Source organism: Solanum dulcamara, chromosome 1 (genome assembly GCF_947179165.1).
Source record: "Solanum dulcamara chromosome 1, daSolDulc1.2, whole genome shotgun sequence".
In the NCBI taxonomy this organism is placed as follows: domain Eukaryota; kingdom Viridiplantae; phylum Streptophyta; class Magnoliopsida; order Solanales; family Solanaceae; genus Solanum; species Solanum dulcamara.
The window spans coordinates 5506841-5578929 of record NC_077237.1 but is presented as its reverse complement, the minus strand read 5'-3'; the positions used below and the strand labels follow the sequence as shown (position 1 = coordinate 5578929).

General features: G+C 31.6%; 4 protein-coding genes and 2 long non-coding RNA genes across 11 annotated transcripts; 4 read left to right on the top strand and 2 right to left on the bottom strand.

The window, feature by feature from the left end:
• Window positions 1–6722: 6722 nt before the first annotated feature.
• LOC129885313 (uncharacterized) lies at window positions 6723–9344 on the bottom strand. The gene is made up of 2 exons (XM_055959552.1): window positions 9249–9344; window positions 6723–7421 (listed from the first exon to the last, which is right to left on the bottom strand). Exons 1-2 carry the CDS (start codon window positions 9342–9344, stop codon window positions 6723–6725), a joined length of 795 nt encoding a protein of 264 aa, XP_055815527.1.
• Window positions 9345–20150: 10806 nt separating this feature from the next.
• Window positions 20151–23131, top strand: LOC129886370 (probable 2-oxoglutarate-dependent dioxygenase SLC1). Its single transcript, XM_055961026.1, has 4 exons — window positions 20151–20515; window positions 21089–21339; window positions 21864–22203; window positions 22561–23131. The coding sequence occupies exons 1-4, from the start codon at window positions 20222–20224 to the stop codon at window positions 22807–22809; spliced, it is 1134 nt and encodes a 377-aa protein (XP_055817001.1). The 5' UTR covers window positions 20151–20221; the 3' UTR covers window positions 22810–23131.
• Window positions 23132–30222: 7091 nt separating this feature from the next.
• LOC129899451 (uncharacterized) lies at window positions 30223–40275 on the top strand. 2 transcript variants are annotated; one of them, XM_055974436.1, is made up of 10 exons: window positions 30223–30489; window positions 32721–32918; window positions 33042–33164; window positions 34103–34131; window positions 34234–34312; window positions 35101–36721; window positions 36835–38726; window positions 38818–38922; window positions 39065–39201; window positions 39784–40275. In XM_055974436.1, the coding sequence occupies exons 1-10, from the start codon at window positions 30373–30375 to the stop codon at window positions 40004–40006; spliced, it is 4524 nt and encodes a 1507-aa protein (XP_055830411.1). In that variant the 5' UTR covers window positions 30223–30372; the 3' UTR covers window positions 40007–40275. The 2 variants fall into 2 exon arrangements, with proteins under 2 accessions (XP_055830411.1, XP_055830403.1); XM_055974428.1 differs by having other exon boundaries at window positions 36817–38726.
• Window positions 40276–42469: 2194 nt separating this feature from the next.
• LOC129899427 (uncharacterized) lies at window positions 42470–50078 on the bottom strand. Of its 5 annotated transcripts, none has more exons than XM_055974404.1 (9): window positions 49937–50078; window positions 48318–49727; window positions 48052–48167; window positions 45233–45275; window positions 44664–45172; window positions 44266–44572; window positions 43358–43523; window positions 43126–43225; window positions 42470–42818 (listed from the first exon to the last, which is right to left on the bottom strand). In XM_055974404.1, the coding sequence occupies exons 2-9, from the start codon at window positions 49488–49490 to the stop codon at window positions 42701–42703; spliced, it is 2532 nt and encodes an 843-aa protein (XP_055830379.1). In that variant the 5' UTR covers window positions 49491–49727; window positions 49937–50078; the 3' UTR covers window positions 42470–42700. The 5 variants fall into 5 exon arrangements, with proteins under 5 accessions (XP_055830379.1, XP_055830382.1, XP_055830390.1 ...); XM_055974407.1 differs by having other exon boundaries at window positions 45245–45275; XM_055974415.1 differs by having other exon boundaries at window positions 44664–45151; window positions 45245–45275.
• Window positions 50079–64114: 14036 nt separating this feature from the next.
• LOC129886364 (uncharacterized) lies at window positions 64115–65478 on the top strand. Its single transcript, XR_008766207.1, has 2 exons — window positions 64115–64395; window positions 65206–65478. It is a non-coding gene; the product is annotated as an uncharacterized LOC129886364 (long non-coding RNA).
• A 3365-nt stretch (window positions 65479–68843) lies between these two features.
• Window positions 68844–70700, top strand: LOC129886358 (uncharacterized). Its single transcript, XR_008766202.1, has 3 exons — window positions 68844–68973; window positions 69540–69617; window positions 70428–70700. It is a non-coding gene; the product is annotated as an uncharacterized LOC129886358 (long non-coding RNA).
• The last annotated feature ends 1389 nt before the right edge of the window (window positions 70701–72089 follow it).

The following is a 72089-nucleotide window of genomic DNA, read 5'->3' as shown; positions in this document are numbered from 1 at the left end:
AGAAAATATCAGTAGCATAACAAATAATATAATCTACCCAAGCAAAAGAAAACAACCGGCGGGTAATACTAAGTAGTATAAATATATAGGAGGATGAAAAAATATATACTAATATCACTTATAAAAAAAATTAGATAATGCAACTATCTGCTAACTTTCTATTTTAATGTTTGACTTCTATATCCTTCTATCTATCATCAGTATGCTCCAATATTTTAATACACTATCTAATCCACCTCTTTTTCAAGCACTACCTAAGATATTATAACTTAATTATTATCAATAATATATTTTTAAAAAAAATCTTTTTTATTGGGATTACTACTAATTATCTTTAGTCAGGAATAAGTTGGCATAATAAACATGTTTGACACTTATAACTGACACAACTTTGGGATTGATGAATTTGTTTTTATCCTATTTTTCTTTTAAAATGGAAAAAAATAAAGGGAGAAAAAAGGATCTGTATTTATTAATAAGAACAAGAAATACACCATGTGTATTTGTTATTATCATCTAGCTAGGCTTTACACTCAACATGGAGTTCATTTGTCTTTATTCAGTATTTGGTTTACAAAAAATAAAACTTTAATAAAAATATTTTTAAAAATAAATAAATCAAGTGCCTATTCTACACCATAGAGCGTGAAAGATTTTTCTCCTTTTATTTTAGGAGAATTAGCGATCATCATATTATAACAAGATCACTAAGTATATTAGCGAGTCTATTTCATTTTAGTTTGTTCGCCATATTATCTATAGGAAAAAAGGTCAAAAATATCTTAAATTATTTGAAATGAAAATAAATGTCATTCGTTTATAGTTTGATCCAAAAATCCTCTTGCCTTCAATATTTTGGTCCAGAAATGCCTCTATTGTTATTTAATGGGTAAAAAATACCTCTATTGTTACAAAATGGGTCAAAAATATCTTTTTTTGAATAAATATATTTTTTTAAAAAAAAACAAATCTTGTCCTTTATAAAAATATTACTTTTAAGGAACTCTATTCTTGTTTTCTTTCTTTTTAAACCACTTTAAGTATAAAAATATAGGAAATTATTTTATTCTTCGGAATCTCATTTTATCAATTAAAATAGAATAATTTCATGTACTTTAAAGTTTTAAAGGATAATATATGTCATATATATATATATATAAGATCATAATAAATCTATCATTATTTTTATTCAAATAAAGATAGAAAATAATTATAATAAAATAAGAAATATTTTTAATTTTTTAATTTTTTTTAATTGAAGTAGAATAAATATTTGCTAATAAAAAAATATTAGTAGGAAAAAAATGTGTCCAAAAAATATATATATATTTATTTGAAAAAGTATATTTTTGACCCATTAAATAACAATAAGGGCATTTTTGGACCAAAATATTGACGATAAGGACATTTTTAGACTAAACTATAAACGAAGGACATTTTTGTTCATTTCAAATAATTTAAGGATATTTTTTATTCTTTTCCCTTATCTATATAATTGTGTATACAGAAATATTGAAACCATCATTTTCAATAGTATCATTATTATCTTTTTTGTTATCGTTGGAATTCTTTTAAAAATCTTAAATCCGCCATTAAATGGTGAATAAAACTAACGGCCTTTTAGTAGTATTGTTATTGTCTTCTGTTATTGTTGGAACTATGTGGTATGATTTAATAATTACCCTGATTATTTTTTCTTTTTGAAAATAATTTACATCAAATAAACCATTATAATGGAAAACAAAACTAATGGCTTTCTCAGTAGTATTGTTATTGTCTTTTTTGCAGTTTTCGTTATTATCGAAATTGTGTTATATATAATTCAACAACTACCTCGATTTTATTTTTCTTTTTTCTTTTTTAAAGAAAACATTAAATAAGTATGTGTCGAATATTAATAAATTTAAAATCTTAAATCTGTCATTAAAATGAAGAACAAAACCAATGGATCTAGACGGTAGAAATTGACATACATAATTTATTATCTAAAATAGTGGCTCTAAAATGGAAAATTCTAATTAATGAATTCTACTTCTTTCATCCTTTAAATTAGACAATACAGTTTGACTAGCCTTGATAATTTAAAATAAGTAATAAATATTGAATTCTTAATGAAGACTTTCTTTTTAGACCAAACAATTAAATGTTAGAAGTTACGAATTAAAGTAAAAATATACGTTACTTAACAATGTGTTAAATGATTTACTTTATTTATATGATAAACACAAATTTTATATATTTTAAATTTAATATAAATATTATTATTGGTTTAGAGTAAAATCAGCCTTCACCCCGCCTCCCTTAAAATATATGTTGGTCAGTGATGATTATGATTTATTCACATTATTATCAACCTAAACACGTTATACAACCAGTATTTTCCCTTTCTACTCTTTATTAGATTGGTAGACCTTATTAAAATAGTGAAGCCCTCGTGATTACCATAGTCTGCCCCATCTATATACGCAGGAATTACACAAATTATATAGTGTTAAGAGTTAATTACATTTTATTTCTATACTTTTTTAAATCACAAAAATCCTTTAAATTTGGTGAAATCCGGATACATCCCAAAAACGCTTCGATACATCACCTCTCGGTTCCGGATACATTCATCAACATCCCGATACATCAGATCTCATTTTTGGAATTTGGATACATCATTCAACATTCCGATACATCACGTACATCCCGATACATCATGTAAAGTGATGTATCCGATCAATACATCGCGTAAAGTAATGTATTCGAGAATAGAAGAGAGTAGGAATATTTGTAATTTTTTCAAATGGTAGGAAATTTTTAAAAATATGATAAAATAAATTGTGTATTTAAGTAAATTTTTCTTTATAAATTACTCGAGTTCAATTATTGCTTTTGTCGCACGATTTTTTTGAGAAACAAAGTCACAGACACATAAATTCATGGTTAGATCGAATTTTCTGTTAACTTTGCTTCTCTTATGATTTTGGCTATTTTTTATAGTATTAATTACATCAGTCTAGTCAGTCAACTAAACCATACATATATTTTTATACTTTTATTTGCTAAAAAATAATTGATATCTGAAAAAATAAAAAGAAAAGTGGTCATATTACAATGTGAAAGAGATTAATCCCTTGATTTATTTCATTAACCTCAATAGTTTATATACACAAATACAAGAGTATAATTAGACTATAATTAGGAACTAAATATATACAATCTGTCATAATATATTTTCATATATTCTAACATACCCCCGCAGTCGAAGTGGGAGGTCGCAGAATGTCAAGACTGTCCCAAAAATCCTCAAATAACACCAACGGAAGGCCTTTGGTGAAGATATCTGTAATGTGATAACGAGAGGGGACATGTAACACTCAAACCTGGCCACGAACCACCTTTTTACATACAAAATGTATATGTATCTCAATGTGCTTAGTGTGTTGATGCTGAACAGAATTACCAGCCAGATAAATGGCACTAACATTATCACAGTAAATCAAAGTAGCCCATGGAACAGGACAATAAAGTTACAAAAGCAAGTTTCGCAACCAACACGACTCAGAAACCACATTGGCAAACCCTCGGTATTCTGCCTCTACACTCGAACAGGACAAAGTATCTTGATGTTTGGCAGACTATGAGATCAAGTTATCACCTATAAAGACACAATAACTCGAAGTCGAACGTCGTGTATCAGGACACCCACCCCAATCAGCATTAGTATATGAGACAAGAGTGGTTATGGAAGAGGGATAAAGGTGAAGACCATAATCCAAAGTACCTTATAGGTAGCGCACAATGTGCTTGATAGCGTTCATGTGCTCATTCTGAGGGTCATGCATGAATAAGCATACATGTTGCACAACATAAGTAATATCCGATCTCGTGAATGTGAGGTATTACAGTGTTCCTGCAAGACTCCCATAAAGATATGGGTCCTCAAACGGTATGCTCACAATAGCCCCGAGCTTCGATTTTGGAGAAATCGAAGTAGGAGATGGTTTACACGATGACATGCCATCTCGTTCAATGATCTCGTCCGCATACTTTCTTTGAGATAAAAATAAACTACCTATATGACGAGTGACAACAATGCCAAAGAAATAACTCAATGGGCCCAAATCCTTCGTAGCAAATGCAGAGCTAAGAAGAGATATGATAGACCGACAGAGCGCATCAGAAGAAGCAGTTAAAATAATATCATCAACGTACAATAAAATATAAGCCATAGAAGTACCTTGATGATAAACAAACAAGGAATGATCGGTCTTACTGTGAGAAAATTCAAGGGTACGGACATAATTTGAAAATCGTTTATACCAAAATCGCGGAGCTTGTTTCAGCCCATAAAGAGATTTGTTCAACAAATACACATGATTAGGTCTATCAGGATCCCGATAGTCCAAAGGTTGATACATGTAAACAATCTTCTTGAGTTTGTCATATAAGAAAGCATTTTTGACATCAAGTTGATGAATCGGCCATGCCTTAGAAAGAGCTAAACTAAGAACCATACGAATAGTCGCTGGTTTGACAACTGGACTAAATATCTCACACAATCCACGTCAACCTATTGGGTCTTACCATCACCTACAAGACGAGCTTTATGTTACTCAAACGAACCATCAGATTTTTCTTTATGAGCAAAAATCCACATACACCGAATAACATTAATATTTGGAGGATGGGGAATCAATTCCCACGTCTTATTTTGATTAAGAGCATTATATTCATCATCCATAGCCAATTTTCAATTCGGGGCACGAAGAGCAGACACAGGATTATGGGGTAGAAGGGACTTCAAGACGGATGTAAGAAGGTTGAAGGACCTCTTAGGCTTATAGATTCCATGTTGACTCCTAGTAACAGGATCGGTGGATAGACTAAAGGGAGAGACGAGAATAGGTGGAGGAGAAGAGCTAGGTGGGAGAGCGAAAGAAGACGTTGGGGCCAACCCAGCAGGCAGTGAAGGAGCGATCTGCCCAAATAAGGGGTTAGAGTCATTGGCTGGGCATGACGGGATGGGTAGCGGTGCGAGAGAAAGGTGGTGATTTGGCGAGTTTGTGGAGGTAGTGAAATGACAAACCACATAGGGAAATGGTCCATCGTCTAAAAATTGTTATGTGTGATTTTGAGAAGTATGTACCTTGGCAAAAGGAAATTGCATCTCATTAAATATTATGTGACGGCTAATGATGATTTTTCGAGATGACAAATCAAAAAATTATACCCACGATGATGTGATGGATATCCCAAAAAATACACAAAATTGACTGGGGTTGAAATTTGTTTATGAGTGTGGAGGGAATGAGAGGATAACATAAACACCCAAATACACGAAGATGGGAATAAGAGGAATCCTTCCAATAAAGAATGTGAATAGGGAATTGATAGTTTATCAGTTTATGAGAAAGGATGTTGAGAAGATAAGTTGTCATTTGCAAAGCATGATGCCAAAAGTAAGGAGGAAGGGAAGCATGGGCCAATAAGATACAAATAATGTTATTAATCGTATAGATTTATCTTTTGACTTTTTCATTTTGAAGAGATGTGTGAGGACATGACAATCGCAATGACAGACCATTGGCTCTATAGAAGTCCCAAAAGGGGACATTATCAAATTCCTTGTCATTATCACATTGAATATTCTTGATGTCCCGCTCAAAGTGAGTTCGAATAAATATCTTGAAAGTTAAAAATGTGGAAAAGGTTTGTGATTTGTACAATAAAGGAAACGTCCAAAACAATTTAGAATAATCATCCATAAATAAGACATAATATCGATGACTAGAGAAATTCAAAATGGGTGATGTCCAAACATCACTATGTATAATATCAAATGGCATAAGAGTGCTAGAATTCGAATCATAAAATGGCAACTTAACATGTTTTACAAGAGGCAAGAATGACAAATACGGATATCTTTACTTGGATTACAATCAATCAATTTATTCTTCCTAAGGAAATTCAATACAGATGCTCCCGGGTGATCCAAACGAACATGCCAAAGAGATGGTGCCAAAGCAGCAAAAGTAGATAGTGAAGTGACTGGATTGGTGATCGGATAAAGCTTTCCCTGACTGTTACACCTCATTACCAGCCTCCCCGTCTGAAAATCCTTCACAGAAAACCCAAAAGGATCAAAATCAATAAAGACAGAATTACCAGTGGTAAATTTGAGGACAAACACCAAATTTTTAACTAGGTGAGGGGCATAAAGGTCATTGTTTAAGTGCAAAGAGGACACTGGGAAGACAAAGTCGTGTGATCATAGACATGAATTGGAATTGATTGACCATTACAAATAATTATACCACATTTATTGCTCTTATTAAAATAAGATGTGAGGTTACCATGCATGGATGTCATGTGAGAAATGGCACTGATGTCCATGTATCAATTTGCATATGGAGGAGTGATCCCAAGAGTATGCATGGCGGCTTTAATGTCCGTAGGAGTAGGGGCTGTCGTGTAGAAGTGCTGAGGTCGGGGGCCAAGAGCACCCGCTCATGGTGGCTGCTGTTGTCCATAATTGGGTCGGAATTAAGAAGTTGAAGGATATGGACATGGTGGTATAGCCCAAGAACCCCATGATGCCATCCAGGACACTGCTGCCCGCAAGCCCACAGAGAATAGGGTGGAGGGTTCTGCCCCGTTGACTGTTGCCTAGTGTCGCGGCTATTGCCGCCTCCTAGCTCACCACTGCAGCCTGTATTACCGCTGCTGCTGGAAGCTCATTTGCCATCTCCACGACCACCATTGTTGCCGCGATATTTTCCCCCATTATTTCTTCGATTGTGGTTCTTCTTTCCACCATTAGAATTGCGGTTGGAAGATAAATTATCAGGAACATTAAGAGGACCCTCAGACAAGCGAGCAACTAAGGCAGGAAAAGAGCTTTGGGCCACTTTCTTAGCACGACCAACCTCCTCAAGAGTGAGCATTGAACGGGCATGATAAAATTGAGGCAACGGGTCATGTTGGCGAATAAGAGTGGTCACACCTTGGTAGGGCTCGGTAAGGCCAGAGACCAGTTGAAGAACTAGTCGATCATTAGCGATCGGGGAGTCGACATTCTTGAGTTGATCCGTCAGAGATTTGAGATGTTTGCAATAGGCAGAGACATTCGGAAAATCTGTCATGTCGACATGAGTGAAGTCGTACTCAAGGGTGACAGCATGAGAGTGTTTGTTATCCTGAAATATGTCACGCAAGCGATTCCAAGCCTCTATTGTCGTGGTGTCGGGTTCAAGAATTGTATGCAAAAGATCATGAGAGATAGTAGCGTAAAGCCATTGGAGAATGATGGCGTCTAGGGTGGACCACAGTTCTTTCTCCTCCTCTTGTTGAGGCCGTTTCACCGTGTCCGCTGCCGAAGGAATAATACGATCAATCACCCGATGGGATCTTGCATGAATCTTAAAGAGTATCGCCTATGTGGAATATTGTACGTTCTCCATTTCAAGAGTGATGGAAACATGGTTCTTGATGTTGGATACAGCAAGAGCATAATGAAAGAAAGATTTAGAGTTAGACATGGTGATTGAGAAGAGAGGAAGAGGGAGAGGGGGGGGGGCGACGATAGTAGGAATCCGAGAAGAAGAAGAAGGTCGGATCATGCCCTAGAAATCTGATACCATGAAAGAGATTAATCCCTTGATTTATTTCATTTACCTCAATAGTTTATATACACAAATACAAAAGTATAATTAGGCTATAATTAAAGAAACTAAACATCTCTATATTAGGAACTAAATATATACAATCTGTCAGAATATATTTTCATATATTCTAACAGAAATTGATGAGTAGTAGACTGACGGCTAGGATAATCAATTATTAATATCATCAAAGCTAATAATTTATACTGGGCCATGTATATATGTTCAACCTATAATATTATAAAATATCTCATCCCTAATAATAACTCGACAACTCAATAAAACGAAAACAAAAAATTTTTAAAACATGTATACCAAAAGAATATTTAGTCACAAATTATAAGATAAAATAATAAAACTTTACTTTATTTAAGATAATAAAAAGTACCATTAAATTACTACTCTATGATTTAATTTCATTTATATGGTCCCAAATCCCAGATGAGAATCACTATGACCCACTTGTTTCATAAAATTAAATTGACTTAAGACAAATTTAGTAGCATGTAGATGCAAATTTATTGCTCTTTTTAATGCCAAAGATTTAATCATTTTGCAGTAGACTTCAACCTTTGGGCCCACTTAAAAAATCTAGTCACATAAAGTTGATTGCTTACCATTATATGAAGAAGATAAATTAATATTGAGTTTAAGCTTTATACTCACCGTTTCAAATTATATGTCTTTTTTTTATTTTTTAATATTTAAATTATATAAATTTTGATTAATATTTAAAAATATATCTTATCATCATATTGACATAAAAAAATTAATAATACTTATGACATAGTTTTTATATAGGCAAAATGATTTAATGGACCTCTGTTACGTGTATGAGTTTGTATTCTAGAGTTTTCTACTTAATTTGATCCAAACTTTAATTTGAGCAATATATTGAATTAAAAAAGTTTTTTTTTCTTTTATTTGTGTATATTTATAATTATTAGTATGCTGACGAGAGTAACCGTCCAAGAATAGAAGCTTTTCAAGTGGTAGTTGGCGACAACTACTTTATACAATATCCAAAAACAGAAAGTAGATACCTACCAAATAGACCAAAAATAATATTAGAAAAGAAGATATATATAAACCTATCAAATAGACACAAAAAAAGAGTTTAGGTTTATACATATTCATGTGAATATTATTTTATATTATAAGGTTATCTACTAAATGATATCTACAATAAATGAGGAATTGAGAAAATTTGCTAAAGAGTGTCAGCTTTTTGTTTTTTTCTAAATGTATAGACGATTTTGAAATGATCAATTGATAATTTGGATGAAATGAAGCTCTATCATGAATTTAGGTATGAATAATTTTAAAGGGCTTCTTTATATCATTGAAGCAATCAATAATGGAGTCAAATTGTGAATTTACGAGCTTGATGAATGTAGAGTGCATCCAAAAAAATAGAATTAGTAAACATTCAAGATGATCTGATGTCAAGTATTTGACTAATAGCAGGCAGTTGAGATACTGAATTTTAAATTTATGAATTCAGGATTCTAGTCTTTCTAAGTTCTAAGATTCTAAATTAATAATTCATACATACTAAAACAAATAGAAAATTTAGGTCAAAGTTAGACGAATACATACTTTAATCTCTGGCTTTGTCCCTGATTTATAGATAACTCTCCTTAAAGATGATCTGATTGTAGGAATGGATATGGTATGGTGGATATCAAATACCATATTTAAATTATTATTTTTGATGTTGCGATTTTGGTATTATGATATTGATATGCATTTCTACAAAATTTTGATATATGTTTTATAAGATGAATACTGAATATCATACCACAATACATAATTACATATATAAATCATATATATTATTATAATGCTATCAAATATATAAAATATTATTTGTACATAAAACTAATTATTTAGATGTTAGAAATTTGACTACTTTATCTTTGATTGATCAATGTCTTTTTTGTGTAATTGATTAATGAAGAAAATTGCATGATTCTAATTTCTTTAGGATATTTTTACATGTATAAGATTTTAGTATGATATAATTGAGAAGTTTCTTGAAAAACCAAAGTCATATATAATATTCTATTATATTAGTATATGAAAGTCGAAATCGAACATGATTATCGATTATCATATCGTAAAATATCAAAATCAAACTTTAAAATATTAAATTATATAATCTGATAAGATGATGACATAATATTTTTAAAAATTAAAAAATAAAATTATCAAATTATAATTTTTAATACCGTATCATGCCCATCCTCATATGATTATATAAATAGATAGTTACCAAAAAGATTTAAAGAGAGAGAAAAGATATCTAGCTATGAAATAGATGTATATCTGCAACGTATATTACCAAAAAAAAAAAACATATATATGCAACGTCTACCTTACGTGTTATTTCCTCTTTATTGTCGAAAGTAAAGAAAATGACAGGAAACAAATCTGGGAAAAGGAAAAGAAAATATTTAGGAAAAACAAAAGACAAGGGATCCTACTAAAAGAATATTATTTTTCATTGAATGTTTTGCTGAAAAATGTTCAATGGCTATTTCCGTAAATATTTTTATTAAATCGGTGAGAAAAGAATTAATAATATTGTTTTCGTATAGAAAAATTAGGAAGTTTCTCATTATTTCAGTAAGAATCTGTTTTTCACCATATATTTTTCTAGTGAACTGATTCGATGAAATATAAGTGAAAAAATCATGCTCTATCGTATACATTTGATTCACGGGGGCAGCGGAAAGGAAAAGAAAATTACCCAGGGAAAAAGTGGGAAAAAAAGGAGGATAAAATTCAGTTATATGTCAAGGAAAATGTGTTTGTAACCCTTTTTCAATTGCCTTTAAAAAAAACAAAACTTGATGATAGATGTTATGTAGAATTTAATAGATAATTTTACTTAGAAATGTAAAATTAGAAGTTTACTAACTACTACAAAATAAAATAATCTTATGTCGAATGCATGTATCAGAGGATATATAACGACATACAAAATACGTTCAAACAACATATAAGATATATACAATAACATAATTGTATGTTTTGTGTATATCATGTTTTTATTGGATATATACAACGACATAATGATATTTTTTGTTTATGTTATTTACTATATGTTATAATTAGTTTATGAAAGCGGGTAATTGATACCTTAATTTTGCATCTATAAGTAAATAGTCCCATATTTTTATCTATCGTGTGTTCGATATTCAAGATTACGACTAATAAAGACTCAAACGACATAGAACTCGCTTAAAGAAAAAATGTTTTTTATCAGAATTATCTCCGTAATCAGAGTATTGACAAATGACAATGCAGAAAAAATTACATGGGCTTCACGGGAAAGCCCAAAGATGGAGCCCCATCCAAATGTAGTAAAGACACTGCATGGCCCATTTCTTAGAAAAGAGTTTTTTTTTTTAATTTAGAAATAACATTAGTGTAAAATAATGAATTGCATAAACATTTGTGTAAGGCAATATTTCTTAAGACATCACCACAGTGTGTGGTGGGATTGATAAAGAGTATTTCCTCCTTGAATGAATTTTTTGCAGCACAATTTTAAATTAATCAAATTTTAATATAAATATTAGATATCAAACGAGAAATAATGAAATAAAAACATTTTTTAAATATATTTTTGTGTCTGTTAGAGCATGCTTTTCACCTATTCTTTGACTTACAATTCTGTATGATACTGTCACAAACACTAAATTTTCAGCTACCCCTTAAAATAATAATTACAGATTTTTTCAACATTGATATAGTCGTAATTAAATATGTACTCTTCTGTCTTTTATTTGTCATATTTTTATTTTACACTCTTCTTAAAAAATTATTAATAAAGAAAATATTTTGATTATTTTATTCTTATTTATATCTTAGGATATAATTTCTTCTTATTGAATATTTACTTTATTAAGATATTTGTAGTCTTTCAGAACAATCATTCCTAAGAATAATATGAGAAAAAAATTAATTAATCATTTGTTTTGAATTTCTAAAATGACAAATACTCTCTCCCTTTTCATATTACTTAACCTCTATATTAAAAATAGATGTATCATTTTACTTATCCAATTTAAAAAAATAATAAAATCTTTTTTTTCCTTTCTACCCGTATGTAGTACGTATTAAATAAGCACATGAAGTAGCAATGGTCAAATTTAAAATTTCAAAGTATCAATTATAAAGTTAGTTAAGCAAAATACATCTCTAATAAAAATTTTCTTAAGAGGTATGTCAACTCAACATGAACCATGTAATATGAGAGAGAGTGTGTAATTTGAAATAATTATTTTTAAAAATTACGATAGATAATTTGAGACGATGAAAATATTTTTATGCTTATCTGTATTGTATAATCAAGTCAAACACTTGGTACTATTTCTTTTAAAGAAAATATCCAAGTTTGAAAACAAAATATTCATGCAACTTAATCAAGCATAGTCAAAATACAAGACAGTGTTTTTCTTACTTCACATGTAAACATAATTGAGGATTATTAACTATATTTATACATCATCATTTAATTTGTTTAGTACTTCTAAAAAGACATTATAATAAGTAACATGCTAAAATGGGTAGTTAGTAACATTCGGTATCATAGAAAAAGTCTACGATTTAATTGAAGTCACGGGTAAAGTTTCTATCTTGTGATTAAAAAATCGTGAATTTAGATAATGAAATAACTTTTTGTAGAAATATAAAATAAGACTATGTATAATATATCTTTGTAATTTGATCCTTTCCGTATTCGGCATATAATGAAAGCTTTAGCACCAGGCAGCTGACTTTTTTTATTATTATTTGATTAGATACTGAGTTGGCCTATTAGGATTTGTTATATTGCTCATATCCCAAACAAAAATACTTCATGTTAATTTTGGAGTCAAAATCTTCACTAAAGAAAATTAAAGTATGATATATACCTTTTAAGAATATTCAACATATCGTATAATATCAACAAAAAAAAAGAAATTAAAACATATCTTGTATCATATAATTTTTCTGCAAAGGGTGTTATATTAACTCTCGTTGAATAAGAATAGTTCCGCCGTTACTAGTGGTATTACTTATTTTGCCTTTGTGGTACTAATCAATCATATGAACAAATTCTTTTAGATTTTTTTATTAAAAAAAAACTGATGATGCATGCAATTGAGTAAAGATTGGACAAGATCAAATATATATTTGCACATAAATACGTCATAATGTGAACTCTAATGCAAGAAAGTTTGCAGTTTACTTTCTTATTATAGGCAATTGAATTTAAAATAAAATATAATGTAGCTCTTAATTTAGTATTAATAGAAAGTCTAGTCCCTCCATTTTTTGGCATTTTATAATTTTAATTTTTATGATATCTTGACTAAATATATTTAATTCTTAATTAATTGAAATATGCACATTGATCAAGGATTAAAAATGCACATTTTAATTAATTAAAAATTATATATGTTGAGTCATATCTCACGAGGATTAAAATTATAATTTATTAATAATTGATTGATCAGAAGTGCTATCATCCCTTTAATTGATAATATTACGTAGTGATTTCTTATTTGTGTTTCTTGATAATCCTGAAAGTCAACTCGTATTAAGTTATTAACAGTGTAACTTGAGTTGACATTTTAAGGGATGACTTGACCCCTATGATTTTAAATTATTTTTTAAAAAATAAAAAAATAAAAACAGAGCCCATGGGTTTAATTTGCTAGTTATCATTACAGCATGTCAACTCTTTCTATAAGTTGAAGCAGATGAGTAAAGTATTATTAAATCCAAGATATCATATTTAAATGAAAATTTCATAATTTGACGTAACCATTTTTCATCAAAGTAACAAAGCTCGTCACCAACATGAGTTATAATGAAATAGTTGAGTTTCCTCTATTTTAATTTGCACCTCAAAAACAGGTCTTATAATGTGTGGATTTGACTTTAATGGAGTCTCGATGAGAGTACCATACAACAATAAGATACTAATCAACGTAATTTCATAAGTGGAGTTTGAGAGGGTAAAATATACATTAATCTTAGTATCTTACTCTTATCTCGTAGAAATAGAGATATTATCTATGATAGACCCTTAACAAGTTACGAAGCTTGTGATTTTCTCAAGAGAACTTTTCTATATTTTTTTTAAGAAAAGGATGATATTTGCCTGTTTATTATTAAAAAAATTTAATATTGCTCTATTTATATTATCGGTTCGTATATAATCGTTTAATGTTATATTATCGAATTTATATATGCCTTTAAATTTGCAACAAGTACTCAAATTTGCTCTTTCTCTGTTAACCTCATTCATTTTAGCCAGAAGTGGCATGAATCTTCTCATCATATCAACCCTTCTTTTTCCATCTCTATCCAAAATCACTAACATCTTCACGAAAAATTTTAACAGTCATTACTATTATTTTGAAGATCCATGTAATTCATTAATCCATTAGATTTTAGGTAGATTTATTTCGATGAAAATATCATCACACCAAATTCGGATCGTGACAATTGAGATGATTAGACAACTAAGTAAGATATGAGCTAGGAGTTGTTTTTTTAAAATAAAAAAAACACTAAGGAGGTGATGTTGATTTATATTTAAGGACACATGCAATGAATGAAGAAGAGAAGACAAAACATGTTCCTTGCTTATTTGGACCAGCTTGGCCAAGGGGTTTGACTTCAATAATTTAATCCATTGACTTGAATTAAATTTTAATAGTTATAGTCTATTTAATTCTTTATAATTTTAAAATTATGATGACCAAATCTAGCATAATATGTACGACCTTGAGTCCAATATATATATATATGGTTGTTGCTTTGTTATGTATTGGATTGAGTCATGAAGCTAGGCTATCCACGTTTGCTAATTACGTAGTACTTATAATATAGACAATATAATATACCATATTTCGGTTCCAAGGAGTTTATCAAATGCAAATTAAGAACTTGAAGTTTAGGAGCTCATACAATAATCTTATTAATTAAGTTAATATATAATAATTTGTTCTCGAAATCCAATTAAGAACTAACATCAATTAATATGAATAATGTGGCAAAATATTGATGTCAATCATTATTTCTAGGAGAAACTATCTTATTAGACATACATCCATACCATATATACTAATTTTATGTATACTTTCAAATAATTATGTATCTTATCACTAATTAAGAATTTTCTATCATCTATTGAAGAAGATACACCTAAATACATATATTTTTCTACCAAATACACTGAAAATAGGAAGAGAGTATGGGGAGGGAGGCAATTGAGATAGTCATGTATCCCAGATACATGCGAATCACACTAGATACATAATAGATACATATATCTATATGTATTCAGTGTGATTCGCGTGTATTTGAGATACCAGATACATAGGAGAGTGGCGAACGAGATGGGAGGGAGGCAAGGGAGATTGTCTATGTATTCCAGCTACATGCGAATTTACTACAGTGTATCTAGAACAAATTACACCTAGTTTTAACCCCATATGTATCTTGAGATGCATGTATCTGGATGCACCAAAATCTGATAAGATTCGTAATATTGCACACTAGAGTGTATCTAAATAATTAGCTTCTAAACTAGTGAAATTTCGATAAGTTTCCCTTATTTTTTAAGTGGTGTGTAAAGTCCAGATTGGACAAGATAAAGTGAACAAAGAGAGTATAAAAGAAGAGAAAAAATATCGAGTGTGAGTAAATTTTAATGTCTTTACTCAATGATCCAGATAATTTTAAGTGAAATTCAAATTGCTAATGATTAAAATAAATTATTTTGATACAAATATTTCTAGCAAGGACGATAAGTATTTTGAGACGGTACGGTAGAGTATGATTTATACTTAGACTCAAAATTTAAAAATAACTATATTATACTTATGTATTCTTATTACACTGCCCTACCTATTTTCTTGTTAAAACCCTCTTAATTACAACAAGGATGTGGAGGGCACAAGAATTGACAACTATAAATTGATTGGGGAACAAGAACTTATCATTATGACCAAATTAATATCTTATTATTAATTGAAAATAGGACGACATTTTAGATTCAATGTATACAACACTACCTCACCTGCTGTTATATATTTGGAAAGTCTAATGAACAGTTAAGTAAACTCTATAAATTAACAAGCAACTTATTTTTCATGCTTAGCTGTGCTTAATTATGTCTTTTTAATTAATTAATCTATCTAATAACTTAGATTTGTTTTTACGGGCTTAATTAGATCAAGGATTCAAATTTGTTGGGTGTTTGCCCTGACTTTCTTAGTATAATATTAGGTTTTTCTTTTTCTAAAAGGAAAACACAATGTCTCCATATTTGGCTAATCCTTTTTCTAATAGAAAAAGGTTTATGACTCTATAAATAGAGGTTTATTCCTTCTAACTTGATAGCATTCACAATTTAGTCTTAGGGGCTTTGAGAGTTTTGTGTTGGAGAAAAAACGGTGAGACACAAGTGTTACGTTAGCACTTGTGTGAACCTCTTTTTATTCCGAGTGAATTGTGTGAGGTTATTTCTCTCGATTATTTGTATTCTCATATTTATAGTGGATTGCTCATCTCCTCTTATGGATGTAAGTCGGTTGACTGAACCACATTAAATGCTTGTGTCTCTTTTGGTATATTTCTCATTTGTCTTCTTACTCATGGTCATTCGAGGTTTGCTTTGCTAGCTTCCACATGACACCTAATTATTTTCGTTCCTAACAAAATTAATGACCAGGTTGCTAGCCAGTTATGGTGGGTAAAAATTTATCCGCACTCGGTGTTTACAGCATATCACCATCAACAATATTCAGTGTGATTTTACTAGTGGCGTCTGAGGAAGATGATGTGTATATATGTAGCCTTATCCTATCCTGTAAAGGTAAAGAGTCTATTTACGAAAGACGCCTGACTCAAGTAAAGCATATAAAAATAAATTGTACGTAAAACAAATACAGTAACGAAAAAGTCATGCACGCTGAGAACAATAAAGAAGAGAAAAGTCATTATCAACCAATAGTACGTTAACTGAAGCAAAGGAAACAACATTTAATACTAAAATCGAAGGATAAAATATTAAAAGTGTAATAATAGCATAACTAGAAAGGTAACTAGACAATGTTCGATTACCTACTAGTTTTAACCCTAATCTTCGACTTCTATATTTTCTTATCTAAGATCATAACCTCAGTATGTTTACACACATTTATATAATTAATCATGGTAAAGTTATAAATTAAACTAAAAATGTATATTAATTGATCACGATTTAGTGATTTCCGTCTTCTCTCTAGCCATCTTTATATCTGCCTGAATTAGGTCATGATCAACATAATTCTAGAATTTAAGGTGATAGAAATACTAATAGAATCTTGAAAAGAATTAAAATATACACTTAATAAATATAAACATCGAATACGAATAAGCTATGGTTGGGGGAAAAATGTGCCAGGTCTTGTCATATGTTAGAAAAGAAAATGTCCTATACGAGACTAAAAAAAAATAATCTACCTAAATGAAAATGGGTTATAAATGATGACAGTAATTTTAAAAGATTTTCTTATTGCATAATTAGAAAAGAAAAAGGAGGATGGTGAAAATTAAACTCATATTTATTTTATTTTGCAAAGAGTTTCATCGATATGACTAAATTAAATTCTCTTTGATATAAGTATGTCGTTGAATTTTTGATATTTTTTCATATATGAGTTACAAGATAATTTAATTACAAGATAATACAATACATATTTGCATCTGGACAATTAAACTCATACTTATTTATTATGTGAAGAGTTTCATCGATATCATTAAATTATAAATTTTTGATAACTATTGATACTTTGTAATTAAGTTAGCTCATGCTACTAGAGAAATTATTGCATATTAACGGATAATATAGTAGGAGTACTTTTTATTAGATGATAAATATGCTTAATTAAATAGATTAATATTTAATATGGTTCTAAAATATAGTACGTTGCACGGCCATAGTATAAACACGCAGGCAATTAAGGCACTAGAGAATCTTAAATGTTCGGTTCCGTTACGTCCGGAGGGTCGTTTAATTTCATAATTACAAACAACAATAAAAGATTATAAATCAGCCTCAAATTATATATTTTTTTCTACTTTTATTCAATTTTTTATTACAAAAAATCACTCTCACATGCTGAGTTTTACTAAGTCTATCCTTTAAATGATTACGTTGCGTGGAGAATCCATGTCTTCTTCAGCTTCCTTGAGTTTAACTACATTTCGAATTTCACGTTGCTTTGTGAACCCAATGTATCGACGTTAATTAAAAGTCTTCTCAACTATAATAACACTGCCTAAAAAAGATAACAAAAAAGTCGGTATTTGAAAGGAAAAAAACATGTAATCAACATAATTTTTTCTCTATAAAATACAACAAAATTACTTTCGACACTATACGACTCCAAAATTTACGACCCCAGTTTTAGGGGTCATGTCTTCTTCAACCTACAATATTCTTCACAAAAATCAAAATTATGATTCTACAAATAACATTGAGTTTTTGAACACTTGAGAAATGGTTAATTTTTAAACAAATTGATTGGGAGGATAAGAGAGAGAAAATGAATGATACCAATAGTTTATTATGCTGAAAAGGGAATGAAAATTGGAACTTTAGTTTTCTAGTAAATTGGCAACGTGGGACAGTGATGTCCATATATTTGGAGGGTTAATTTTAATGTATTGATGAATCAATGATTGAGTAATAATGATAGTCTAGCTAAAGGTTTAGTGATTTATATTATTATTTTTTTGGATAGTTTGGCAGTAACTAGTTTTGTGTCTAGCTTCTGGTGTGCAGATTCCGTATATTCTTATCACAACTTTCACAACTTGAGTTAGATAATTAAATGTTGAATGTATTGTATTATGTGAAAATCATTAGAATTATGTCACTTGGAGAAATTAAGACTTAACGTTATGAGATTTAGGAAAATGATTATAGGATTTGGTGAGTTGGGTCTAGGCTAGATATATAATAATATGAGTGTTTGCGGACTTGATTACTTACGAATATTGTATATTTGATAGATTGGAAATGTTCCGAGGCATTGAAGAAAGGAAAGACATTGATGAATTAGCTTGCTTGATTTCGATTATTCGGTTGAGGTAGGTTATGGTTTATTCTAATATCATAGATAGACGCTCAATAGCGATTGATAGTCGTTGAGTAATGTTGTGAAGTTTTCTATGCATTTAATTGTTGTGGTTTAGATGGTTGATATGTTGTTGTGATTGGTCTGCAATACCAAGACTGTGAAATTCATAATCTTGAATTTGTCCTATAAAAAATGGTGTCTTGAATAAAGAAGGCTTGATGAAATATTGTTTATGAAGTGGAATATGATAATAAAGAGTGATAAATTTAGCATGACACTATAACTCATGAATGTTGTAGATTCTTTTATGAAATCTCTTGAATATTAAGTTAGTAATAATGACTTTTCAACAAAGGTAATTCTAACGACCATTAGGTGTGAGACGTTAACTAGGGTCCTATAGCACAACAATTTAGCGTGATATAGGTAGAATGGATACTTTTTTTTGTTATTATCTTGTTTTATTTGAGCTTTTTAAGATCATGTTCAAACTTTTAATCAGATATTTGAACTGTTGAAGGTACTTTTCTATGGTCATACTTCGACCACTTATTCTTTCTCCATGTATTTTTTCTTCGAGAACTCGCTATGAAATTGAGTTTTATTAATAAAACCAGTCTAGAATTCAATTTTATTATGCGTTTTTATATTAATTATCCCCAAGGTATTGGTCCTACTTCTAATTCTGAATTTTTTTTTGAAAAATTTAAACATCTCTAGACAAGTCAAGGGGAAAACAAAAGACTCAAATTTAGCATAACTCCAATAGACAAAATAGGGGCCAGATCTAGGATAGTACTGGGATATTAGATTGGTCCACAAAAGGTTGAAAATTGAAATTGTGTATAGAGCTAAGGGGGCCAGAAAAGGAAAGAAAAAGACTAGTTCCGTTGTTACAAAAAAGCCTCCGTGTTTCACCTTCCATTCTTAATTAATTTCGAGTTCAAATATTTATGAAGAAGAAAATTTTAGTATGAATTATTTTTTTCTAATTTAATGGGTCCTACGTCACATGATTAATACCGGACATCTCATTGTTTGATCTATATGTTAATTCAACGTTCAACTTTTGCATCAATTGATTCCATCTTTAATGGCGTATAAATCGCATGAATCTAAATTAGTTTGATCCATAGTACATAAATAACAAAAAAAAGAAGAGACAAGTCTCTTTGTTTGACCCATACCAAGTCAACTTTTCTGTTTTTGCATGGAAATGATATAAGAACTAGTCTAGATATAAGACTTACCTAATTAATTAAAATGGTTTAAATTAATACACTCAACTAACACTTGTTTTGCCACGTTTTTCCTCTCTATAAAAGTACGTTGTTTCTAGCATAAAAATACATCAAAATTAAAATTCTTCTCCTCTTCAATTCCTTCTTCAACTTAGCCATTTTTATTTTTATTTTTTGAACTATTTCACATATTATAATGTGTCCAACAATGAATATTTTGGCAGTTGAAAAAACTAAGGAAAATTATGAGGAGAAAAGTGAGTGTAGATATCAAAAAGGAGTTAGGCATTTATGTGAAAGTGGGATTACTAGAATTCCAAGCAAATATGTATTGCCAATTTCAGATAGGCCTTTAATTGTGAAGAAAGAAGAAAAAATTGATGAAAATCTCAACTTGCCCATTATTGATTTTGCTCAATTGCAAGGCCCCAATAGATCTCAAGTTCTCAAATCACTTGCCAAAGCATGTGAAGAATATGGATTTTTTCAGGTAAGTTTTGTGAACATTTGAACATTTACATGCACCTCGATTAATTTCATCAGTACCTGCTATCTCCCATCAACATAGATGTTGAGTAACTTTGTCCGTCTAGAGTTGAACAAATGAGGAGAAATCACCTATTTGTTAATTCAGAGACCTCACAATTCTCAAGCCATTTCATTGACCACGAGGATTCAATTCTTTTATTTTTTTTCATATGAATTGCTAAAAGGGATCACATTTCCTTCTTTTTATCCTATGCTTTTGCAACCTTCATATACATTTTAAATTCTTAAGCTTATATATACACATGCATAGTTCCAGCCAAATGTAATGAACTCAATTGAATTCACAGAATTCGGTCGCCATCGAAATAAAATCTATCATAGAATTGCTTCACTCTAGTGATGCAGTGTATTGAAAAGATTCTTCCGCTCTTAATCAGATATCTCGTGTTCAAATCTTAAAAATAATATGATCATAGATAAGGAACACTGAAATCTCCCACAGTGAACCTTGTACAACGTGAATTTAAATTAATTGAATCAATAAATTCTGACCCTGTTTTTTGTCTTGATGCAGTTGGTGAATCATGATATTCATAGTGACACAATTAAGCACATAATTGAAGTGGGGAAAAAATTCTTTGAACTTCCCTTTGAAGAAAGAGCAAAATACATGTCTACTGATATGCAAGCACCAGTAAGACTTGGCACAAGTTTCAATCAAAACAAAGATGGAGTATTTTGTTGGAGGGATTTTCTCAAACTTAGTTGCCATTCTTTGTCATGTGATCTCCTTTCACTTTGGCCCTCTTCTCCAGTGGATCTCAGGTGACTATTCAATATTATAAAATAACAAAATAATAATAATAAATGTCAACCTTTATAATAAGATCTCCACTTGCATTATTAAATGTCATAACTTATTTCTTTAGGTTGCTTGCTTCATCATTTACAAAGTCAACTAATTTACCTTGTTTTATTTTACGTGGCACTATATTTTAATTATTTTCAAAGTCAAATATTTAAATATCATTGAAATATTAATTATTATGATATATAATATTTCTTGCGTAGTTTTTAAATATATAAATTCTTCAGGTGAAGTAACTTGATTCTATGTCAAACTTGACATGAAAAATTCATTAAATTATTTAACCCACATGGCCACTCTCCTAAACGCTTAAACTAAAAATAGCCCGAGGACTTAATAATATATGTATAATCATGTATAAGTTTATATAATCTATGTATAACAGTTACAAAAAGTAAACAGTGAATTCGATAGTTATTTGTGTAAAGATCTTTTTTCTTGTTTACTGACAAAAATAGTTACTTTTTGGATTGATGAATAGGGAGGCAGCTTCAAACTACTCAAAGCAAACAAAATTCTTGTACCAATTGTTAATTGGAGCAATTCTTGAAAGCTTGGGAATAGTGAATAATGAAAACAATATTGATAGTAATAATTTGAAAGAGTTTGAGGATGGGAGCCAACTTTTAGTGTTGAATTGCTATCCTTCTTGTCCAGAGCCAGATTTAACACTTGGGATGCCACCACATTCAGATTATGGTTTACTTACACTTCTACTACAAGATGAAGTTAAAGGTTTACAAATACAACATCAAGGAAAATGGTTGACTGTTGAGCCTATTCCTAATTCATTTGTTGTCAATGTTGGGGACCATCTTGAGGTCAGTTCCGTTTCATTTTATGTGATACTATTACTATATTTAGGAGTCGAACAACTTTTTTTGGTTCAAAAATAGTTATTGTTATGAAGTTTCAAATTCAACACGGGAACTTTAGGTCATTTTATAATTACAAGAGCTGAAAAGTGGTTGTTTATCAATTTAACACTTTCCTCTTTAATAAAATCCTACTTGACACGCATCTGGATTAATCCAATCTCAATATGATATCGGACCCCAAATGAAAAATCTGAAAAAATACTCTAAATGATTCCATATTATTATATTTTTACCTTTTTTTTTTGCTACGAACTTTGTGTTCTCAAAAAATTATCTAATTTTTCCCTATCAATTTTACAGATTTTCAGCAATGGGAGGTACAAAAGTGTGCTACATAGGGTACTTGTAAATTCATCAAAATCAAGAATCTCAGCTGCTTCACTACACAGCCTGCCTTATAGCTCCAAAATTCAGCCTTCTCCAAAGCTCATCAATGAATCAAACCCTAAACTTTACAAAGATACAGATTTTGCTACTTTTCTTGAATATCTTTCATCTTGTGAACACAAAAGCAAAAGTTTCTTGGAATCTAGAAAATTGGCTAATTGATCAGAAGTCTCGAGTTCGAGCCCTAAAAATAGAGTCGCATTTGATAGAGAGAACGCCTTACCTACAACGCAAGACTTTCCGACAGGAATCTGAATTAGTCAATTACCTATCGGAGATTATTTTGTGTATGTTATTAGTAGTAGTGATTTTTAATTATCCCAAATGAGAAAATAAGTTAATTATTTGCAAAATTAAAGGAGCATAGGCAACCATACTATTGTAATTCTTTCGAGCTGATGATTAAGAATATTGTACGGCTTAAAAGATAATTACTGTTTTGATCATGTGTATTTAACAGCTGTATCTAAAATTTCACTCTTTTATTTTTGGGATAATCGCGCAAAAGTATTGCCCACAACATTACATTATACCTACGTATTAGCTAAGTTTTAAAGTTTTTAGTCGCATAACCACTATTTTTTTAATAATAGTGTTCAAAAACCCGGTATATAATATTATACAAAATTCTGATTTTTCTTACAACAATGTTTAAAACAGTGCATTATTATACACCTAATATATAATTATTGTACAAAATTATAAGAGATATTTATGCACTCATATACATTATTATATAAAAATGACTCCATCTTCTTTGGTAAGCGTCTTCTGAAATTTAACTCAAATCTATTTCAAATTACTTTACATTTAAATTTTGAACTTCTCTAAAATTTATAACCTATTGTTGGATCTAGCGGCATTAAATATGATAGCTCCATGGTGATGGATCCTATATAAAAGAAGAAAAAGGAAAAAAAGGGGAAGAGGAGGGGCCAAGTTGTGGGCCAATATATTTAATTATGTATGATTCATCACCTCATTAGTTTATTTGAAAATTAATTCAAAATATTTATGATCATCAAAGTTTATCAGCTTTTTTTTGTGTGTGTGTCTAATAATTACAAAAAAAAAAAAAAAGATAGTAATCGCCTCATATACAAGTAAAGGCACTAAGTTGTGGCTAGTGGCGGAACTAGAATTTTTATTAAGGAGGTTCAAATCTGAAGAGTAGACAAACAAACTAGTCGAAGGAGATTCGACATCTATTATATATACATAAAAAAATATTTTAATCATATACAAATAGTATAATTTTCCGCTGAACGAGATTCAAATGAACACCTCAACTTAAATGGCTCCGCCCCTAGTTGTGGCCATCATTGGCCCACCATCTTCATACTCGTCTCATCAAACTGAATTCTAATATCAGTTGTTAGGCTAAATAATAATATAATTATTTGCTTTAATCTAAATTGTATAATATTTTTTTCAAAAGAATCACACCATTAATTAAAATATCTCTCATTTTATATGTAACTTTTTTCTAGCTACTTTTATTAAATTTTATTCACACATCTAGCATCAGGACCACGATTACAAAGATTGAATCTCAAAGTGGCACCAGAAATCACGATGATATTCAACTAGCTAAGTTGATTTACCCACTCTTATGTTTTTGGCTCAACTATATTTTATCTGTAAATCAAAAGCTTAAAAACGTCCTTTAACTAATCAAATAATTTAAAAATACCTTGACCGATTTGAAATAGGGCAAGTTTTTTCCTAGTTCTTTTAAACTATTTTTTTTTGTCCTATTTTGAAAAATTCAGAATGTATTTTTTTTTTAGCACTTTCCCCTTGAATTTAAATGTAAATTTTGGGAATAGATTATTCAACTTAGTGTGGACGCAGAGACCTAAAGTCTCAAAATCCTTCTTTTAGTACTTGATTGACAATTGAAATGTGAAGTTAATGTTATTACTTGACCTTTGATTAACAAACATAATACTTGACAAATCACAAGAGTCAATTTTTTGGGCTGAAATGTACAACTCTAATGATGTGTACAAGGAAGTCATTTTCTATGAAAATTTTTGAAAAAATGATTTCTCATTTTGATTGGTGAGAAAAAAATATTTTTTTGAAACTATAGCAAAAGGGGAAGTGTTTTCTGAAAACTTTGAGTACTAAATATTAGTAGTAATGTCTAATTAAGTGTGAATTGGAGTAAGTAACATGGAAATACAAGTTAACATATAGCTCATCTATTCCATATTAGTTGAATTTCTAAGGTAATGCACACATATTAAGAAAAACATTTAAGGATAAAATTTGAACCATAGTTTCCTCTATTACCCTTTTGTTTAATCAACATCATAAGATGATTAAATGTGAAATCATAAATACAAGTGGTCATTTATTGGAGTATAACTTTGTAAGTAGTGTTGTTTACTCCTACGAAATTACAAAACTTTATTAATGAAAAGGGTAAACATGAAAAAAAATCCAAACATTTTCTTGAACTTTGAACAATTCAACTATTTTGAACAATGAAAAATGCTCTAGAAATTCAGTTAATATGGAATAGAGAAAGTAGTTTGCAAAGAAAATGACTTCCACCGCAAGTGAGGGAAATCATTTTCTCTTTCGATGGAAAATATTACAACAACAATAACAAATTTTATGTATATATTCAGTGTAATTTCATAAATGGAGTTAAGAAAGGGTAATGTGTAAACAGTCTTAATTATCTCTACGTTGAGAAGATTAGAGATGTTATTTTTGATAAACCTTTAACTCAAGTAAAACATATCAAGAATCAAGCGTATATATATATATATAACAAACAGAATATAGTAAAGAATCTATACTGAAAACAATGAAAAAGAGAACAATAGTAACAACAAATAATATGAACCGAAACCAAGAAGACAACAAAATCAAAGAATAAGTTTTATTGTTTAATCATATTTTTTCAATACTTTTTCGACTTACATCTACCGTTAATTCTTATACATACTATAGTCAACCTCTCATACTTCCTCAAACGCATGTAACGCATACAACATTCTTTTATCTTTGTAAGTTGTGACCTTCAAGGGCTGAATCAATATTATAGTTATGGATTTAGGAGAATTTTAGTAACTTAGACTTAAACATTGTCCTTGTGTAAAAAATTTATTGAATTAATATAATGGTCATGCAAAGCACACCTAAATTATTATTTTTTCTGAAGTTTCATATTTCAACTATCAGTTGTTTTCTTTTTCTATCAAAACTATCTTAATTTATATATTAAAAAACACCTGAACATACAATCAATTTTTGCTTACATGATTAATTATCACCATCATTCAGGTAGAAAAGAGAAATAGTTCATAGTTAAGATGTGAAACTCGCAAAAAAAATAATAATTCAAACGTGTTTTTTATCATTATTATCTCAAAATTATTTAATATGTAAAAAATAATTTATTCTCAATTCAATAAACAAAAAAATTATAATCAGAATCCTTAAACTAAAAAAAATGTGGCTCTCTTTTTTATGATCTTTTTCAAGTCAACAAATCCATTTAGAGCAACCAAACCTCTCTTCTATATCCGAGGACCAACCACATACGAATAGCTAAGTGGAAGTCAGAGACTCCCTTAAGTCTATTTGGTGAATATTTCCACTTTGGTTTACGGCACAATCTGGTTGGCCAGAATTCAAAGTCCATATATATTTTATATCCCATGCATTGACTCATTGACAACTAATTACAGTCACCTTCTATTATTAAGTCTTTGGTCTCCCATAATAATAAATATCTAAAAGAAAAAAGGAGTTTTGTTTTCCCAAATTCCAACTGCAGCCATTTTACCCCAAAAAAAAAAAAAAGATGGTATGAATTCTGACCAAGTACTATTAAATTAATTTCAATGAATGATGTGTTTGTTATGAATAGGAGAAAAATAATTCTTTTAGGTTGATTAATCAAAGTATTTTTTTTAAGAAAATAAATTTCTAAAAAATTGACTTTTTCAGAAATAGAAAAAAATAAATGTTATTATAAGTGACATTTCACGTTGATTGTCTCATTTCCCTATCTCCAGCATTTTGCTCCGTTGCCATCCCCAAACCCATGTCTCGTGACAAATATTTGTCTAGATTATATTATATATAAATATTTTTCTCTACTTTATTTATGGTCTATTTGACCCATTAATTCGCTACACATTTTCTATTGAGATAAGAGTCAAAACAAACGCCTAAATTATTTTATAAAAGTTTTTAAAAATAATTCTTACTCCATCCCCCTCCCCCCCCTTCTCCCCTATTCAAATAATAATTTAGATATTATTTTAAATTTTTCAAAAATAAATAAATTCTTACCTGCCCTACCTAATCCTCCGCTTTCAAAAAAAATTCTCATTTTGTGTTAGATATATATATATATATAGAGAGAGAGACTTTTCTTAAAATACAATTTTTATTTCTGCTATATTTGGTACTCAAGTAAAAAAAATATTTTCCTAAAAATATATGTACATATCTAACTCAAAATGAAAAAAATGTAAAAAATAATAAAAATAAATTAAGAGTAGAGGATTAGATGGGGTGGGTATAATTTTATTTTTAAAATAAAATAAAAATAAAAATATTTTTTAGGAAGGTGGTGGGGGAGGGGATGAAGTATGAATTTTTTTAAAAAAAAATTATATAAGAATTTTAAAAAAATAAAAGGACGGGATTGTCTGAGGGATGAGGGGAGGTGGTGGAGTGGATGAGAAAAATATTTTAAATTTATTTTTTAAAAAATAATTTCTTTTTTTTAGAATAAAATACTTTAGTCTTTAACTTTTAATTAATATTAATAGTTATTTAGTTTTTATCAAGGTGGAATATTTTATCCATATAAAATGTCATGTGACAAGGTTTTTTAAAAAACTAGAGAGAGTAAAGAGAGTGTATTACACATATATATTTCTCAAACTAATAAATGATAATTTAAGTATAAAATTCACACTTTCAATAATTTAGATATGAAACTCAAAAAAAATATATAATTTAGGTATGTTTTTGACATAGTATGTCTTTCCTATTTGGAACTTTTTACTAGTCAATACATGAGATGATCTATATTTTAACTTAGCGAGAATTCACATTTAAAAAAAAAAATTGTCGGTTAGATTTACGGAAACTACAGAAACAAAATTAGCAAAAATTCACATTTGAAGACGTAGTTTTATCGTTTCTATTATTTTGAGTTTATTTTCTAAAGTTTGGTGCGGCTTTTTAGGTAAACCTCTGCTATTTTTGTTATCTAGTGCAATATTTTCTAATGCAATTTTTAGTATTTGATGTTTCTCATTAAAATCTTTTTTTTATATAATTTCCATCAAATCTAACGGATAAAAATTTGTTAAATTTGATAGAAACCAAAGTTCTTACTTATAGCTACTAAATTAAAGGACTAAAATTGCTCATGAATATACTTAAATGACTAGTTTAAACCTAACCCCATAGATAAAGGACCATTTTCTCTTATAGGTTCGGTCCATGTTGAGTTTGAACCAATTAGGTGGTGGTTGATCCCATTTCAACAAGATTAATGTACAAGTATTCAAGTCTTTAGAACCGGCATTTTTAGGGGACGGAGCTAGCATTTAGTAAGACCTTGAAGGGGAGTTTTGAATTGGAGCAACAATAAAATTATTTCTGTGTAATCTGTAGATTACAGGTTCAAATAGTGAAAGCAGGCAGTTACGAATATTTGCATTAAGATAGACTGTCTACATCATAAATGTATTCCTTCCCTAAATCCTACTAATATGAGATGCATTCCTTAATTGATCAATTTGAACTCAATAATTATTTTTTCTTTTAAATACAGAAGTCATAAACCCAAAAAATTAATTCTATACCGACACAGGGGGCAATCTTAATTGGTGAAACAACAAGGACTCTTTTGTTGTTAAAATCATGTGGTCCGAATTCTATCCAAATCTGTCCGAGACAGAAGGGTACAATGACAGGGATGTTATAGTTATTATTAAACTACATTTCTACATTTGGAGGTTAGATCAAATGTATAAATTCACATCTTCTGAATTAGAGGCCGTTTGGATTGACTTATAAGCTGCTTATAAGTTGTTTTCAGTTTTTTTTTGAGTGTTTGACTGGCCAATTTAAAATCATTTTGTGCTTAAAATAAGCCCCAATAAATAATTGGATTTATTTGGATGAACTTATTTTAAGTAGTTTATAGGTTGAAAACAGCTTATAAATCAAAAAAAAGTTGGTCTGCACCTACTTCTTTTTTTAACTTATAAGCAATTTTCAACTTATAAGCTGCTTAAAAATAAGTCAATCCAAACAGGCTATTAGTCGAATTACAAAATAAATACAGGTTAATTTATACATATGGTCGATCATCATTAAATTTACTCCTTTTTTTGTTCAAAAAATGCATTGAAATAATAAAGTCACTAAACTAATTATTTATAAAGCTAATTAAAATATGGATTGACATTTAATGGAAGTCATCCAGAAGACTAAATTATATCAACATAATTAAGTAATTACAGAATTTAATATTGCTTTAAGGAAATCAATCAAGTTGCGAATATTTTAACAAAATAGAACACTGATAATATTGATCATATATTTCTTGATGCAAAGGACATTCCACAATATGTTCCACATTAGATAGGAAAAAGGGATAAATTCACTTCAGAAGCTACTCCCGAAAAGTCAAAACTTATAACAATTCAAATCTTTAAATACGGTCTCATATTAGTTTTCATGTTTGCTAAAAATAATTATTTCAAAATAATTGTCAATTTATACAATTAAAAGAGAATTAATTATTTTTTTCAACTTTATCCTTAACATTAATTATTCTAAAATTAATAGACACGTAAATAGATAAAGCTTAAAGAATTAATAAATAGTATATTAGTCAAATAACGCTTCTAATTAATATTTTCTTAAGAATTGTACAAAACCGTATTATGACAATTAAAATTAGATAGAGCGGATAATAATTTTCTTACCTGGCATGTAAAAAGTGCCAAATTAATGATATGATGATAACATTTCATTTCCAGGTTAAAAAATTGACTTTTCAGTAATTTGTACTTTTTTAGATAAGTAAAATATTATTTATAGTGATTTTACTGTTATAAAAACTCAAAAAAAAAAAAAAAAACTTCGTTTTTCTTTTCTAAATTTACTGTTATATGACAAATATGGGCCACCCAGTGTGAACAAAAGATAAAAGAAGTAATGCCATTCAGCAATGAGCCAATGGGTTGCTTCTATGCTATCTAGAGTTTTCGATTATGAATTTTAAATACGAAAAAATTCTTTTAAAATATTTTTTTTGTTTCATTTTAATTATTATGATTAAATTTTACATATTTCTTAAAAAAATATTAATTAAAAATATTACTTAGACTAATATGTCTTTTATTAATTTTTTAATATTTATCTATTTACGTCCCTCCTAACATAATAACATAAACTTTTACTGTTATGAAAAATATGTGGCACCGAGTGAAAACAAAAAAGGGAATCTGGAGAAAGGACAAGAAGGTGACATATAATTAGCAACTAACACCAATATTGAACAAGGACAGGTAGCAAATATAGCTAACCAATAGTGCGCTCTAGCTACGCAGAATTCAGTTATCCACTCCACTCACTCCATTTTCAGTTTCACTTTTTCTTACAAACACAACCTCTCTCTCTCCATTCATATCTGCATTTGCATAATTGTTAAGGATTTGAGAGGAAGAGATGATGATCAGAGATAAAATTCTCAAATTGCATCACCGTCACAAGTCATCTTCTTCTTTTTCTGAGAAATCAGGACACAGATTTGACTTCTCCTTCTCCAACCTTCAAGCTCGCCAGGTATCTATGAATTTCTATCTCTCTCTCTCTCTCTCTCTGTAGTTTGAGTATCTCGAGGAATAATTTACAGCTTAATAGAACGAAACTATACAATGTACAATTAGCAGCTCTTCATACTGATTTTTTGCCCCTGTTGCTCGATTGGTTTAATCAATGTGTGTGTATTTTGAGTATCTCGACGTATAATTTTCAGCTTAATAGTACGAATTATAGAATGTGTAATTAGCTCATGAAATTGATTTTTTCCTGATGTTTTATGCTGTTCGATTGGTTTACTGTTTACATTACCTGAGTGATAGAGTTTGGGAACTCTGCAGTAATTTGAGCTTTGAAGCAAATAAATCGATGTGTGTATTTTGGGTATCGCGAGGTGTAATATACAGCTTTAGTACGAATTTTAGAAGGTATAATTAGCTCTCCTCTCTCGATGCTGATCTTTTTCCTGCTGTTTACTGTTTACATGCCTGATAGAGTTTGGAATTTCTGCATTATTTGTGATTTTTTGTGAAGTTTGAAGCAAATAAAGTTGTGTGTGTTTCTATATGGTTGTTTGTGTGTGAGTTTTGAGTATCTCTAAGTATAACTTATAGCTTAATACGTGGTAGAGTTTGGATTTCTTGCAATAATTTGTGATTTTAAAAAAAAAAATTGAAGCAATTAAATCAATGTTGAGTGACATATTTGGGTTTGTTCTTAGTGTTTGATTCTGTGTGTCAGTTACCGTTTCAGCTCAATGTTGTTTTGGCAGAGTGTGTTTATAAAGGAGAGCATAAGTGCATGTGCAATTTATTCTAATACTTTTTCTGTACCATGTGTTCTTATTTGGACATATCTGTTGGATAGGCTGGAATTTATCTTCTTCTGCAATACTTTATTGTAGAAGTATTTGTTATTTGTATATAGCCATAACTTTGTTGGTTCATCGAAATTATACTGGAAATTTTACTGAAAAGTGGAACCAAGACTTGTGATATTCCAAATAGGGGATTTGTGTGAAGTTTACTGGAAAATGCATAAGAAATCTTCATTAAGTGTCCACTTCACTATTGGTAAATGTACATGTGCATTCCCAATTTTGGCATTCACAAGTTAAATAATACGAAAGGGGTTTTTCCGAAATTTAGAGGGGTCACTGGATATGACCACTTTGTTTGTCTGACACTGGATGTTGTGATATTTGACATGGGAAATAGGGAGATGAGTGCAAGTTATAGTTATCCGTGCCTACTAATGCAATTGAAAATGATCAAAATAACTGCAAGACTATAGTTGGACTAGAGTGAGATGTTAAGAGAACTTCTGAATATGACAAATCTAATATCAAAACAACAATCAGCAAGCAATTAGCTCCATAGAACCAGGTTGATTCTGGTTGTATGACTAAGCACTAACAGAGATTCTGAGTAGCAGTTGTGTGACGTATCATGTATGCATAGGCTGTGAACCTGGTTGTCCGTTGTCCATTAGTTTCTTTTTTCCCTTAGTTGTGCCAAATGTGAAGATGGAATTTGTCAAAAGCCTTTTGCTGCCTGCTATTGCTGCTGCTGCTTGTTGTCAACCAAGCAAACATCTGAGGCATTTTTTTCTCTTAAATTACATGGAAAAGGGATAAGGTTATCTTCAAAGTTGGCAGGGAAACGAATAACTCTTAAAGGAAACAGCCTTAAAAAAGTTTAGGTCAAATTAGTACCATATACAATGCCCTTCCACTTTATTCGACTCTTTACATGAAACTTGGTGCCACTTATCTCCAATGTGGTTCAATTGTTGTAAAACGTTTCCTTCAACCTTGAAAATATTCATTGATTTGTTCAGTCTTAATGAGTCTGAGAGCTACACTGTCTTGTCTCACAGATTCGCTTCTTGACTTCTATAGACTATTTTCCTCTTGGATTTTCACTTCTTGCCTCATTAAATGTTTCAAAAGATCCAATCATTGTTCCTGTAAACTATTACTGTTTAACATGGTGAATTTCTTACCCTGCTTTCCGTATTTGTGACTGAACAGATACTCTTAAGATAATGGCTAGCTACAAAATCCTTTTCTCAAACTGCTTATATCTGTTGGACGTTTTGTTTTCCAACGCTTATAGTTCTGTTGCTTGATAAATGGATTTCAAAGCTTAATCATCTAATATTGATGTCTCAATGGCCTCGCTATCATCATCTTGACTGAAACTTTACATCCAATTTCAGTTTTATCAGACTTTCTATGGGTTTGCTTCCCTCAGGTACCTAAAGGATGGGACAAACTTTCCATCTCTCTTATCTCTGTGGAAACAGGGAAAACAGTCGGCAAATCAGGAAAAGCCTCAGTACGAAATGGTAATTGCAAATGGACAGAGACATGGTCACATTCCATGTGGATTACCCCAGATGATATTACAAACAAACAAGAGCAATTACCTCTCAAGTTTATCGTAACAATGGTCAGACAACTTCCTATTTTCAATCTTTTGATGTTAACAGTTCAATAAGCTGTAAGCTTACTGAATTTGCTACACTGGGCTCTTAGTTTTCATGTCTATGACATTACCAGTTTTCTGTTTCAGGGATCTGCAAGATCTAGCATCCTCGGAGAGGCTTCTGTAAATCCTGCTCGCTTCAGGGATGCAAAAGCGTTTACTCCGATTTCCTTACCTTTGAGAAAATGTAACCATGGCACGGTTCTACAAGTGAGACCTCTTCTGAAACTTTCAAGTTTGATGTTTGCACTTTAAAATGCAGAACATTATTTAGTGTATCCTATGATTACCATTTCTTTCCTGCATGTTAATTCAACATGTTCAGGAATTACTCTTTGTAGACCCACCCTATAGTATTTCACCAAGATTCCATGCTTCTTTTGCAATAAACAGGTTCATCTTCCGTTGCTCTATTACAAAGAAACTTCTTTTTTCTTCTTTCTGTTGCTTTACCTGGAACAAATATCCTAATAATTTTAACGAATGAATCAATCACTGCTATTATCTGCGAACTTAGCTGACGAACTCTGTGTATCAACTAGCTTCTCAGATCTTAATAATCCCCTTTAGAAAGCTTTTCTTTTCAATTGTGCTCAATAATTCTCAAGTAAGTTTAGCTTCTTAGAAGTAGAATGTAATTTGTTTTCCGTTCAATAGTGTCCGTGTAATTCTACAAGTTATATACTGAAAGTATACTTGAGTATACTTATTTTTTTATACTTGAGTATACTTGTTTTTTCATCTTACTTTGCTCATAAAAATTTGAGAGCCACATAACTTTGCATGCTTATATGCTATTTTTAGTTTTTTTACATACTTTTCAATGTGAAGTTGAACATGTTTTTAAAATTACGGATTACTTATTAAATATGTGAAGATCAAAGAAAACAATAGAATTGGGCAAATTTTTTTCCAGCCTTTATTTCCTCCATCACAACTACAATATATTATTCATAATTTGGAGCATCCTAATATTGATCCCATCCTGCATGTTCAGGGTCCTTGTTGAAGATTTTCAGACAATTCCCTAACGTTCTTGGCCTATATTTCATTCAGGAACATGTTTGCTAAAGTAAACCTGAGTACATAATAATTTCAGCTTTTGGCCTTACCTACTACCACTGATTCAATTTCTTATGTTTCTGCAGCTGGAGATAAAGTGTCTGACATCAATCAGGTTTGTCACTAGAACACTACTTCTTCTTCCTTAGTTTTCCACATTTCTGTTTCTTCTTTTTTTTCTCTATCCATAGTAAAAGGAATCAGTTTGAAATCATAGGGATAATGAATCCAAAGACATGCCCTTCTATGCTGAAGAACAGAACGTGGAATACAATAACATGGAGATCAAATCAGAGGTATCTAACTATCTAGTAAGAAAGATTTATGCATCTGTTGATATACATTAGGACCATATATGAAAAAAATCTCGTTTTTCAACTAATATCCAAATATTTGACTATTTACCCAAGTAGAACTAGTATGGTACTTAAAAGTTTCGAAAACCATTAACTTTTTAATTCACAATTAAAATGCAAATCATAGAATATTAGGCCTTAAATGGAACTGATTAATAGAAATTATAGATTTATATGTCTTGTCTTCATTTTCAGTGTTGGCCAAGTCTGAGTTTTGATCTAATGCTTTCAGTCAGTAATCCATCTGGAACAATCCAGATAAAAAGTCCATAATTATTACATTTTAAGAGCTGGAAAGTGGCTGCAATATGGCCTGGATCTCATTCTTGAATGCAGCCTAAGTAGTTTATACATGGCGTTGGACATGGACAGAGACATACAGAGACTCCAATTTTTCAAATTAAGGGACATTACAAGAAAGCCAAGTAGTTATAACATCATAGATATAGACCAAACTACTTTAACTGAAATCACCGGATGCATACATAGGCTCATATATCAGAAGTTGAAGTATATTTCTCATTATTATTTACGCATGTCTTCTCTTAGAGATCTTATTTTACAAGTATCAATGGTGCATTTATTTGGTTACTTTATCTTCTCTAGCTTCCTCTAGAATTTAAGCTAGATTATGCTTTATTTTACAAGTATCAATGGTGCATTTATTTGGTTACTTTATCTTCTCTAGCTTCCTCTAGAATTTAAGCTAGATTATGCTTTCCCAACAGGAAACAAGTCTCCCACGGCTGAGTTCATATCATAGCTTTGCCTCTACAGAGGATTCATTGGGCAGAGAAAGCTTTTCCTCCCAAAGTGACTCAAATAGGCATGCAAACCTCATAATTGGTAGACAAGAATCAATTGATTCCAGGAGCAGTGCATCTTGTGGTTCTTACTCTTTTTGTGAATCACCCAAATCGTCCAACTCTCCTTATAATTTAATGATCTCGGGATCAGGAAAGAGTGCTCAAAATCAAAAAGATGACTTCAAAGAGTTCTCACATGATAACACCGCATCAGTGCAACTTTCTACTTCCTCTAGAAACTCCTTACAAGCCAAAGATACAGCCAGTAAAGAACTAATTGTAGAGGCCATGATGTGGGAACAAAATGCTCAAAGCTTAAACATTGACTTGGAAATGTCAAGGAAGGAGTTTGCTGACCAGGCACAGCAGATAGAAAACCTTAAGACGGAGCTTTGTTCATTGAGTACAGAACGTGATGGATTGATGCAAGAAATCAAACACCTTGAGATCCTTTTACAAGAATCCATGGAAAAGGAAAAAGCAACTGAGTTAATGCTCCGAGTCAGAGATATGGATAATGTCGAAAAGATTTTAAAAGAGGAGCTAAGGATTCAAAAAGAATCAAATGACGATATGTCTTTCCAGCTAAGTAAAACTCAAGAATCAAATATTCAACTAGTCTCTATTCTGCAGGAGATGGAAGAAACTGTTGAAAAGCAGAAATTGGAGATTAAGAACCTTTTAGAAGTAAAGTCGAATTATGAGAACCATCAAAACCTAGAGGACAAGCTTCAACAGTTGCAGGAATCACAGAAAACTCTGGAAAAGACCACTCTCCATCTGGAGAAAATCATCAGGGAGAAAACTCATGAGATTGAACTTGAACGAGATCACAGAACTCAGGCTCTTCTAGATTGTGAAGAAAAATGGAAAAATAGGTCAGGAGAACAAGAAGAAGAAATCACTTATTTGAAGGCAGAGTTATCCAGGCTTTTAAGTGCAGAGGGCTCCAAGACAAGTGAGATCAAAGCTGAAGCTGACTGTGATCTGATCAAGGAAAATGAGACTCTCAAGGTAAGACTTCAGGAACTTGAGAGAGATTGCAAGGAGCTGACCGAAGAAAAACTGGAACTTCTGTACAAACTGAAATCAGAGGAAACTTCCTCTATCAGTGGTCCCATTTTAAGTTCATCTTCTGTTGACGGTCAACTAAGTCAACAATCACCTAGTGGTTCTGAACTTGAAGAACACAAGGGTGAGCTCCTTTCTTCACCATTTCAAGATGATATGGAGAAGAAGAAAATAACTGCTGAGACAGCTTCCTTTGAAAGTAAGCAGAAAACCTGTGATCAGGAAGAGAACTTAGCTCTTGAGTTTCACTCACTAGTTAAGGACAATGCTTTGAGGCCAGATGCTGAAATCAACTCATGTTGCATTGAAGTACAAGAACAAGATCAGAGAACTGCTACTGCTGCAATGCCATCAGAATGTCAGCAGGAAGGAGATTGTCAAGGTCATTTCACTCATAAAAATGTACCCGCAATATTTCAGAGTTCCAAGTCAGGACATATTGAAGATATCTATACCTTACTCTACACATTATGTAAGTATCTAGAATGCTTCTCGTGCAACAGGGGTACTAGACAAAATGTCCTTTCACTTTTAAACACTGAGGTTTAAATGCTATATGTAATTTAGATCTTTGTGAATGTACAGGTCATCCCACCAAGGACGAGCAAGCTAATGCTGTGTTGAAAAATTTCCAGTTATTGAGGTACAGATTGGCTCTATGTCTTGATGGTAGTCAACATATCGAGGATGAACCCAAAACAACATTAAGGGATGCATGTGAAGTTCAAGATGAAGAAAAGGATGACCATCCAAAGGAAAATACTCCTTGTTCTTGTTGTAAATGGCTTGAGGATTTAAATAAGGTGCAAGAAGGCAAGGTTCAAAATTTAAGCAGTGATAGTTTAGCTAAAAACTCGGAGATACTGGAGCTGAAAACAAAATGTTTGAAAAAGGATGCAGAGATCGAAGCTCTAAGGCATCACCAGACTGATTTGAGTAGACAAATCTCTGATCTCCAGATGAGTAAATGTCAGATGGAGGAGAGAACGGAAAAAATGGGTGCCACCTCCAAATCTTCAAACACTTCCACAAATGGTTTGATGTTTCTTGATCAATGCATTTGCGGAGGTGTCTCTAAAATGACGTCTGAAATGAAATTATTAGAGCTAGAGAGTGATAAATATGAGTTAGAACTTAATTTGCATGAATTAGAAAAAGAAAATGTAGATCTGTCAGAACGAGTATCAGGATTGGAAGCTCAACTAAGGCATTTGACTGATGCAATAGAATTCAATCGTTTGGAACTGCAGCATTCTGGTAATCGCATTGTGAGCCTTGAGAACAAGATCAGAAAATTAGAGCATGAAAAGGAGTCACAAAAGCTCGATATGAAAGAAAAGTTGCTGGAGATGCAAAAGCGATGGTTAGATGCTCAAGAAGAGTGCGAGTATCTGAAGAAAGTAAATCCAAAGCTCCAAGCAACAACAGAAAGTCTTATGGAAGAGTATCGTTTGCTTCAAAACTTGAATGCAGAACTAAGGCAACAAAAGTTAAAATTACATGTGAGCCATAATGTTTTGGAAGCAGAATTGAGGAAATCTCAGTATTCTTTCTCCACCTGTTTGAAAAGGATAGAGTCTTTAGAAGCTAACTTTTTTTCAGTGCTGGAAGAAATTGAATCAAAAGAGAAGATCCTTAAGTTCAAACTTGACGATCTCCACCTACAGACTAAAGAGCATCAAAATAAACTTCTTGTAGAAGAGTGCACGCTGCATGAAATGTCTCCGGAGAACACAGTCGAAGTCGAAAAGTTGCAAGAACAGGTACAATCCCTCATGGTACAGATATCAGATCTTATGAGTGAACTTGGTACTTCCAAAGCCAAGGAGGGAACTTTGGCAGCTAATTGTGATAAGATGCTGAGGACGATGGAGCATCTTGTATCCAGTGAAGCAAAGCTTAAATGCACCATTAATGAGCTTGAGTCAAAACTACTGTCTTCTGAATGTCAAATGCTGCAAATGACTGAAGAGAATTCTAGTCTAAAGATTCAACTGCATACATTACCATTACTTCAGGATGAAGTTTTGGATCTTAAAGAAGCACTATCTGGGATGAAGTTTGAAAGTGAGAGAACAGAAGTTACACTGCTGTTGAAATATGGAGATTGTGAAGAGTTGAAGGAAGAGAAGGCATCCTTACTTCATGAAATAACTTGCATGCAGAAGGAAGTGGATGAAGCGGAAGAATGCAAATACAAGACAATTGGACTAGAGGAGAAAGTTCTGAGGCTGGAAGGAGACTTAACTGCAAAAGAAGTAATGTGTGCCCAAGTTTCCGAGCTGAAAAATGAGCTTTGCCAGCTTAGAAGAGTAAATAGCCAGCTTCTGTGGAAAATAAAATCTCTACAATTGGAGAAAGAGAACTTCTTGAAGCAAGCCAAATCCCTCGAGAAAGAATTGTCGAAAAAACGATCAGACTACCAAAGAGAGGATGATGATACCATTCCTACTCTAGATGAATTGAAGTTTTCAGAGGTTAACCAAGCCACTTCTCTTATATATAACTTGGAGTCAATGATATAGTAGGCAATAAATCTGATTTTTATTTTGTTTTCTGAAAAAACAGGCAGAGAAAGAGGACTTCAGCAAGCATCAGCGTGAGATAATTACTCAATCTCCTCAACCAGAGAAATACTTGGAAGTTCAGAAGATTCAAGGCAGCTCTCAACAGGTACGTGCTACTAAAACTATCCGCATCCCTTTGCCTGCCTCAGTGTGTAAATATTTAATTATTACTTTCATTTCAGAAAAATGTAATGAATATAATTTCCTTCTCTTTATTAAGCTCATGATATTGCCCCATATTTATTTAGGATGGCAACAAAGAATTCAGCTGCAACAGAGATCTTCAAGAGACTGTCGCCAAAAGTGTATCAGAAATCCAATTTCCTGGGGATACAGAAGCTCAGACTTTAGAGAGTAATTGTATTCATGAATCCCATCTAATTAGGTGAGCCTATATTAAAAAAAAAAATTAAATTTAAAAAAAAAATTGGTTTGTTTCCTAAGCTTTGTTTGTGTTTCTCCTAATGTTTATGTCTTAAAATAACTTCTGATCTTTTTCCGCTACTGGTAAAATCCATCTAGTCTGATTATTCTTTTGAAAACTGGTAACCAATTATAGCTGACAAATTGGCATTATCAACTGGAAACTGGTTTAGCTATCACTTGAGTTGACTGTTCTAAACAATACCCTTCTAAGGATAGAATAAGAGTATCATGGATGAAGCTACAGTTCTGCTTATGGGTTAACCAGAACCAAATAAGCTTAGGCCCAGACTTTTATTTTGTTTAAAATCCACTTAATATGTATAAATAGTTTATCCAGAACCCAATAAGCTACCTTTTGTAGAATCTTCAACTTCTAAACTCAAAATTGTAGCTTCGCCTCTAAAAACTATATGTATTGGTCCAGGAAATCTCCTCTATGTGCTTGTTATATATTGTAGATTTAGAAATATTTATCTGCATTATCGACTAAAAGTATGTATTACTATTGTTATCTAATTAATCCACATCTTTGTATCTTCAGTTTGTCATCCAAAGAAAGAGATGATAATATGCAAAAAATATCTCAGCTTGAATCTGAGCTACAAGAAATTCGTGATCGATACCTGAACATAAGCCTAAAATATGCAGAAGTGGAGGATCAACGCGAGCAACTCGTAATGACTTTGAAAGCCATACATGATCAAAAGACAGCTAGAGGATATCGTAACCTTTCCACTTTCTGGTCAGCTGGAGCTGATATGTGACAATTTTCTCCGGTACACGATTTTCATACACAGCTCTTTCAATGATGCAATTATAGAACTAAATTGTTGAAAAAGTATTGGGGTCATTTTCGTAGAACAGACCCGAGTACACCATAATTTTATAAATGTAACAATCACCAATTAAGTAGCAAATGTATAGGTAGTTTGTGATCTCTTTGGTGGAGTCATTTAGCAGATTACAAAAAAGTTCATTTTTATTGGTAATTATTCAGATGCATCCTGCAAATTAAGCAATAAATTTTTTACTAGATTTTTTTTCCTTTCTGAATTCTGCTTTTCTCAACTTGCTTATAATTCTGGTTACTTTTCCAGAACAGTTAAGGAGTTGTTTGGTAGTTGCTTAGAATTATGCCGTTATTAGCTATTTCATCTTCCACCCCACATATAAAATACATAAATTTCCTTATTATTAATACATGTATTAGTTATGTGGGTTAGACGGCTCCTAACTGCACTGAGGTACCGAAGAAAGAAAAAGGGAACCCGTCTAACATGTTCCGGTTAACGATTAGAACGACTTTGTATTTTATGCTATTGGATTATCCGTTCGGTTAAAAAAAAAAATGAATTTCCATGGTTTAATCGATAACCAAAAACAAAAGATTGTGAAGTTTACCCATTTATCCCAATAAGTTGCTAACTTTTTTATCACTTCCTTCACAAAAGGTTCCTTTTTTGTGTTCCAATTTTCCACCATACTTGTTTTCTTCCCTACGTTGTCAATTACTTCAGGTTTGAAGGAATCTAAACTTGCACCTACATACTACGATATCTTGTAGTATTATCAGTTCCTTTTTGTATTCTATTGCAGGCAGTTGAAAAATATGACTAATTAGTCCATATTGATTAAATCGATAATCGAATCGTTAGCAATCACGAACCTATTAATCAATAACTGATATTTTAATAGTTTAGCATGTTTACAAACAAGTAACCCGACTGACAAGCATAAATCTATAACCGAACCGTGAGCAACCAAAAACCTATTAATCAATAACTGATAGTTCAATAGTTTATTTATGATTTAGCATGTCTACAAACTGCTAACAGATGACTTTCAAAAGCAAGCAAAAAAAAAAAAAATAGTTCATCTATGATTCAACATGTTTACAAACCCATAATCGTCAAAACCAAATTGTCTGATAAGAGAATGAATCGATAACCGAGCCATCATAGGCGAAGCCATGTATTGAAATTTATAGGTTCGGGATTTTTGTCCATTTGAATTATTAGATTTAGATTTCTTGAGATAAATATAGAATTTTGACCAAAGTTACTGAGTTCGGGCGAACTCGTAATTCGTATACTAGCTCCGCCACTGTGAACCATTATCCTCAACAAAATGATTAATCAATAACCAATATGTTAGCATATTTACAAATTGATAACCGCATAATCGATAACTTTCGAACCAAAAGAAGGAAAAAAAATTGGGGTTAGATCCACCTAAGTGGGAAGCCTTAACCGGACGTGTGAGAAATTTATTGATATGAGCTGAGAAGTCAATAACTTCCTTTTTGATTGCTACTTAAGAGTTTTGTATAAGTTATTTTATCTTTTTAATTTATATACAATAATATATAAATTGACTTACAATTATGTATATTTTATTTATGTTGGATTAAAATGATAACCAAACATTATATTTAATGTGTTGAACTTTATACACAACAATTAAAACGATACCAAATAATATCAGTATGGTTTCCTAATCAACAACCAAACTGACTCCGCAATCTTATAATAAAATTCAAAAGTTACTGCATTGTAATTTTGGTCTACGGTTGTTGGGTAAATTATTATGTGATTAATTATAAAAAAATAAAATGATGATTCATTCAATTTAGGTTAGGAAATTTTGTAATGGCACAATATTGCAACCACATTACTGTTTATATTAGCAAGTGCTAATAATTGTCTTCAATTTATTTGAGCATTCTCCTTTATTGTAGTTTTAACTAATAAGAACTGATTGCCTTTCTTTATTCACGCATTCACTTGGATGATAATAAAAATTGCACAATTTTCAGTCTTGCTATTGTCTTGTCACGTTTTCTTCCAATCCTGCGTCGAGTACTTCTCTTTTGAACCGAAAATCTATCGAAAACAATCTCTTTAACCCCTATGAAAATAATATGAGATTTGTGCACATCTTACTCTTCTCAAACCCCAGTAGTGGGATTACATTGGTTATGCCGAAAACAACCTTTCTTGCTATTTTCCTATCATGTTTTCTTCTAATCGCTCAAGTACTTCTCTTTTGAACCAAAAGTCTATCAAAAACAAGTCTCCCAACCCCCAAAAAGGTATGATAAGATTGTGTATAGCTTCCCTTTCTCAAACCTCACTTGTGAAATTACACGAATGGTAATTGAAATGACAATAGAAACTATAACGTACTCCTCTTTCATCTAAAAACGATGGTAAATAAAAAGAATAAAAAATGCAAAAGAATTAACATTTTTATTTACGAATGAATGATGCAAAAAAAGTGCCTTTCGTTTTTCCAATTACACATTGCATAGCATTCCATATATAATTAGAAGAAGATAGGCAAAAGTAATAAAACACTCTACAGATAATAAGAATCTGAGAAGCTTGGTAGAGGGAGCATACAACTCCTCTTACACCTTACCAACTTCTGTCTTTACCCTCCTATCCTTTTCTGTCTTTTTACAGTATTGAGTAAGCTCGGATCACCTCAACAATGGGTGCACGACACAACGGACACTTTCCTCCGCCTCTCACCAATTCATTTGCACATTTTGAACAAGTACACATGTGCCCACATCTGACAATTGCAGGAAACAAACGATTCATTTTAACTATTGACATGGTCTTGAACAATATATTTCATTACTTAACTTCGTCAAGAAGAGTTTTTAACTAATATATACTGTGTGGTTATGTCATTAAGTCATTTAAAAGACAACTACAGATCATTATCCATAAGAAGGTCGGTGGGATTAGTAGTCTGGCGAAAAAGGAAGGTCACCTACAGGTTAAAATACACTAATAATGGAAAATTCTATACACTATCAGTATATATAAGTTGAATCCAGTTAAGATTTCATTAGATTGTAAAATGTGACTCTTACCTGTACAGCAAGGAATCGATGTGACTATCACAACAAACACAGCAAGTACCCTTTTTCACATTGCCCCACTTAGAACCATCAACTGAGGTCTCTGCAGCCCCTGGTTTACATTTGCATTCCCAAACCCAATTAGAAGAAGAAAAAAGTGACATGGTAAAACTGGAGGTTTTGAGATGTTCAACATTTATAAACAGCATTAACATTTCATAACACCATAGATTGACGAACATACCTTGACCACCAGCTGATCGATTCAAAGCAGCTGAAACTTCCTGCCTGACAGAGCGTTGTAGCTCCAGTTGCATATCCATGCAGGATTCTAACATTCTTTGCATGTGGTTCATGCCTTGCTGCAGTCTTGCCATGTCTGCTCTAAGTTCATTAATCATTTCCCATTCCTACTCCAGAACAGCAGGAAGTAAGCTCACAATACAATGACATATGACTTTTGTATTCATATAAAAGATGTAGATTGTCATTAAAACTTGATAATTTGAAGCAATTACCAATTGTCTGGCTTAAACAGAACAAAATCAGTACTTATTCACGACAAGAACCAACCAAGATACATTCTCTTTTCTAATACTGGTAAAGACTACTAGAATTGTGAAAAATAAGGAAGATCAAGAGAAGTGGAAAAAATGGTTCAAAAGATCTTGGAACATTTTGCTTCACTATCACCAGTTGCTAAAGAGTATGCCTAGCCTAATTTTAATTTTTGTTGTATATATTAGAAAAAGTGATAACTTGAAACCATTATCAATCGCCTGGCTTGATCAGAATATCATCTGCTTTTCTCATTGGCAACATACACCAAATTAAACAGGATTTCCTTTTTAATACTGGTACGTACAGATTGCTGATTTCTGAAAAAATTGGTAAAATAAAGAGAACAGAAAAGATAGTACAAAAGTTCATGGCACTAATCACCCGTCAGTAAAGAATATACGCAGAGTAGTTTATTATTTTTCGTATATGTTAGACCCCAAGTCTTCTTACTAATTACACGCATTAGGTATCAAGATCGATACTATCATATATTATCAAAGTCGATGCTGAATGGAAGCATACAACTCCCAGAAAAAGGCAATATCTTCTTTTTATGTTTTTTTGATAAGCAGGATGAAGCAGTTGACTTACAAGTTCAGAACGATGCACAGCGTGACGTGGCCAACTTGAGTGATGCAAATCCTGATGCCAAAGTGGCTGTGGTGGTGGCACAGGAGGAGAGGGTAGCACAATTGAAGGCCGCCCAACTCCATCCTGCTGATCATCATTTTGCTCATCATTCTGCTGGTCCTGCCCTATTTCAGGTGAAGCAGGAATAGGCAAGTTTCGATGCAGATCCCAATCAATAGGAGAGCGGCCTTGCCTTTCCACATATGACTGAATTAATTGATCTAAACTTTCACGGAAACCACTGCGAAGAAGGTTGGAAACACTCCTCCTACCCAACAAAGACTTCCAATAAAAAACAGACCAAAAATATGCCTAGGAAGGCATGGAGTGCGAAAACAGAATCAAAAATTAAATTTTACCTGCTAAGAAGCTCTCTAAGTTCCATACTATACACATTATCATCATCAGGTGGATGGAATCTACTAACTCTCCTTAAAGGGACAGGACGCCGCATTCTTGGAGGATCAGAAGGTCCTGCTGACCAAGTCTCTGCAGCTTCTCGTGAGGCATCCTCATGCCAAACCTCCTGGTTTTCTGGGAAACGATGTTCTGCTCTCCCCACATACGCTGTTGTTTCAAGGGACCTAGCAGTTGAAGGATTTTCTTGCCAATTCATGTTTACATTATCTGTAGTCTCATGAGTCCATACATTAGAATCATTTGATGGTAAATTGTGTTGTATTCCTTCCTCAGCTTCAACAACAGCTTCCACTCGATCCCTTCCTTGGTTAGGAGACAATTGTTGATTCATACTCTGACCAGAATTCTCACTGCGATCAGGCAACTGATGCACATTGCTTTCCAGGTCCCTGGACTGCATTTGTTCACCATTTTCATTCTGGACTTCCTGTGAAGGATGTGCATGAGTCTGATTATTTCTAAAATCACTGTTCCTACTGTTAGATGAATTTTCAGAATTGCTGCTTACTTGACCACGTACAATGTTTTCTAATCTGGAGCGGAATCCTTCCCTGGTTGAGAAAAAAGATCACCAACTCATGAATTAAACTGACAAATATTATCATTTTCAACTGAGTAAAGAGATAGACATCAAGATTTGTTAAATGAACAAGTTGAGAAAGAAGTAAGAAAGAGTCCCTCTCATTAGGCCTAGGAACTGAATATCAGCAATGGCCACAGAAAATAATCAAATATCTCATGCAAAGATGTAACTAAACACATGCTTGTAAGTGAAACAGAACAATTAGGATACTTCAAATGCTTATTCCACAGAGGCTAATTTGCTCTAAGCCTGTCATATTTTCCAAATCTGCTAATTAAATAACTTAAAATTGAAAAAGGCAACAATACAAGCATCACCAAGTGCACTAACAACAACAACAACAAGAAGAACAATACCAATAAAAATAATAATAATAACAACAACAACTAAGCAGTAGTATTATCAAATCAACATTCAGTTATACAAGCATGCTAAGACCATAAAACATTTTAGTGTTCCTGTAAAGTTGGTTTGGTGAGGGACTGGTGGAAAGCAAAAGCTACTTTTTCTTTTTATGACCCTGGTGTCCGAGCAGACTTATGTGCAAGTCTAGAAGCTATGTTATCTTTTATTTTATTCTTTTTTTTTCAGAAAGTCCTTTTAATAATAATATCTTCACTCAGTTTACAGATAGTAAACACATATCAAGTCATTTCAGATGTTTTTAATGTGTGAAAGAAAAGAACTTCAAATCCTTCCATTAATTAATTATAAGTTATTGCTACACGGGGAAAAAGAGGGGGAAAACGCTTTACACAGAGAAAACTCCCAACTTGATGTCCAGATAGATCTGGGTCAGAAATTTCTTGAACAGAGGAAGAGACGAAAAAACATTAAAGTAACCACCTTTTTTTCAGGAAATGGACATTAATCAGGAACAGTTTTCTTTTCCTTTTTATCTTTTTTTACTGTATTGACTAAAGAGAACAATTAAGTTTATGGCCTAACAAAATCAATTCGCTTCCTGGTGTCAGATAATCGTAAAGAAAAAGGGGAAAAGTAGCAAACAGCAGAACAGATACCAAAACTTCATAAAAATAGAAAAGGCGAACCACAGATACCAATTTGACAGCACCTTTGAAGAGAGAAAACTCCCAAAGTGAAGCTTCAAAGCAACAATTTTTCACTACTAATTTTGACAAACACAATGGCAGCAAAGGATCCATATATGTGATACCTACTAGTGCTCAGTTTAAACCTAACCTGAGTTCATCTCAGCTGTACATATACTCAAATACTCCCTCCGTCCCAATTTATGTAGCACCATTGGACTAGGCATGAAGTTTAAGTAAAAAAGGTGAACTTTTGAAATTAGTGGTTTAAAACAAATCTTAGATATTTGTGTGCCTATGAATCATTTCATTAAGAGTAAAAGGGGAATTAAAAGTTAAGTTGTTTCTAATTATACAAAGGTGACTTTCTTGGGGGGGCAAACTAAAAGAAAAAAGGAGCCACATAAATTGGACAGAGGGAGTAACAATTCTCATGCTAGTAGATTCAGTTTACAAGGCAGAAAAATGATCGGCAACTTCACTTGTCCATCAATAGCACAGGTATAAAGAAGCCTCAGTCGGATGAGACATCTTAAGTATAACAATGTTGCATTTATGGCATCAAACAGTAACTTACCAATTTCAACATTCATTTCCAGCGAATCAAAATTTCCACTATCATTTCTCTACGAATTATGGTAAGGGGATTTTAGTAAATCATAAGATTTTCTCACATCTTAGTGTGAGAGAGGAGCTTATGAGAAGATTTCTTTCACAACTAAGAGAGATATGTTTAGGAGAGATTTTCTCACAACGAAGAGATAAATGAGTAGTTGTTTACCACATGAATGTGTAGTTGTTCACTATTTGAGTTGCAAGAGATAAGCCCTAAGTTGCTCGATCTCGGGTGCGGGCATCCGACACTCCGATGCGAATTCAAGGGTCAGATTGGCAAATCTAAAGTTTAAGATTCAAGGTACAGATCCAAGTATTGATACAGATGTTGGCATTCGGCTAAAAAAAATCCAAACTTATCAAATAGAGATATCAAGATATTCCAAATTTTGAAAGATCTTCTAGGTCATCTTCCCTATGACCCCAACTTCTTCTTTCAAGCTCTCTGGTTCTTCCCCTCAAAAAAAAATCATTCAAGGCCTTCCACCAACTCTCCTTACAGATCATTGCTACTATCTACCAAAAGTCAAAACACAACCACTTGAATTCTTAGTTTCTCTCTGTTTGGCTTGAAACTTGAAGCAACAAATATTGACCAGGAGGAAAAGTTAAAAAGGAGACAAAAAGACTACAATATTGAAGGAATGCTGTTTCTCATGTCTTAAATCTATTTTATCTTTTATTTTGAGAAATCAAAATCTCAATTTTCCCCCAAATTTGTCAAACTCTGGTTAAAGTATCTGATGTGGGTTGACCGAATCTCACACGTATCCCGCACCCATATCATGTTGACATGGGTACAGCAGCAGAAATGAAGAGTCCGTGAATCGCATAAAAAATGAAGAGTCCGCGCAACTTAGGATATGCCATAGTAGCCAAGGAAAAGACGGATCTTTAACTTTTTTTTGCCATGGCAGTCAACCAACTGCACAACAGCATAAAACACACCTACTACAGTATTATTCACACTAACAATGCATGAACATGAAGTCCAATTAATTAGCAGAGCATGTTTCACGAAGACAAAAGATCTAAATATTCAAAACAAACTAGGTAACAAGACACTATATTACATACCTCAGCCCCGAGACAGTGTTACGTTGTCTTAGCTGAACTAGTTCACTTGCTGCTATTGAAGGTGGTCTCTCTTCCTCAGCAGGCCTTTCATGCAAGAATCTTCCTCTAAGTAGCGACTGCAGAAGGATATAAAACATAAAAGGGTAAAACTTAGAGACAAAGCACACATGCAGCACTTAGTCATAATTTCTATTGAGAACGCCACACAAAGAAGAGAACGAAGAAAAGTCTGGCTTAAGAATAAAGGCATAAAATCAGCAACCAACCTGAATCCGGTTGCGATGGGCAAAATCAGATACTGCACGATGCTCTAGCAGACCCTGAAGTTCCCTCTGCCTTTCCCTTTCAATTCTCATAAGCAAATCAAGTAGAGCCTGCCTCCCACGCAGCCTCAACATATCCCTACGAATGTGCTCTGGTTGGGCTTCCTCATGGTCAACAACAGACCCTTCACGAGCATGATCTCCTTGAGAACTAAGCCTAGTGGACTGTTCCTCCCTCTGGCTACCACGAGCTCCTCTCTGTTGACTAGTCATTTGAACCCATTCCCGCACAATTCTCACCCTTTCACGTTCTGTTTCCCCCAGCCATTCCCCTCTTGGACCACCATTTCTCTGAGACTGAGAGACATTAGATGAATGGTCACTGATCCCACTCTCCATCCATCCACGAACAATTTGCCTCACCCTCTCCCTCTCAACTTCCCCTAGATCAGGAGATGGTTCGCGGCTGGAGTTGTCACGGTCTCTATGATCACTCTGTAGTCCAATCGGGTCATGAGACCAAGTACCATACTCATTCTCACTCTCACTAGCATCCACCAAACTACCTTGGTTATCAGTTTCTCGGCTTTCCGACATATTCGCACTAGAAACATTGGTATTAGAATCCACACTCCTCCGTTGTGTCAACCTTTCCCTCACCCTCTCTCGGGCACGATTCAACACATGTTCATCCTCCAATTCTCGCCACATCTGCAAGATATTAGAAGCCCTCGTGCTTATTCTCTCAGAATCACCCTGACGCCTTGAGGTAGGAGATTGTGATCCCCTCAAGAACGAGGAATCAAGCATTGAAACAGTGTGCAAACCAGCAAGTGCCATTAGCTCAGACTCACGGTTCCTCCTCTCAATGGTAGTAATCATCTCTTGAGCCTGTCTTGCTGCCCAACTGCTCAATATCCTTGAGTGGCGCCTCCTGGCAGCAGAAGACTCTGCCAGGTCATCGCCTTCAAGGTCAGACCTCCTCCTCCTCCTTACAAGCTGATCAGACTCTTCATCCTCATCCTCAGTATTACGCACCGAACTACACGAAGCATACGACATACACTCATCCAAGTGACCACACATCAACTCCTCCAGCCCCCTCTCAAACTCAGAACGCACATCATCCCCCGTACTCTCCGGCTTCTGCTGCATTTGCTGCTGAACATCTTCCATCTTCAAAACCCACTTTATCTCAACCCTAACACCCTAAACACATTTCAGCGCAGCAAATGATCCAATATGGCAACCAAAAAAAAACTGCCTAGATACACAACATCACACCATTCTCTCCCACAATTTCACCTCCATTACCTAACAAAACTAGCCCTAAACCCAATTCCATACCAAATCTCATCAAATTACACTGCTTTTTCAATACAACCAAATCACTGATTCGATACATATCACAACCTGATCAAATTACACAGAGTCATAACCACAAAATTCATTAAAAAAAACACAAATTTTCATCAAAATAAACAAAAAAAATGCATTAAGATCTACGAAAAAATCACCGAAAAAAATACGCTCAAATACAGAGTGCCGCAGTGACAATAGATTATAGACAATTTAGGTCATTATATAGCCAAAAAAGCACCCAAAAAAAATCAAAAAAATACCTGAAAATCGTTGTTCCTGTATACGTCAAGAGTGAGAATCAAAACCCTAAAAATTGTAAATTGTTATCATATATGAGTCTGTGAATTTAGAAAGAGAAAGCATAAATAGGAAAAAAAAAATCGATTGGAAACGAAGAGAGAGAGAGAGAAATTGGGGAAGAGAAAGCTGTGAATTTATTAAGATGGAAAAAAGAGAGAGAGAGAGAGAGAGAGAAAAGAGTAATGAAGTTTTTTTTTTGGTTTTTTTTTTAGAGTATTTTAATTTATTAAAACAAATATCTTTCTTTTTTATTTTTTTATTTTTTAATTTTTTATTTAATTTTTTTTAGAGGATATAATTTAGTTGAAAACCCCGGAGTCTTGCGTATATTGACACGTCATCCATTTTGGTTTTCCTTTTTTTTCCCTAATTATTAGTTTTTCTTATTGTTGAATTCTATCATATTATTTATTGTTACTCTCGATATGGATTCTTTTCAATAAGATTAGAGTAGAAAATTAATAGTTAGTTAAATATGGTCATACTTTATGTGGGAGAGGTAGGGGCTAGCTTTCTATCCTTATTAGTACTATTAGGTAGGGCTGTACAGGGTAAATCGATAAACCGCACCAAACCGGAAAAAAAAACCGACTAGTGGTTTGGTTTGACTTGGTTTGGTGTTTGGAAAAAAAAACCCGACCATTATAGGGTTGGTTTGGTTTTAACTAAAAAAAGCCAAACCGAACCCAAACCAACCCGATTATAGATATACTATTTTTAAATTATGTTATACATGAAAATATTTATTAAAATGTAATTTATAAATATTTTTTAAAAATTTTTTATAATTTTTTTTATTTCTTACATTTAGATTTGAACTTGAGAAGTCCATCTAAATAATATACAAAAAAAAACCATCTTATAAAGTTATATTATAAAGTTAAAACTTCAAACAGTGTTCTGCCTCCATCTTATATGTTGATATTTTGTACTATAACTCTTTTTAAGAAGCACTGCTCTGTGCTTTTTATTAGATACTATGAAAAATCCGAGAAACTCGAAAAAACCCGAAAAACCCGAAAAAACCCGAAAAACCCGAGAAAAATTGATATAAAAAAACCCGACTTTTATTGGTTTGGTTTGGTTTATAGATTTAATAACCCGACACAAATGGTTTGGTTTGGTTTGTAAAAAATCCGAACCAACCCGGTCCATGTACACCCCTACTATTAGGAGTCATTTGGTGTGAGGTATAAGTAATAATAATTGCCGGATAAATGTAGGATTATTTTATTCTGTGTTTGGTTGGAGGTATTAGATAGTCATGAAATTATTTATTCCACCATTTATATCTTACTGATGGGATAAGTTATCCCATATACATGATGGGATAACTTATCCTGGAATTAACTATTCCAGGATAACTTACTCCCAACCAAACGACCCCTTAGTTTTAAATTTTTCAGTATGTATTAATATATATTGCTTCATTTTATTTTGTATCTTGTTATATATCTTGTTGTCATATTTTCTTACAAATTTGCTTCAGAAACTTTTCTGTTCTGTTCTTTTGAGCCGATGGTTTATCGAAAATAATCGCGCTATCTAATAAAGATAGAAAAAAGATTTACGTACATCTCATTCTTTTTAAACTTTACTTATGGTACATTGATATGTTGGGGTATTGATTTTGATATGTTTTACTTGAATCAAGAGTTCATCAAAAATAGTTTTGTTATATTCATAAAACAGAAATAAATAAGACCGCATATATATCATTTTTTTAAAATTTTATTTGTGAGATTGCATTAAATACAGTGAGATTGCATTGAATACATTGATATTATTGTATTTTAAATTCGATTTCTCTTAGTGGTCCCTTTCTCTAACTATTTAAAAGGAAAGACAAGGAGTATAGTCAATAGTGCTTTACATATAAAACTAATTAACAACTATATAAAAGAATGAAGATGGAATTAATTTAACTTTCTTGTGATAATATTAAATGTTATCTAAAACTTTCATTTTGTTTGATCACGCTACATTTGAAGCTTCCTATAAATGTTCAACAACCAATATTTTTTGATGTAAACCAAAAAAGTAATGAACACTTAAATTTTAGTTGATTAATTGGACAGTATTTTTTTTTCTATTATCTTTTTTCCAGTGAAGTGATAAACTTTAGTTGATTAATTGGACACTTCAATTAAATCCACAAAAAGTTTTTTTAAAATAATAAACTTCATATTTATCTTCACTGTATATGATATTTCTTTTTTAATATCTTATATCCAAATATATAACTATTCATTTATAAAATCAATTTCAACACTTGAAAATATTTTCAACTCTTAAAAGCATATCGGTTATTTACGATCAACTAATCTCCATGGGCTAATAGTGAATTTCTTATTCAATGGTTTCCTTTTTATTTTCTTAGGTATGGCATTTTTCCATGGCTATTTCAATCAATACTTCTTGATAAACTCTTTTCAATTTTTTTCTTCCATGGGTATATCCCATGTATCAAAGAAGGAAAGTTTCAATATAGATGTTTTGATTTTTATGGGTTTATAAATAGTTTAGGTTAAGGTAATAATTTGAGGAATCTACTCTTTTTGTTCTAATTTACGTGACAAATTCATGCATGCATGAAAACCTATTCGAGGTCAAGATCGATATTTTGTGAGTCATGTCTGGCTTTTCAGAAGGGGATTGGTTGGGATGAAAAGCTCGAATCCTCGAGAATTCGTTGATATAACATATCATTTTCATGATGTATAAAAATTTGTAACACCAACCATTTCTTTCATAGAGTTAATTAATTTTTGTAATTAATTTTCTAACAAGCATGTAGTAAAATAATTAAAAACTGATACTCTCTGTGTCTCAATATGATCATTCTATTTCATTTTTTCAGAATAAAACAAAGTAAATAATATTTGACTATAAAAGTTGATATTGTTAGAAAAATAAATTTATGTTATCTAAAGTATTTGACTTATGTTTTAGTACGGGTTTGATGGTGAAGTCCACAAATAATGGAGAATGGATAGAGAGCATTTTATTTCTTGTAATTGATATGTTTTCGTATGAATTTGAATTAGTCAGATCAATAAATTTTAAATACTAAGAATTCAAAATTAAAATGATCGATTGTCATAAATAATAGCTCAATTATAAGTGACAAAAAGCACGTAGTAGACTAGTAGAATTTGTTTCATGGCATCATCTTGAAAATGGGATATATAGAGAGGGAGTAATATCTCGTTCTACGTTAATTTGACATGACTAAAATAAGTACGTTAGAAGAATTTATTACGTTAGTATATATAAAAATAGACTTACATAGAGTTTTCTCAAATGTTTTAATACGCTAAATAATTTATTTAGCCTTCAACAGTTACAAGATATCAACAAATTAGAGCATGCGATTACGAACCATGAAGTATATTCTATACACATATTATAAATCTTTACTGAATATATGACAACGAATTTATACATTTTTTTTATGTTATATTGTAATAATAAATCAAGATTATAAGATTCTTGAGTTGGGGGTTAGCTTGTGAGGGAAATCAGGACCTTGTCTTACTGGAGAGGTAATTGGGGAGTGCAATTTGGGTGCAATGCATAGCATATGGGTTGAGATGCCTTTTTCAAAAAGCTCATTGATGTTGAAATATGTACTCTCCTTATTTCTTTAAACTCATAGATAAATTCCATTTAATATTAATATACAGAGTTGTCTCTGACTAATTAATTTGAAAAAATATTTTATTGATATTAAAACAATAATTTGTATTTAACTGAAACTTTTAAAGACTACTTATGGGGTGAAGCTATCTTTTTCAGCTTTCAAAAGTAAATTCTGCTATTTTTTAAAAATTCTTCTCATGTCCATAGTGTTCGAATCAGTTTTCGCACACCTCGACTAATTTTATGGGATATCTATTACCTCCCACCAGCAATAAATATCTGGTAACTCTGCCCACCAAGAATAGTACAGATGAGAAGTATCAGCTAGTGTTTTTTTTTACCTCCACGGAATTTTGAACTTGAGACCTCAAGATTCTCAACCATTTCATTGACCACCAGGCCACATCCTTAGGATGCAATTTTGCTATTATTTAAAAACAATTTTTTAAAACTAAAACATTGATCAAACATCCCAATATTTAAAATAATTATTTTTCAAATTATTTAAAAACTCTTTTGATTTTTCAAACACTTGGATAAACAAGATATTAATTTTTTTCAATATATCTTACTTAACCCTTCTAAAACATATGATAAAATTGAAATAATACAAAAAGATTAACATGACCTTAGCACAAAAATAACACACAAAAATCGAAAAATGGTGCAATATACCTTACTAAATGCAGAAAAAGAAAAGTACACGATAGTACTATAAAATATTTCTGTTGAACCTTTAGGTCAATATTCCTTCTTTTTTTGCTCAACAAAATTCCATCTTCCATTAATCCACGTATTTATTGCCCTTTTTAATCAATCATTCACAAAAGTATATAACACATGACAATCACTATTAAAGGTTTTTTCACTTTAGCATATTCAAGAATAAGAATTTAGTATTTTATAAAATGGGGTATAAAATTTATAAGTAAAACGACTAAATAATGCCATCAAATTCTTTTTTTTAAATGTTAGATCGAAAGAAAAGAAAACAAAAGCATCTAGTTTTTGGACATTTAACAGCAAATGAAAACTATTTATTTCTCTTTCTTTCTTTCTTTTTTTTGAAAAAGAAATTAGACTGGATAATAATGACGAATCAATACGATTTTTATTACAAAAATTATCTTAACAATAAGTTATGGTGATCATGAAAATTTTTATTTTAACATAACTTGTTATGTATAATTCCAACAACATGCTTTTGCTTCAAAATTGATCCAAAATGTACAGGATCAACTCTAAATAAGTTCAAAATTAATATTCAATCTTCTAATGTCAGTCTCAATAATTTTTAATTGTTAGTTTTAACTCAGGACTTCAAAAATCAATAGATCTGATTTGTTTTCTTCTACAAACAAGCTAAATAAAACCCAACAATGATGTTTATTCATCAAGTTTCTTCAACTAAAACCAACCCAAAAAATAGCGATCAAAAATTAAATACCAGCCTTTGTTTAATGGAACTTATTTTATTTAATCATGCTGAACTCTCTTGCTTCACGGCATAATCTGTTTTTATATATATATATATATATATATATATATATATATACATTTTAAGAAAATGTCAATCTTTTTAAATAAATTTATAATTGATGTGTCCTAACGTCTATGAAGAACTTTGTAGACCTTCTCAGGAACCTATTTAATTAATTATAAATATTTCTGAAATATTCTTTAAACCCGAACATATACTAATTGTAAGATTTTTTTGGGATCGTGAGTCGTATCCATGTGAATCGATCCGAATCAATCTTATTCGATCCATAAATAAAGAATATATTTGGTTTAAAATAAAAATAGAACAGTTAAGTTATAACTGTTCAAATATAATCCTTTAGGAGTAGGGAATGGTTACTGTTTAAATCCTTTTTTAAAAAGGAGAGAAAACAGTTTTATAACCGTTCAACCTCTCCTACTTAAAAAGGGGAAAGGAGTGTTCGTAACGCATCAGAAAAACAAAAACCAGAAAGAAGGGATTTATCCTAACTTTCTAGATTCCATCAACACACGAAAAAAGACATTTAGTTTGTAAATATTTATCTTGATTTCCTAGTGAAACTCAAGAAGACTTGGGGCAAATTTTCTTGATAGCAACAATAACAATTCGCTGCAAATCTAAAAGTACACAATCCGTTTTTCTTATTCCGTATTTTCCATCACTAATTCATAGGTTAATATATAAGATCAACTATAGTATTAATTTTATTTTAAAAGAACTGTTCTAGATATTTTTGAGTGATGCAAAATTCTAAAAGAAAATAGGTAATCAATCAATCACGATTTTGAAACAAAATACAAAACATGTCAGTTGTTGTTGCTTTGTTTTTTATTAATTTGGATCTTCTTCAACAGAGTTTTCTATATACATAAAAAAACAATTGTACTTACCAAAATTTATGAAGAAATCTATTCCATACCAATTAATGTTTTTCATTTAATTTTACCCCTATTGAATCAAAAGATTAGAATATCATGTCTAAACATGATTTGCTTAACTCTCTTCATTAAATTTAGCAGTTGATATACTAAATAGACTCTTAATTAGAAGTTTTGAATTCGACTTCGGACAATGATTTTTTATTTGGTAAAAGTTATTTTTCCTTTAAATGAACCGTATATGATAGGGAACAATATAAGTCCACCATATGGTAATAGAGTTTGAAGTTTTGACAAGTTGAATTGAATATAATGGGCTAAAATTTAAATTTTTACAATTTCAATGTAGCAATTCATAAAATTCGATTAAATTTTCACAAAATAAATGTGAAAATTTGCTAGAGTTTCAAACTCCATTAATCATTCATATGAAGTTCAAATTTGAAGACTGACTCCAAGTTGAAACTCTAGAGTTCTTTTTTATATTTTAACTAGGTGTATAAGTCCAAACTTCAAAAAACAATTGATGATGTCCAAACTGATGAGACGAATGTTCAAAACTCAGCAAAATTTTCTAGAGTTGAAGCTTCAGATTAAAAGTTGTTAATTAAAAATTAATAATTTTAAAATGCTATCTAAAACTTAAATTACATATCAGATTAAAAGACAAGCATGAATACTAATAAAATCATGACTAATGACATTTCCTTTTTTTCACTTATGTGCAAGATTTAATTACTTGCAAGAAAACATAATTATTTAAAGTAATTATATTTGTCTCACATTTCACTACTTTAGACCAAAACCTATTCACATGTTTATGTCATATATGGAACCATGTTTATCTTTCTTTCTTTTCTCTTTTTGTTGGAGTTTAACTTATGTGTGCTAATAGTAATGTAGTATTTTGTTTTATTAACATGTTAACTTACTATAACAGTTAATTGTTGTCGGAATATTTGTATTTTAATATTAAACGAAAAATATTAAGATAACATTCTTAACTTTGTGATCCACTATCTCATGATTTAAATAGTGGTTATTATTCTTTATAACTACTATCTCATAATTTTTTTCATTACTTACACACAAAATTATGCATTAATACCCAACTATCTTTTTTACTCCAAGAAAGAACTTTTACATCTTTAATTTTTACCTTGTGATGGTGTGTGAAAGTGTTGTTGTGTTCACAAAAAGTGAGGTGTGTTTGTGGGGAAAAAAGTTTTATTTTGTTGAAGAAAGGTGTTTTTATCGGTAGAGCTTTGGATTCAATAATTTGTTCAGAATTTGTTTGAGTGATACGACATTGTCAGTCTGTTACATTCTAAAGTGGACAAATCAAGAGTATTATTATTAATCAGCGAAAGATAATTCATGTTATGCATCTCAAATTTCCTTGATAAGAGCGAGATATATGCGCCTAAGTCTAAAGAAATTATTATTTCTTGTATTATATTTTCCCAATTATGTTTGTATTCTTTTTCGTGACAATTGTGTATGTTAATATTCCTAATTTGATAACTTGAAAAATACAACAACATGCTCAGTAAAATTCCACAAATGAGGTAAGGGGAGAGTAAAATGTACGCAAATCATATCACTACCTCATGGAGGTAGAGAGACTGTTTTCGAAAGAGTCTCTGCTCAAGTGCAATAAATCTCGATATAAAGAAGAAGACAATGAAGAGAAATCGAAACAAGAAACAAGAAACAGTGCAAAAGTAGTCAAAACAACAATAAACTCATGTAATAATCGAAATGTCATAAACAACATACTAGGATGGATTATTATTATATAAAAAAAATAACAGGTTGAATTACTTTAATATATAAAACTTACATACATAGTCAGTGTATATAAGTTTAATCATATGTATTAGTTATATATAAGTCATAACTCATATGCTAGCTAAATCTTTATTGGTATAAATATACAATACATAGCTAAAGAGAGATTGTGTATAATTAGTGTATGTATGTGACGTGAGAAATTGATGGTGTATACGTATTAACATGTAATTATATGTCATAATGACAATCTAGCTAGTGATAATGACATTAATTAACTACCTTATAACCTAAGCAATCGAATTACATAATTGCTAATTTAATTTGTCATTCCTTACTTTAAGAATTTCTTTATTTTGCTTTTTTAGAAAAAGAAAAGAGAAGTTCTCTTTTTTTCATCAAATGTGCTTGAGTTTTATACATTATCAATATAAATAATTTTGTATACTTTATACTATCGAATCATTCAAAAGATTTTTACGGGTAATTAACCTTCTTAAAATGTAAGATTTGCTATAATAAATAAAGATGATTGGTGATGTAAAAATCATTTACAGTGACAATGTATTTTACTTAACTACATGAATCACAATTTTAATTTTATCTATTTCAATATTGTAAGAATAGAGAGGCTTAACACTTTATTAGACAAAAAAGGCACATAATCTATGCATAGATTACAAATAGAAGTGTGTAGACAAATATATATATAATACTAAGTATTTATTAAATTTTAGAAAGACAGAATGTTCTATAAGGGGTCCAACTGTGATCTATGTAATACACATGTTGAATATATATATATATATATATATATATATATATATATATATATATGTAATTATACATGGCTTAATTCATAGAAAGCTATTAAACTTATGAATAAACTTTATTTAAATATTCAAATTATTATGTGGTTTGTTCTAATTAAGCAAATGAACACATAATAAAGTATTTATGTTAGACATTTGCAGTCCAAATTTTGAAAAAACTTTTTCGTGTATTCTTAAAGCGTCTATTAGATAGTTAAGTTAACCATACAAATATGTTATTTCCTCTAATTATATACATCAACCTCAATTGGAACATGCATGAGATTTTATAATTTACTAAGGTTAATGTATATAATTAAAGAATGTGACATATTTTAACTTGTTAACTTATTTACGTAATGAACTCTTAAGAACACATTAAAAGTTTGTTCAAAATTTGAATTGAAAGTATCTAATATAAATACATACCATGATGCTCAACTGAAACAAGTCGTAGTTCGAGTATCTAAATAAAATTTACTAGCAAGTTTAAATGGTCATATATATATATATATATATATATATATATATATATATATATATATATATATATATATATATATATATATATATTAAACTATTGTATATTGTTATTCTATTTTAACTTTACTACGGAATTTTGAAAGTGTTTGGAAAACAAAAAAGTGCTTTTTTAGGTTGAAAAAGTTTTTTAAAAAAAAAATTAAAAAAACAACAACAACAAAAGGCAAAAGTTGAGTATTCTCAACATATAACTTTTAACTACTATGAGCATAACTAATCCCCGCATAACTTATCACAGCATAATTCATCTCATAATAACTAATCTCATCATAACGTGTATCCAAATCAAACGACCCTTTAGCTTTTAACTTATAAATACTTTTAAAAAGTCAATCCAACACCCCACCCCCAATTCATCTAAAGAACAAGTTGATGCCTAAGAGCTTTGCTAATCAATAACATGAATCATTATAATTAACTTATTCAATCAAGTCTAATGACCCATATGTCATATATTGTTTGATAATTAGAATGCCAGGAGAACCAATGAGGGCCGGTCAAGCTGAAATGACAGACTTTTAAGTTGGTAAATTTTTAAAGATAGATGCATATAACATTTTAGGTGAATTTCACGTTGGAATACATATGAGAGAAAAAAATAATTATCTTTATGAGATAGAATTTTTAAGTTCATATAATACGTATGTGTTTTGGATTTAATGTGCGCGTAGACAATTTGTGCATGCTTAAATACAAAGCGGATAATGTAGATCATAGACTTAAACTAGAACCTCAATTAATTAAAGTACGTAATTATTTATGCAGCTCCATAAAATTTGTTCTGATTTATATATTTCACACTTATTCTGATCGAGATCTAATTATTCTGATTGAAAATTCCAATCAATTGCAAGCTATTAAACTAAAGTGAAAAATAACAAGAAGTTATTCCAACAAAATAATCCAAATAACAAAACAATATGCACAAATAATTAGGTAATACTGTACCTATTGTTATATCGTTTGTCGGAATATTTTTTAATCGGCATAGCATTTTGCTATAGAGAACCTATAATATAAACACAGTAGGAAAAAATGATTTTCTTACTTGACCATTTTAATGAGATCTTATCATATATCCTCTAGTGAAAATAAAAAAATTAAACAAACGTTTAACCAGAAATTCTTTGATATTTGGCTCGTTGGTAACATTTTCCACGGATTTTCAACTGATTCCATTAGAAACTTCCATTTTTAGTAGTGACATAACAATCCTCAGGGTTTTGTATTTATTTTAAAACCTTTAGCAATGTTAATAACTTTGTTATTTTCATCTAATGATTTGTGTATAACGGTAAGATTATCACAAATTTTCTTGAATCTTTCTGTGTGTATTCATCTATAGATTTTGACCCCCAATCCCCCTCTTGATACTCAAAATTTGTTGCTTCAATTAAAAATATTTATTTTTGTTAACTTGTAGATAAGTGTCCCCAAGAGTGAGAGGATAATTGTTATAAAGAGATCCGGTTGATATAAATAAAGAGTTACAGTATAATAATTTTTTTATATTATATATATCAAGTCATTTTTATGTGTTAAAATTATAATCTACCTTATTTTCAATTTATAAATCTCAACTTTTTTTAATGGAAGTTTAATTGTAGATATATACTATTATTATTGTTTTTTTAATTTTTATTTTGCATATGTATAGTTATTGCCCTAAAGACAATAGCATTGGGATGAATCAAAATCAGTGTAGTCATGTTAGGTTATCTGTCATTCATATCATTCACCTTTTGCGGCTTCTTGTCGCCAAGGAATTAGCAAAACTCCATCTCCAAGAAGCCAAGAAATGGTGACTTCTTTGAGGGAACAAATCACATTGGCTTAACATGTCAATGCTTGGAAATTAGGGTTTTGGGGATGTGGGGGTAGATTTTTGAGTTGAGAATCCTATGTTGTAGATAAGTTTTTCGCATCACGTTTATGTATGGTCTACTGGTCAATAAAATGATCGATGCAAATTTTGAAGACCAGTGTTCAAGTCCAAGTAGAGACACGGAATACGAAGTGATTTGATCTTCGTATCTTCCTAAATTTGATGGACAAAGAATTCGATGACGAATCAATCATGATTTTCACTAAGGGAAATCAAAATATAATCAAAAATAATATAAAAAAGAAGTCAAAGAGATTCAACATCTATTATATACGCATAAACAGAAATTTTAACCTTGTATATATAATATAATTTTACGACAAAGCAGGTTCAGATGAACCCTTTAAATTTTCGGTACCTAGCTCTACCATCAATTACTCAGTACATGTATTAGTGATATGAATATGAAACTAGAGTTTTAATTACGAGTTCGATAGAATTCACCAGCTTCGAGTAAAACCTTAAAAATTCACTTGATATATATAAATACTTATCTAGAAATCAATAAAACTCTTTTTTTTTTCTAGAATCTAGTAATATTATTTACTCAAAATTCTGAAGTCGTGTCTCTGATCGATGAAATTGGCCAAAGACACCACCATATTGAAAAGGGGAAAAAATGTTGTAGATAAGTTTTCGAAAAACTTTTGCATGCATGGGTCCATGCATAGTGGACATTGTAATTTCATGGAAATGTTTTAGTAATTGTCTAGTTATAGATGAAGGAATATGTGTGTGTGTGTGATCACATTTAATCAGATGTCAAATATTATTGTGACTTTGGTTATTTAATTTGTAGTTTTGTTATTTGGCATATTGAAAAAGTGATATATCCAATGAAATGAAGCCAAATTATCTTTCATATCAATTATAATTTTCATGTTACTGTTAAAACCATGTTACATAAGTGGTTTCACAAGGAAGCAAAAATATGTTTGTCCTTTTTATTTCTTTTTTCAATCAATTTTTTTCTCACTTTTTCTATAAGCAAAGAGTGGACACGTGTCCTTTAAATAGCCACGGGACACGAGTGGCTGGTCTCTAAAAAGAAAATTTCACAATCTAATTACGCTCCGTAGCTATATTTTATCTAATTACGCTTCATAGCTATAGTTTCGTTTGGTATGGATATTTTCGTTTGTATATTTTGCTTGCCAATATACAAACATGGTAAATATATACAAATTTTGTATTTATACATTTACGAATTTTTCAAAACTCCATTTGTATATTTCACTTGCCAATGTACAAACAAGGTAAGTATACACAAATTCTGTAACATATATTTAAGATTTCAGAATTTATACAAATCAAATATCAACAAATCATATACAAACAGGATAATTATATACAAATTCTGAATTTATACAGTTATGAATTCTTGATAACTTATACAAATCAAATATTTCAACAAATCGTATACAAATAGTTAGGGTAAGCATATACAAATTCTGAATTTATATAATTAGGCATCGAATTATACAAATTCTAGATTTATACAATGAGGAACTGAATTAAACAAATTAACCGAAACTACAACTTAAGTACATAATAACCATTAAATATTTATCATTTCGTGTAATTTCTCCGTCTTAAAATTCTTGATAAAAACACATTTTTATGCTAATTATTTTGATAACATAATCTATATAGAGAGAGAGAGAGATTTCTTGTGACATTTGCATATTCACGGCGCCAATTATTTTGAGTTTCATGTTATAACTTAGACTCCCCGACGATGAGAGTCATTATTTGTTTTACATTTTCGAATTCGAGAGACGAATTTTCCTCTTATATCTCAAGTTATATACACATTAAAGCAATCGAGAGAAAATAAAGAATGTAAACTATGGCCATACCCTCATTTGCCTTTTAAGGTAAAAAAGGAGAAATAATGCCTTTTAACTTAACATTGACATTAAATATAATTTCTATTTTCCTACTTCCATAAGTAAGAAGAAAAAGGATAAGTAGATGAACAAGTCTTTTAGGTCTTGAAAACCAATTGGCTGAGGTGAAAGAAAACCAAATATATTTTTTGTATGCTCGTGTTTTGAGAAATGAAGTCATAGACACATAAGTTCAAAGCATTTCTTATTTTCTCACGGTTTCCCTAAGGTAATAGTTTTACCAAACATAACTATGTTTAATTTTCTTTACCATTTTCCTTTCCAGCATATATATTTTATTGGTAGTAATAGCATTGGCTAGCCACTTTTTAGCTTTTTAATTAACAAAAATATAGCTACGATCGCAGGTGAAACTGTAACGACCCATTATGTCATTTTGAGAAATAGAGCTTTTTAGTTCATAAAAGACACATTCCGTATTTTCTTATGAGTACGTTAGACTATTCGATAACCATATTTATTTAGTTGAGGGGTAAATTTAAATAACTAATTTAATTAGTGGGCTAAGTTGGTATTTTACTTAATATTCTATACCAATTATTAAAGGAAAAGGATAGGGTTTATTAATTTCGATTCAGAAAAGAAAAAGAAGAAAATAAATAATAATAATAAAAAAAAACAAATATATATATATATATATATATATAAAAAATCTGATGGCATTAAGCCATCAGATGTAACAACGGCGTAAACACGAAAATAAACGCAGAAACTGGGAGAAAAAAAAATACGGAGGAAGAAAGAAAAGAAAAGAGAAAAGAAAATTAAAGGAGAAGAGAAAAATAAGGATTTTCATTCCAAAGCGTCAAGGTAATTATTTTCATCCTTTCCATTAAATTTTTATGTGATTATGAACATATTTTTAGGGTATATTGGTGGAGAAATAATGTTGAAATAAGAAAATATAATCCTAGGGTTCTTCACATAAAATCTTGATTTGGGGGTCGAATAACGATCCGTTTTAGCTGAAATTTGACATGTGAGTTTATTTTATCATGAGCGAACATAATCGAAAAGAAAATTTCAGATTTGACTTCAATGACTCGAGATGACTTTTTGACCCAATTTTTGATTCGAAAATAAATATAGCAATATGGGTGTCATTGAGTTCGTATTCTTATGAAGATTATGTAATTGAACAGATTTTGATCTTTCGGAAGCGTTACGAAAGGCTCAAGTTTTAAAGTGATTATTTAATTTAATTGAGGTTTAACCCTAATTTTAAAATTCAGAAAATATGGGAGTTTACATGTTAAGTGGCATCAAGATTAGGAACGTGACTATAGAATTGAGTAAGTTATTGGGTCTAGGTTAAACATATATATAATATTGGTGTTTACGGATTAGTTTACTTATAAATATTATATATTTGATAGATTGAAATTGGTCTGAGGCATTGAAGAAAGGAAAGACATTGGTGGATTAGCTTGCTTTACTTCGGTTCTTCGATTGAGGTAGGTTATGGTTTTTATTCTATATCATAGATAGACTCTTAATAGTGATTGATATTCATTGAGTAATGTGTGAAGTTTACTACGTATTTAATTGTTGTGGTTTGGATGGTTGATATGTTGTTGTGATTGGTCTGAAATCCCGAGGCCATGAAATCCATAATCTTGAACTTGCCCTATCAAAAATGGTGCCTTGAATAAAGAAGGCTTGATGAAATATTGTTAATGAAGTGGAATGTAATCATGAAGAATGATAAATTAATTATATTTGGATCGGGTGTCACGTTCCGACACGGTATATTTGGATCGGGTGTCACGTTCCGACATGGTATATTTGGATCGGGTGTCATGTTCCGACAAGGTATATTTGGATCGGGTGTCACGTTCCGACATGGTATATTTGGATCGGGTGTCACGTTTCGACACAGTATATTTGGATCGGGTGTCACGCTCCGACACGGTATATTTGGATCGGGTGTCACGTTCCGGCACGATAATATTAAAGAAAAATAAATTAAAATGACTTAATACTACCCAATCTCCAATAACTCATTTTCCAAAAGGGTGTGATATGGAGGCTTGAGTCCTCATGTGTGATCTTAATATTGTTGATTGGTTATGAAATGGTTCATTGTGTTGTCACTTGATCTTGATCTTGTTGGTTGCCACCTGTTAAGTGTTACGGTTGATTTCTCGCTATTACTTATTGCATATTGATTCCTATTTTGAGTCGGCCGATGATACCTACTCAGTACATGTTATCCTGTACTGACCCCTACTTGTATTTTTTTTTGTTTTATTTGTGGAGTGCAGCGAGTCTTCCATCGGCTTCGACTTGACTTCAGCTCTAGTCAATCTTCAGTTCATAAGATATCAGGGTGAGCTATCCTTCTAGCTGACGATGAATTCTCTTAGTCACGACATGATGTCCTTAGTGTTCGGACACGAACTATGTCACTTATTTTATTTTAGTGTTTGACATTCTAGACTTAGTATTTTAGAAGTTAGATGTCCTTAATGTGATGACTTTCAGGTTTTGGGGAAAATGTATTTATTTGAGCTTCCGCATTATTGTTATATTTATTAGTTGGGGTTTGTATCGTTGGTTCTCCCACCTAGGAGGTTAAGTGTGGGTGCCACTCATGGCCCATTTTGGGTCGTGACAAACTTGGTATCAGAGCTTTAGGTTCGGTGATCTCATCACACAAGGACAGGTCTAGCAGAGTCTTGCGGAACGGTACGGGGACGCCTTTACTTTTCTTCGAGAGGCTACGAGACTTTAGGAAAACTCCATTCCTTCTTTCTTTCGTGCTATCACTTGAATCCAATTGGTATCTAGGTGATACAAATTGGTATCTGACCTTCTTCACTCTATTTTTGCAAATGTTCAGAACTAAAACAATAGCATCACCTGAGCCAGCCATTAGGGTTGTAGCTAGAGGGGGTTAGTGATGAGAGATCATGGTAGAGGTCGCAGAAGAAAACCCACCCGAGGCAGAGATCAGGCAGCTAGGCAACGTCTACTGACTTCTTCATAAAAAAGTATATCCCTGGACCTAGAGGGACAAGAGGGGACATGAGTTCCAAAATGTAGAGCAAGGAAAGGTATTCGTTGTAGCCTGTGAGACCAGGTTTCGTGCCTTATCCAAATATGCAACTTTGCTTCAATCCAAAAGAGCGGATTTTGCCACTTTGTGAAAGGATTGTGGTCAGAATCTCTATTGCAGTTTTATAGATTGAGTGTATATCAAAAAGGGTCAGGATATGACTACTATAATGACATCGATGCTTACTTGGTTAGATTATGGATTGTGTTACTTCTGCTAGCGACCTTACCTATGAAAAAAAAATATATCGCTTGGGATAGAGATAGAATGGGTCGAATTTGATAATGTTTTGTAGTTATTCAATGAGTAGGAAGGTGCGAGTCATTTGAGGTACAGTCTTCTCGATAGGTATAATGTGTTCTAGGGATAGATCTTAGATACGATTAATGCGTTTAGGTTGTTAAGTATATTTCAAACATTCTAAATAAGGATCGGTGACTTTATCGTAAGCTCTAAGAAAGTGGATCGATATAGGAACGGCAAGATTATGGGTACAAGAAGACCCAACAAGTAAACTTGGGTAAAGGCAATCGAAGATTTTAGTAAGAACGTGCATATAAAATTGGGTTAGACCTTTGGAAGTGGTTGATTTTATGATAGAGGTGGAGGGGGTGAAGCCAGATAGCTTCGCTATAGAGCCCATTGTTATGCTTTCCCTGGGATGTCAGAGGCAGAGACATTCGATGCTGTTGTCACAGGTACTATTCTGGTCTGCGATCGCTTGGCTTTTGTATTGTTTGATCTTGGATCCATATTTTTTTATGTATCTTTCGTATTTGCTGATGGACTCGATTTACATTGTGACTTACTTAACATGCCTATTCGTGTTTGTACTACTGTTGGTAAGTCTGTGCTAGTTGAGAAAGTGTATAAGTCTTGCCTTGTGACTTTTGTGGAGAGCAGAACTTATGTAGATTTGATTATTCTAGAGATGATTGACTTTGATGTAATCTTGGGTATGACTTGGCTCTCTCCAAATTTTGCTATCTTAGATTGTAATGCTAAGAATATGACATTAGCCAAGCCTAGGATGGATCAATTGGTATTGGAGGGTGACTATCTTCCCGCTCCAGGACGGATTATCTCTTTTCTTCATGCTAAGAGGTTGGTAAGTAAGGGTTGTTTAGCCTTCCTAGCACATCTCAGGGATGATAGTTCTGGAGTGCCATCGATTGAGTCTATTTCGATAATGCGTGAGTTTATGAATGTTTTCCCCGCATATTTACCTGGTATGCCACCTAATAAATATACAGATTTTTGTATCGACCTGGAGCCCGACAATCGCCCTATTTTCATTCCACCTTATAGAATGGCTCTGACTGAGTTGAGAGAGTTGAAGGCCCAACTTCAGGAGTTGTTGGGTAAATGTTTTATTAGAACGAGTGCCTCTTCTTGGGGTGCTCTAATTTTATTTGTGAAGAAGAATGATGGTAGCCTTCGTATGTGCATAGACTATAGGCAGCTGAACAAGGTAACTATTATAAATAGGTATCCTCTTCCTCGCATTGGTGACTTATGATGCAGAGAAGTTAGCCAAACTCTATATCCGCGAGATTATTCGATTACATGGAGTTCCGATTTCTATCATATCAGATAGAGGTACGCAATTTACTTTTAACTTTTGGAGGACCTTGCATGCTGAGTTAGGTACTAGATTGGACCTTAATACTGCATTTCACCCTCAGACCGATGGGCAATCTGAGAGGACAATTCAAGTGCTAGAGGATATGCTTCATGCATGCGTAATAGATTTTGGTGGTCATTGGGATTAGTTCCTACCCTTAGCAGAGTTTTTGTATAATAATAGTTATCACTCAAGTATTGATATAGCTCCGTTTGAGGGATTGTATGGGAGGAGATGTAGGTCTCCTATTAGTTGGTTTGATGCGTTTGAGGTGAGACCTTAGGGAACTGATCTTTTGAGGGAATTATTAGAGAAGGTGAAATTCATTCAGAAGAAGCTTCTAGCAGCTCAGAGCAGACAGAAGGAGTGTGTAGACCGAAAGGTCAAGAACATGGAGTTTATGGAGGGAGAACAAGTGTTGTTGAAGGTTTCACCCATGAAGGGTGTGGTGAGATTTGGTATGCGAGGTAAGCTCAGTCCGAGGTATTTTGGGTTGTTTGAAGTTCTTAAGCGTGTTGGAGAAGTGGCCTATGAATTGGCTTTACCTCCAGGTTTGTCTAGGGTGCACCCAGTGTTTCATATGTCTATGCTATAGAAATATCATGGTGATGGAAACTATATTATTCTCTTGAATTCAGTCTTGTTTGATGAGAAATTGTCTTACGAGGAGGAGCCTGTAGCTATTCTTGATAGGGAGGTCTGTAAGTTGAGGTCAAGGGAGATTGCGTCTGTGAAGGTTCAATAGAAGAATCGTCCGGTTGAGGAGTCAACTTGGGAGACTCAGGCAGATATGCGTGGAAGATATCCACATATGTTCGTCGAGTCAGGTACCCTTTTCAATCCTCGCTCTTCTTTTGACCGTTCGGGGACGAACGGTGGGTAAATTGGTATCTATTGTAACGACCCATTATGTCATTTTGAGAAATAGAGCTTTTTAGTTCATAAAAGACGCATTCCATATTTTCTTATGAGTACGTTAGACTATTCGATAACCATATTTATTTAGTTGAGGGGTAAATTTAAATAACTAATTTAATTAGTGGGCTAAGTTGGTATTTTACTTAATATTCTATACCAATTATTAAAGGAAAAGGATAGGGTTTATTAATTTCGATTCAGAAAAGAAAAAGAAGAAAATAAATAATAATAATAAAAAAAACAAATATATATATATATATATATAAAAAAAAAATCTGATGGCATTAAGCCATCAGATGTAACAACGGCGTAAACACGAAAATAAACGCAGAAACTGGGAGAAAAAAAAATACGGAGGAAGAAAGAAAAGAAAAGGGAAAAGAAAATTAAAGGAGAAGAGAAAAATAAGGATTTTCATTCCAAAGCGTCAAGGTAATTATTTTCATCCTTTTCATTAAATTTTTATGTGATTATGAACATATTTTTAGGGTATATTGGTGGAGAAATAATGTTGAAATAAGAAAATATGATCCTAGGGTTCTTCACATAAAATCTTGATTTGGGGGTCGAATAACGATCCGTTTTAGCTGAAATTTGACATGTGAGTTTATTTTATCATGAGCGAACATAATCGAAAAGAAAATTTCAGATTTGACTTCAATGACTCGGGATGACTTTTTGACCCAATTTTTGATTCGAATATAAATATAGCAATATGGGTGTCATTGAGTTCGTATTCTTATGAAGATTATGTAATTGAACAGATTTTGATCGTTCGGAAGCGTTACGAAAGGCTCAAGTTTTAAAGTGATTATTTAATTTAATTGAGGTTTAACCCTAATTTTAAAATTCAGAAAATATGGGAGTTTACATGTTAAGTGGCATCAAGATTAGGAACGTGACTATAGAATTGAGTAAGTTATTGGGTCTAGGTTAAACATATATATAATATTGGTGTTTACGGATTAGTTTACTTATAAATATTATATATTTGATAGATTGAAATTGGTCTGAGGCATTGAAGAAAGGAAAGACATTGGTGGATTAGCTTGCTTTACTTCGGTTCTTCGATTGAGGTAGGTTATGGTTTTTATTCTATATCATAGATAGACTCTTAATAGTGATTGATATTCATTGAGTAATGTGTGAAGTTTACTACGTATTTAATTGTTGTGGTTTGGATGGTTGATATGTTGTTGTGATTGGTCTGAAATCCCGAGGCCATGAAATCCATAATCTTGAACTTGCCCTATCAAAAATGGTGCCTTGAATAAAGAAGGCTTGATGAAATATTGTTAATGAAGTGGAATGTAATCATGAAGAATGATAAATTAATTATATTTGGATCGGGTGTCACGTTCCGACACGGTATATTTGGATCGGGTGTCACGTTCCGACATGGTATATTTGGATCGGGTGTCATGTTCCGACAAGGTATATTTGGATCGGGTGTCACGTTCCGACATGGTATATTTGGATCGGGTGTCACGTTTCGACACAGTATATTTGGATCGGGTGTCACGCTCCGACACGGTATATTTGGATCGGGTGTCACGTTCCGGCACGATAATATTAAAGAAAAATAAATTAAAATGACTTAATACTACCCAATCTCCAATAACTCATTTTCCAAAAGGGTGTGATATGGAGGCTTGAGTCCTCATGTGTGATCTTAATATTGTTGATTGGTTATGAAATGGTTCATTGTGTTGTCACTTGATCTTGATCTTGTTGGTTGCCACCTGTTAAGTGTTACGGTTGATTTCTCGCTATTACTTATTGCATATTGATTCCTATTTTGAGTCGGCCGATGATACCTACTCAGTACATGTTATCCTGTACTGACCCCTACTTGTATCTTTTTTTGTTTTATTTGTGGAGTGCAGCGAGTCTTCCATCGGCTTCGACTTGACTTCAGCTCTAGTCAATCTTCAGTTCATAAGATATCAGGGTGAGCTATCCTTCTAGCTGACGATGAATTCTCTTAGTCACGACATGATGTCCTTAGTGTTCGGACACGAACTATGTCACTTATTTTATTTTAGTGTTTGACATTCTAGACTTAGTATTTTAGAAGTTAGATGTCCTTAATGTGATGACTTTCAGGTTTTGGGGAAAATGTATTTATTTGAGCTTCCGCATTATTGTTATATTTATTAGTTGTTACCACTTTTTAGCTTTTTAATTAACAAAAATATAGCTACGATCGCAGGTGAAACTTTATGATAATATCTTATATTTTGAAATTTCAAGATGACAAGGCTATTTTTAAATTATAGGGTCTGAAAATCGCCATTTGTAAATTTTACCATATTTTAAAATTTTTTACAAGGTAAAATTCAAGAGGAAAAAATCAATTTTTCAAATCAAATAATTAAAACATAATCATTATCATAAAGTTTCAAAATTCACATGTAAAACTCCATGACATTGTTATGAAGTTTCGTAAAATTAAGTCCCAATGCATCTTATGGTTAATTGTATGGTTGAATTTTTAATTACGATTACAATAATGTAACTAAGAATCTAGTGTTGGTTGTGGATATTCACTTTAATATGAATGTGGATCTTGGATAATTAATTGAAAATTCTTTAAGATTGTATTGGACGACAGTACCTAACAAAGTCCATAACAACAATTAACTCTAATCTTTATATATTTTTTTTATATAAACTCTAACCAATATTATGATTGTAAAATTTGTGTATACATTATACATTTATCATAAATGAGTCTACCTACACAAACTTTGAAATTTGACGTATTAAGTCAGTCTGGCTCATCATTTTGATGGACCATAAAATAGCAAGTCTAACTCATTACTGCATGGCCGGTCAGGCCGGGCCAATCCACTTTTCTAAAAGATATATTTATAATTTTTAGAATTTAAATTTTAATTTGAAAAAGTAAACATAAATATTTACAAGATAATATTATATATGTTACTAATTGTTTACCAAGTTTCATAATCTTAATAATACTTATTGAATCTAACTTCAAGAAAAGATTTGATTATATGGATTCAATTTGAAATCATTGTCATTCTATACAAATATTTTAGATGAAAATTTTTGAAATGTCATTATTAAGATATTATATTTCGAGTTATAACAAGATTTTATAAGTTTCAAGTTGTAGTAGTAAATCTCCATCAAGTTATATCAAATTTTAAAATATAATACAGTAATTAATTTATTAATAAACGGATTTAAAAAAAGGTAATAAATATATTAATGATAATACCGAATTACCATTCAATCAGGACTCTAGTTTAAATTTATAAATTAATTAATTATATTTTATTAAGTAACTAAATAACAATATATTTTTCCTTAAATATAGTGTTTTATAAATGGTCAAATATATCAATTCTTGATTTTCTGTCACGACCCAATACATCGGACGTGCGTGCACCCACTCTATGACTTAAGTAGGAGAACCTTTAACCCCTTATGTAAAGAGCATTGAAGAATTTAAATCAAAACTTGAGTAAATATACTAAATGTTTATAGAAATCTGTAATACACTTGTACAAAAATGACACATA

Coding starts and splice junctions, on each gene's coding strand:
- LOC129899427 (XM_055974397.1), bottom strand. CDS start 49,490: ATGGAAGATGTTCAGCAGCAAATGCAGCAGAAGCCGGAGAGTACGGGG. Junction 45,276..48,051: donor AACACTGTCTCGGGGCTGAG/GTATGTAATATA, acceptor TTTCTCAACCAG/GGAAGGATTCCGCTCCAGAT. Junction 43,226..43,357: donor TCGATCAGCTGGTGGTCAAG/GTATGTTCGTCA, acceptor AATGTAAACCAG/GGGCTGCAGAGACCTCAGTT.
- LOC129885313 (XM_055959552.1), bottom strand. CDS start 9,344: ATGGTATTTGATATCCACCATACCATATCCATTCCTACAATCAGATCA. Junction 7,422..9,248: donor GGACAAAGCCAGAGATTAAA/GTATGTATTCGT, acceptor TATTCCACATAG/GCGATACTCTTTAAGATTCA.
- LOC129886370 (XM_055961026.1), top strand. CDS start 20,222: ATGTGTCCAACAATGAATATTTTGGCAGTTGAAAAAACTAAGGAAAAT. Junction 21,340..21,863: donor TCTTCTCCAGTGGATCTCAG/GTGACTATTCAA, acceptor ATTGATGAATAG/GGAGGCAGCTTCAAACTACT. Junction 22,204..22,560: donor ATGTTGGGGACCATCTTGAG/GTCAGTTCCGTT, acceptor TCAATTTTACAG/ATTTTCAGCAATGGGAGGTA.
- LOC129899451 (XM_055974428.1), top strand. CDS start 30,373: ATGATGATCAGAGATAAAATTCTCAAATTGCATCACCGTCACAAGTCA. Junction 34,132..34,233: donor AAGTGTCTGACATCAATCAG/GTTTGTCACTAG, acceptor TTGAAATCATAG/GGATAATGAATCCAAAGACA. Junction 34,313..35,100: donor ACATGGAGATCAAATCAGAG/GTATCTAACTAT, acceptor CTTTCCCAACAG/GAAACAAGTCTCCCACGGCT.